Source organism: Mchenga conophoros, linkage group LG17 (assembly GCF_057382185.1).
Source record: "Mchenga conophoros isolate Kocher_MC1m ecotype Shallow Benthic linkage group LG17, M_conophoros_male_GT1.1, whole genome shotgun sequence".
In the NCBI taxonomy this organism is placed as follows: domain Eukaryota; kingdom Metazoa; phylum Chordata; class Actinopteri; order Cichliformes; family Cichlidae; genus Mchenga; species Mchenga conophoros.
Window position 1 is genome coordinate 5,163,252 of NC_140542.1, and position 71,767 is coordinate 5,235,018.

At 39.9% G+C, this 71,767-nt stretch overlaps 3 protein-coding genes across 14 annotated transcripts; 2 read left to right on the forward strand and 1 right to left on the reverse strand.

Moving 5' to 3' along the window:
- Positions 1-9,709: 9,709 nt before the first annotated feature.
- On the reverse strand, positions 9,710-22,098 carry il15ra (interleukin 15 receptor subunit alpha). 8 transcript variants are annotated; one of them, XM_085251172.1, is made up of 8 exons: positions 21,886-22,098; positions 21,141-21,332; positions 18,512-18,568; positions 18,387-18,434; positions 15,558-15,638; positions 11,473-11,544; positions 10,789-10,873; positions 9,710-10,685 (listed from the first exon to the last, which is right to left on the reverse strand). In XM_085251172.1, the coding sequence occupies exons 1-8, from the start codon at positions 21,953-21,955 to the stop codon at positions 10,622-10,624; spliced, it is 669 nt and encodes a 222-aa protein (XP_085107298.1). In that variant the 5' UTR covers positions 21,956-22,098; the 3' UTR covers positions 9,710-10,621. The 8 variants fall into 8 exon arrangements, with proteins under 8 accessions (XP_085107298.1, XP_085107299.1, XP_085107300.1 ...); XM_085251173.1 differs by having other exon boundaries at positions 11,473-11,541; positions 21,886-22,097; XM_085251174.1 differs by lacking the exon at positions 18,387-18,434 and having other exon boundaries at positions 21,886-22,097.
- A 29-nt stretch (positions 22,099-22,127) lies between these two features.
- rbm17 (RNA binding motif protein 17) lies at positions 22,128-40,744 on the forward strand. The gene is made up of 13 exons (XM_085251171.1): positions 22,128-22,250; positions 22,655-22,802; positions 24,308-24,424; positions 25,397-25,563; positions 25,802-25,914; positions 26,178-26,228; positions 28,926-29,061; positions 29,220-29,371; positions 31,712-31,756; positions 36,080-36,156; positions 36,365-36,463; positions 36,542-36,614; positions 40,446-40,744. Exons 2-13 carry the CDS (start codon positions 22,680-22,682, stop codon positions 40,547-40,549), a joined length of 1,257 nt encoding a protein of 418 aa, XP_085107297.1. The 5' UTR covers positions 22,128-22,250; positions 22,655-22,679; the 3' UTR covers positions 40,550-40,744.
- A 7,081-nt stretch (positions 40,745-47,825) lies between these two features.
- Positions 47,826-54,772, forward strand: pfkfb3 (6-phosphofructo-2-kinase/fructose-2,6-biphosphatase 3). 5 transcript variants are annotated; one of them, XM_085251734.1, is made up of 16 exons: positions 47,826-48,077; positions 49,677-49,802; positions 49,969-50,065; positions 50,165-50,231; positions 50,322-50,396; positions 50,486-50,542; positions 50,654-50,778; positions 50,889-51,096; positions 51,201-51,347; positions 51,444-51,548; positions 51,647-51,776; positions 51,888-52,015; positions 52,151-52,339; positions 52,520-52,542; positions 52,902-52,952; positions 53,508-54,772. In XM_085251734.1, exons 1-16 carry the CDS (start codon positions 48,008-48,010, stop codon positions 53,512-53,514), a joined length of 1,605 nt encoding a protein of 534 aa, XP_085107860.1. In that variant the 5' UTR covers positions 47,826-48,007; the 3' UTR covers positions 53,515-54,772. The 5 variants fall into 5 exon arrangements, with proteins under 5 accessions (XP_085107860.1, XP_085107858.1, XP_085107859.1 ...); XM_085251732.1 differs by having other exon boundaries at positions 47,829-48,077; positions 49,674-49,802; XM_085251733.1 differs by lacking the exon at positions 53,508-54,772 and having other exon boundaries at positions 47,829-48,077; positions 49,674-49,802; positions 52,902-53,499.
- The last annotated feature ends 16,995 nt before the right edge of the window (positions 54,773-71,767 follow it).

Consider the following 71,767-nt stretch of genomic DNA (forward strand, 5'->3'; position numbering starts at 1 on the left):
CACTCAATACATTTAACACAACTTGTCAAACATGAGGCTTGGGGGCCAGATCCAGCCTGCCAAAGACTCCCAACATGGCCCACTGGAAAGCTTTGGAAAAGGTGAAGTCATACATAAACATTTAAATGACAAAACATGACACTTACATGACCCTGGTTTAGTCGGACAGCCCTTATTTAAACATCTAGCACTTACGCCCAAAGTAATGGTACGTATTTAGTCATGATGTGGATATCAACCTGAAGCACCGCACAAACAACTTTTTTTAGTTGCCATCATATGAAGGTCACAGTTACAAATGGAAACACCTGCTGTAATATTAACATTTTCCGTGATACTAAAGATATATATATATATACAAAGAGGAGACTTTCAATTTCGATCTTTAGATTTTCTCAGGAAGAAGAGCAGGTGGTGCCACAAACATGTTTTGCCTTGTTTTTTTTTTTTAAACTTTATACAGAAAACTTTGGCGTGCCGCTGAGCAAACTGAAATTATCTCTATAATCTATAATCTCTCTTGGTGGTTTTAACACAGGAAATCAGTACCCTTGCAGACATATTGCGTGCAAAGAAACACACCTATAGTTGGCTGAAAAAAATATAGCAGATATAAGAAGCAAAGGTACGTTAAAAAAATATAATTAACATCCCAAGGCTACAAAAAGTTTTGCTTCAAATGCACTTATAGGGCCTCATTATGCAGAATCACGGATTGGCATGCAGACTGGACCACAGGGATCAAACCACCAACCTACTGATTAGCTGATGACCTATAATATCCACAAGGAGAGAGCTCTTCAGCTGACGAGAAGAATTTTCTAAGGAGAAGGACTTTAACACACCACAGATTTCAGCTATCATCAGAGAGCCTTAATTTAAACAAGCTGTCCCTAAATGCTTTTAGGTCATGACATGATGAGGAACAGGAGTGTAGGCTGATCACCTCCACCTTAGAGCAAGGGAAAAAGAGAAGTGAGAGAAGGCAAGAACAAAAGACAAGAAAACCTTGAGAAGCCCAGACACTTCCTAGATGTAAAAGTCTGGTACATTTCAGATTAATTAAGTGCTAAATAAATCAAAGGATGCCGTTCTGTTTCTTGACTGGGTATCAGTGGGGATAAACATATTTGGCTGGTTCAATAAAGAAACCAACTGCTGGCTGTTTGAACAAATGTTTCTTAAAGATATGCAGCTCAGCAGGAAGAAATTCCATCGCTTGATGATTTAATCAGTGTAACTCACAGATATGTTTATGCACAAGCCAGAGTTTGCCTAGAGGCAACATACCAGTTTGATCTGGTTTTGGTACCGTCACGGTAACAGCCCCGTGTCTGCTAATAGCGGAATCAACAGCTCTGCTCCTCGTATATGTGAAAAAAAAGTGTAACCAAGTTGATCCCAGTTTGTAAAAGGGCAGATGCTACAGCACCAGAGGCATGCTTGACCCAAAGGAATGTCATCGTTAAACTTCCTTTGCGCAATTCTTGAGATCTGTCAAGACAAAACTTCAATTTTCAGTGTCTTCAGATGTGCAATTGATTCAATTAAATTTTTCAATTCAATTTTATTTATATAGCGCCAAATCACAACAAAAGTCGCCTCAAGACGCTTCATAGATACAGAGAAAAACCCAACAATCATATGACCCCCTATGAGCAAGCACTTTGGCGACAGTGGGAAGGAAAAACTCCCTTTTAACAGGAAGAAACCTCCAGCAGAACCAGGCTCAGGGAGGGGCGGGGCCATCTGCTGCGACCGGTTGGGGTGAGAGAAGGAAGACAGGATAAAAGACATGCTGTGGAAGAGAGACAGAGGTTAATAACAGATATGATTCAATGCAGAGAGGTCTGTTAACACATAGTGAGTGAGAAAGGTGACTGGAAAGGAAAAACTCAATGCATCATGGGAATCCCCCGGCAGCCTACGTCTATCCATCCATCCATCCATCCATCCTCATCCGCTTTATCCGGGGCCAGGTCGCGGGGGCAGCAGCCTAAGCAAAGAGGCCCAGACCTCCCTCTCCCCAGCCACCTCCTCCAGCTTATCCGGGGGAACACCAAGGCGTTCCCAGGCCAGCCGAGAGATATAATCTCTCCAGCGTGTCCTGGGTCTGCCCCGGGGCCTCCTCCCGGTGGGACATGCCTGGAACACCTCACCCAGGAGGCGCCCAGGGGGCATCCTTGTCAGATGCCCGAACCACCTCAGTTGGCTCCTTTCGATGTGGAGCAGCAGCGGCTCTACTCTGAGCCCCTCCCGGATGGCCGAACTTCTCACCCTATCTCTAAGGGAGAGGCCAGCCACCCTTCGGAGGAAGCTCATTTCTGCCGCTTGTATCCGCGATCTCGTTCTTTCGGTCACTACCCACAGCTCGTGGCCATAGGTGAGGGTAGGGACGTAGATCGACCAGTAAATTGAGAGCTTCGCTTTTACACTCAGCTCCCTCTTCACCACGACGGACCAGTGTAGCGTCCGCATTACTGCAGCTGCAGCCCCAATCCGTCTGTCGATCTCCGGCTCCCTTCTCCCATCACTCGCGAACAAGACCCCGAGATACTTGAACTCCTCCACTTGGGGCAGGAACTCATCCCCGACCCGGAGTGGGCACTCCACCCTTTTCTCAGGCCTCAGATTTGGAGGTGCTGATCCTCATTCCCGCTGCTTCACACTCGGCTGCGAACCGTTCCAGTGCGAGCTGGAGGCCCTCACCCGATGAAGCCAACAGAACCACATCATCCGCAAAAATCAGAGATGAGATTCTGAGGCCACCAAAGCGAAAGCCCTCCGCCACTTGGCTGCGCCTAGAAATCATTGACAGATAGAGCTGGGTGTCATCTGAATAGCAGTGAAAATGTATGCTATGTCTTCTAATGATGCTGCCTAAGGGAAGCATGTATAATGTAAACAGAATTGGTCCTAGCACTGAACCCTGTGGAACTCCATAATTAACCTCAGTGTGTGAAGAGGACTCTCCATTTACATGCACAAATTGGAGTCTATTAGATAGATATGATACAAACCACTGCAGTGCAGTACCTGTAATACCTACAGCATGTTCTAATCGCTCTAATAGGATATTATGGTCAACAGTATAGAACGCTGCACTAAGGTCTAGCAGGACAAGCACAGAGATGAGTCCACTGTCAGAGGCCATAAGGAGATCATTTGTAACCTTCACTAAAGCTGTTTCTGTGCTGTGATGAGCTCTGAAACCTGACTGAAACTCTTCAAATAAACCATTCCTCTGCAGATGATCTGTTAGCTGTTTGACAACTACTCTTTCAAGAATTTTTGATATGAAAGGAAGGTTGGAGATTGGCCTATAATTAGCTAAGACTGCTGGGTCTAGAGATGCTTTTTGAGTAAAGGTTTAACTACAGCCAGCTTGAAGGCCTGTGGTACATAGCCGATTATTAGAGATAGGTTGATCATATTTAAGATCGAAGAATTAATTAATGGCAGGACTTCTTTGAGCAGTTTTGTAGGAATGGGGTCTAAAAGACAGGTTGATGGTTTGGAGGAAGTAATTATTGAAGTTAACTCAGAAAGATCAATTGGAGAAAAAGAGTCTAACTTAACATCAATGGTACTAAGATTAATATCCAGCCAATCTGATTTGGATCTGGAGACCATTGCTTTCACAGAGGCTGCCAATGATAAAAGCTTGACTACATGATGTACAAGCTGTTCTTATCTCATCACCTCATTAGTAGGTATTTGGATGTCATGCTCATGTTGCATTGTGCTAGCTGAAGAGAGAGACATCACTTCGATCTCGTCCCAAGGATTACGTATAGGCCTACACTCGAACCTATACCTGTTACACAGCTGAACACCTTCAATTTGCATGCATTTACTGAACTTTGAACTCCCACACTTTCTTGTGGAATCCCTTGTAATTGCTAGCGATTTTGAATTAATCTATTTGTGCTTTAATGAAATTCCTTTGAGGAATTTCTGGACATGGAGCGTTTCTATCTGTAAGAAGCATCAAGATATAAACAAATCACAAAATAGAAGGAGCGCTCCACACACAGACAGGCAAAGGAAATATGAAAGAACAAACTTAAAAAATGACTAATCTCAGTTTTACTTAGCAGGGGGACAAATTTAGCTTATTTTGGTATTGAAACTTAACAGAACTTCAGATTAAACCTCAAGTTTGGTTAAACTAATGTCTCAGCCCAGGTGTGCTTTTTTTACTCTGAAAACTTCAGTCATTATGAATGTTTACTACCTCAACGCTTTACCAGGCGTTGTTGACTCTGTGATGGTAAAATGCTTCTGCTCTGCATCACATAACAGATGGAAGTGTGTTAATATCGCTCCAAGCCTGGTTGTCTCTGTGGTTTGGAGCATACTGGGATATTGATTCTGCACTCTTACATGGACAGCGGTGGTGGGGTATAAAAGACTTTCATGCACTTTACTGCACATTTAGAATTAATGTGATAAAAGCTGAAAGTACACGAGATATTTTGCATTATTTTACACTGTTTAATACAACTGCTATGAACTCTTTCTTTAATAAATGTAGTGTTTCTACTACCAGCACTTCTACATGTACAAATACTGCTGCCAAATCTGTAACAATTAAAGCTTAAGATAGAGGGTCCCCCAATATGACTATTACCTATTCTATTCAAGGCTATTAGTTATTCCCATAGACAAAGACGTGTGAACTGTGATATAGCTACTGTTTAATAAATGTGCATCTACCATCTTCTGTGGTCTCTTTAAACAAACTTTTTTGTATCTAACCACAGACTGTGGTTAGATACATTTTCATTTAAGTTTTAGTTTTGGTAATGTTGATACATATTAATTATTTGGAGGGGACAAAAATATTTTCTCTAATAGATGCCATAGCACCTCTCCTGGGCTACTTATAAATCAAGGGTTATAAATCCAAGGCCCATCTAGTGTTTAACTAGCTTGAGAATAAATAGTGTGGAAATATGTTCGTTCATAGTCATTAAGGTCGTTTTTCTTGCTAACCAGAATCTGGATATTTTTGATCTTGTGACTATAAATAAATAAGGCTTATGTATACACTGGAGCAGGTACTTGGTCCATTTTGGACCGCCTTTACTTTCCTTGCATCTGAGACTTGAGATCCCTGCTCTCCTCGCATTATCTTCTATACACGTGAGGCTAAAAGCGCTCCCAGTTTGGAAGCAAGCGTCTTTTGGATCCCCATTTAAACTGCTTTGAGGAAATTCAGGGGATGGACAGCTGCCTTTGGAGAAGTCTGACCTGATGTTTTTGTTCCCACAACTTCAAATTCCAGCTTAAATAATTCTTACTATCCATAATACACTTCAGCCACTTTCCCCCAGGCTACTCTGACGCTAGGATGTCTCCCTCTGAGCTCTCAACTTCTTTTTTGAATCAAAAGGCTTCACTATGGGAAGTTATTTGCTTAAAAAACGTTTCAGCATTCAGATGTGTTCATCTAACTGTTGTAGTGCTCATGAAATGAAAATACATTTAAAAAGAAATCCACACAAAAATCAAAACAGCATAATCATATCACATCATTCTGTTATCAAGGAAGACCTAGTGTCCTCTACACGGGACAGAAGATAAATATAAAGGGGCTTGTAAAGATAAAGATGTAAAGATAAAGGGGCTTGTAGCCTATTCATGTAAAGCGAAAGGTTGACATAAAACGTAAGCTGGATTGAACTAAGGTATCAGCTGGGTTCACAGGCAGAATTACGCATTGCAACGTGCGCATCGAACAATTTCTTACCACGGTTCATTGTTCATTCAGAATTATTCTTAAGCAGGGCTGGGCAACTCCAGGCTTTGAGGGCCGGTGTCCTGCAGGTCTTAGATATCACCCTGGGTCAACACACCTCAATCACATGATTAGTTGATTACCAGGCCTCTGGAGAACTTCAAGACATGTTGAGGAGGTCATTTAGCCATTTAAATCAGCTGTGCTGGATCAAGGACACATCTAAAACCTACAGGATACCAGCCCTTGAGGCCTGGAGTTTCCCCACCTATGCTCTAAAGCATTGGGCGTGCCAGTTAAATGGGTGGAAACAGAAATATATTTAGCTCGAGGTGTATTGTGGAGAACAATGTTTTAAGACAGCAGCATTAACGGCTAAAACAAACAAACAAAAAGGGAGAATTTCTGTGCATAAGGCACGACAACAATGGTTTTCGAAAACAAAACATTTTTTACTTTATTTCATCATGAGTGAGAGGATTCTGGCCCCATTCCAAGTCTGTTTGCAGAGCATAAACAAACCCAGGTAATTAAATACTGACAATTTCCTTCTTGCATAGTTTTGTGCATACACACTGTGAAGAAGGCCCATGCTTTTGAATTCATTACTGTCAAAATGTCACTGATTTCAAAAATCCTTTTTCAGTTCTCTCTTGGTGGTTTAACACCTCTGTATACCCATACAGCTGTCCTTCTAGCAGATCTCCTTTTCTTGAATATCTGATTGTCTTCATCTCTGCCAGGATGAAGATCTTCATACTCTTTCTCTCCTTTACTAATTCCATGTATCACAATACACACTACAATAACAACTGAAGTGATGCTGTTTACTAAAACTCTGGGATTTTAATCTGATACTGGAAAGTTTAGTTTGTAAAAACAATTGAATGAAGTACCTTTAACAAGGTGGTAGTGAAGATAAAACACTAAAACACCACTTAATCATTCTCAAGTAAGAATGCTCCAATTTAGCGGCTGAATTAAGTAAAACAACTTCACTATAAGTTGAAACAGAAGAAGAAGAAAAAAAGAAAAATTATGCCTTAACAGAGTTAATTATGTTTATTTTTATTACATAAAAGAAGCAAACTGCTGCTAGGACAGAAACAACTGAGTAGTCTTTTTTTATTTATTTATTTTTTATTAAGCTTCTTAGGCTATATAAACAACTAAAATAATAGCAAGATAGCCCTGATGATTTGGGAATGGTGTTGTTGGAAGTTATTAGGCTGTGACAAACACCATCTGACCAGAGTCCAGTTCTATGTGAGGGTAAGAGTCAGTGGGAAAGCCACAGGGTACTACAGTATCTACGAGTCCACTTCAGATGGGCCAGGATTCATGGGTTTTACTTCATCTGGCGTCTGCACTGGGATGTGCTTTTTTGACTTCCTGAGTTACAAAAGGGAGAAATGGCAATGAGATTGATTAAAAAACAATTAACTGTAACGTGATGGGTGCATGACAAAATTCATGCAAGCTCGCTGTTATCCAAACATTTTCTTATACCTTTGATACATTAAGGCGATGATGCCCAAAGAGCAGAGAATCACCAGTAAAACAATGACAGAGATGGATGCCAGCGTTGCTGCTTTAGAAGGTCCTGCTAATAAGAGAAAATACTGAACATCAATTTCTACCCACGTACTCCTCTCATTCTCATTTTCTCCACAGAAAATAACACATATAATATGGCATTTTATCAGACATGATGGCTTTGTGAATCTTTCAAGTGCTTCAGCGTAAACATCAAAGACTATAATGAAACTCAGTGGGATTCTGAGCTGTGCCTGCAGCGTGTCCTAGTCTAAAAATAATCAGGGAGGGGGGGTATTTAATGCTAAATAGTGCAAAGGCTTACATGGTCCGAAAGCAGGAAGGAACGCTAGGGGAAACAAATAACCAGAAGCCACAAGTAATACATATACAGCTAACTCAAGGAGCGGAAACACTATGAAGGCACACAAGTATGTTGGGCAACTCAACAAAGGACAAGGGAGAGAGAGAGAAAATAAATACAAAATGTGATGAGGCTGGGGAACACAATGTGAACAAATCAGGGATGACAGACTGAAACATGCAAACCTGTCACAGAGAAAACTAATGGAAAGAATAAGAAAACAACAACAACAGACTGTACAAAATAAGCTTAACGCAGAATATTCATGAAAATAACCGTAAACTGATAAACGAGGAACTAAAACTCACGATACTTAGAAATGTGGCAAACAAGAATAAACAATAATGATGAAGAGATTAAGATCAAAGTGAAAATAAGTTCGTCTTTACCTTTGGTAAAGCACTGCGGCCAAGATTGAGTTACAAGAAAGACTTTGACCATTTAGATCACACTGGAGTGCACAGATGTTCTTCTCACTATCTCGTTTTCTGCCGGAAAATCCCCCACAGTCTATGGTGTCAGTAAATGACCACAAATTAGCAGCAAGGCTCTGTGGCAGTGTTAACTCTGTTATTAGAGCAGTGTGTTAGATAAGCATGTGAAACCTCAGATACATGCCTTTCTTTAGAGACTTAAGAGCTAAAATCTAAAAACAAGATATAGCTCAGCTAGCTAGCTCAAGGTGAGGCTTCACTTTGACTTCACACTGCTTTTCTAAAGAATACACACCATTCATAGCTTAGACTCATTAGCAGGGCATATTTGGCCTATGGGATGCCCTTGAAATTCCTTTTATAGGTGTTTGTGTTTCATCTGTGGTGCTTTTAAGGCAGAAAGATGAATTATTTCTGGATGCTACTAACTGTTAATTGTCAGTGTTTTGTTAAACTGCTTTGATGACTTCCTTAACTACCCATGTTTATCTGTCCTCGATATGGTGGTTAAGCTCTGAAAGGTCATCTGATGATGAATGTTCCAGTTATCTTCTCTTGGTCTTGAAGAGGACGAAGAGGTGAGTTCATAAGCACGTTGGAAAGGATGCGGTTAGTCATTCATTTTGGCTGTAACGCCAACTGAGCAGGTAAAAATAAGCTGTCAGCAACAGCGAAGCAGAAAATTACTGCTCTTGAAAGAATGCGGTATTGCAATTTGGAGCATTCTGGGAAATAGACAATGATTGCAAAAATTTCTGGCACAACTTCACCTACTTCCAAGGTGCATGGAGAGGATGAAAGAATTCACAATGCAGGAATTCCAGCAATACTTAAGGGAAGATGAACAACTTTAATAATTGACTAACGCGTTTCAGCTTGTTGCCTTCATCAGTGATTGTCTGGCACAGAAGAATATCTCATGCACTTTGGTCATATATTTAGTTCTAGAATGCATACATTTGATCAAAACTTGAGAGGATTGTGTCAGTTCACACAGTTTGTTTTAATGCTGATGCAAAGTCTTACATTTGTGACCTTGCGCTTTTTATGCATGATATGATAATATGCTAACTGCAGCAGTGTGTGCACAGTGGCGTCTGTGCACACAAAAAAAAACAAAACCCCAAAACCAAACCAAAAACAGCCCAGAAAATAAAATACTTGAAATATTAGAATATTGCAGTATGTAAATTACTTTTCAACAATAAACTAGTCCGAGGATTAGACTTCAAGTACAAGCAACCACTGCTCAACAAGGTCCAGTGGGCACTGCAGTCTTCCCTTGTGTAGCTTATCTACACAAGGGAAGACTGCATTGACTACCACATGATGCTCATGAACACCCTTCACAAGGAGGGTAAGCACAGTATATGGAAGACCAGGAAAGTCAGTCCATGAAATAAAGCTGTAAATCACTTTCTAATGACTTTATAATTACTTCTATGTTGATAAAATATTTGATATGTTACCAGAGAATACCACTACTAATCCATCAATAAATACTTTATTAAACAATTAAAAGCCTTGATTACATGATTCATCAATGCAGAATTTAAAAACAGAGTGTGTGTGTGTGTGTGTATATATATATATATATATATATATATATATATATATATATATATATATATATATATATATATAGAAGACTGCAATATATATATTTAAAAAAAAAAAGGCAAAATGTGATCTCCCTACTGTAGTTCATATCTTACTGCATTTCCTTTTTCCATTCACAGTAACATGTAATAAATAATTTAGCTTCTCCTTTAAGATCAATCTCCATACCCAAGTAAAACTTGATGTACTTCAGGCAAATCAGACTTGCCTGACTTAACAAACAGGCATAGCTAACAAAGTGGCCAGTGATCGTTTCTCTAAGGGGCTAAAAGCCAGGTATAAATAACGACCCACACAAATTACTGAATGTTTGAGCAGAAAGCGTAGCAGCTCCAAAAGACATGTTGTTACTGGCCGAAATAATACTCTGCAGAAAATTGAACAAATAATTTGGTCTGCTTGTGTCCATCTAGCCTGATTGATACTGAAGATAGGAAAGTATTAACACAGTTAATCTCTGTGACAAAGCAATACATTGCATCAATGCCTGGCTAGAGACAACATTTAGTCTGAGTAACTCATTATCAGTTTTAGTATTTTCATGAGATCTGAATAATAAATAAAAGAAATAGAAATCAAACATTTCCCACCATAGCACCAGAGCAATGGTTGACCCAGAGGGATGTGAACGATAAAGTTCCTATAGAGTTGTTTTTTGGTAATGTGAAGCTAGAAAGCTGTTAAGATGAAAGTTACAGATTGAGCCTCTTGCACTGCCATATTAACATGGCTGTGATTCTTTGGGATGACATCCACAGAAGTTCAAATGGGTTATCAGGCACTGATGACAACCAGTCCTACGTGGAGGTAAGAGTCTATTCTTCACTGTAGTGGGATGTTGCTTTTGGTAAAACACTGCTGCAGCTCTCTGCAACCGCAACAAAGTCAGTGTCTTTTACTGGTCCACTGCAGGTGGGCGAGGACTCATGCATTCAGTGTGCACAGCTCCTCTGGGTCTTGGTTCACTGGGGTGTGCTCTCTTCGCCTCCTGAGACAAAAAGGACAATCAGGATTGAAATGGATTAAAACCAGCCAACTGCAAAACAATGAGTATATAGAAAGACAATCCAAAAAAGTCATTTTGTTTTTACCTTTGATACAGTAAGACTATCCCTGCAGTACAAAGAGTCACCAGTAAAACAGTGATGACTGTTGCCGCTGTGGTTGTTGCAGCGTCTGCAAATGGGAGAGAAAATCCTTAATGTGCTCTGATTCAGTTTCTTCACTGAAAAGAGGTATAACATGACTGCATCTCATTAAATACAACAATTCCAAGTCTGCTTTGTGAGTTAAGTGTTTTCAAACAATCTCAGAGAATGTACCGTCCTAAACATCAATGAGGGAATCCACACTGCGAGTCTGCTCTGTGGCCTTCAGCATTTCTAAAACGTCTTGCTTCACAAACAGCGTTTAGCCTCAAGGGACTCCCTGCTTGTCCATCGAGAAGTTGCATCACTGACTTACAAATAATACACAGACACTCGCAGACCATTATGACCACCTGCTTCCTTTTGCTACCAAAGCAGTCCTTACTTTACTAGACTTCCTTTGGGTGTATCACAGTGGGGCCTGCGTGGATTAAAGTTTGATCCACACATCCCACAGATGCTTGATGTTCCTACTTGCTCACTAATATATGCCACATAACAAGTGCAATGATGAAGAGATAATCAGTGTTATTCACACCACCTGCTAGTGGTTCTAAAATATGTTATGGCTGATCAGTGTATTAAATGAGATCTCAGATAAGAAATAATAACGCCGTTGAAGCTTACCAATTTCAAGCGCAGAATGAGTGGCGTTCTTTATTGTGTCAGTCTGTCCTGTTGTCTCCATCAGAGGTTCTGCTTTTCCAGTACAAAATAAAATTTATACAAATTAGTGCAATTGTAAAGGTAAAAAGACGTAATCAGTGTCATGCCTGAAAAGTTTCTTATGCATGTACATGCGGCTTTGTGAAATGCTGGGGGAAAAGCAGATATCAAAAGGTTATGCTTTATGTACCACTTAGTGAATTACCACAAGGTGGGGTAAGGTTGGGTGGCAGTGCTTGTGTTTTAATAAAAACACAAAACAAACACAAACAAACCCCATTGCATTTATGGCTTATATAACCTATGCTTTATTTCACAGGCTTATCAGCTGAAATCCAAACATACACATCCTTCTGTAACAGCTAACCAGTTCAATATATGTCTTGACTTTGATAACTCTTTGAAAGTCTGCTGACATTTCTCAAACAAACGATCCTTGGTTCATCACAATTGATTCTCCTGAGTTTCATTCTTTTGGTAATCTGCAGATTCAGGCGTGGACAGTTACTGCATCTGCCCAGCAGGGGGAGCTCCCAATGCAACAGTGTTTTTCCTTTAGAAAGCCTCACTTAACACTAGTATTTCTTCATACATTTTTAACAGAGTAAATGGTTACATGTAAATAGCTGTGTCACCATTTCAAAGTCAAATGATTTTTGTTGTCCTTTTTGTTTGGCTTTTTGCAAAGAGTCTTAGTACTTGAACAGCAATCGAACTATTAGCTCTCAGAAATTATTGTGTTTAATATGATAATTAACTAGTGTTACAGCATTTACGATAAAGAATAGTATAGGTCCCCTTTAAATAACTGCTTATATAAATACTGCAATGACAGCTGTCTGGACTCAATGGAAGAGACGGCACATTAGCAGCTTCAGCTGTTGTTTTGGTAATGATATCTGTACTGCTTTAAAAAAAAAAAAAAAAAAAAAAAAAAAAAAAAAAACCCCCACACACATTTATGTCAAAGTATGATATTTTTTTACTTTTTATGTTAATGAAGCCCTAGTTTTGAAACTTGAGCCTGTGATCACAAAAAATAAATAAATATTGAAATTCATTTAGATATCGTCTTTATATAGCCCAGAGAAGTTTCAAAGATGGCTTCAGAAGCCCAGACTTATTTCTCAAGCACTTTGATAATATCCTGTGAACCAGCATTAGCAAAAATATCATCCATTACATGATTTTATATGCTGAGGGCATCAGAGTCCTGCAGCCCAGGTATTGTACAATTCCCTTTTTAAAATCCAGTTTCAAGTGCAGAGAAAGGCTGATTCACCTCTGCCTAAGACTTTGACCTTGGTATTAAAACCTTAGATGGCACCTGCCCAGTTTCGGTTTCAGTTCCTCCTAAATTATTTTCATAAAACCTTTCCTTTGGAAGGACAGCAACTAGAGATGCACAATCTTTTTCTCCCCCGACCTGCTGTTTGCTTAGAGTTTAGTTACACGGCCTGCACCCATTTAACCAGTTACTCTTTCCAGTGTACAGCTCTCTTTCACCTGTCACCATTTGTGGTTAAGGTTCAACTGGAACTGCTTTTGAGGTTTGACCTGTATATAGCTGCTGTTTGTTATGAAACAGATCTGGGTTTCAGACTTTGTGTGCCGTGTCCTGGCTTTAGCATGACAGGGAAGGAAGACCCAGAGTTCTAAAGGCTAACAACCTTTTGAACAGCACTGTGCTATTCAACACCCAACCATAAAAACAAACGTGTGCTGTTGATGCTAATGATTGTGTATCACAACATTGTAGATTATCTTAAAGATGTTGATGTAAAACCTCAAAAACTACTTCAGTTCCCTTTTCACATCATATTTACAGTACAGTCCATTAAGTGCCCATCCCTAGACGTCCCTTATGTCACTAATGTAGAAAGTAGTTTCTGCTACAAGACAATTTTTTTTAAATTTGAGATTTTAACCAATTCCTTGCATAGCTGCGAGTGCCTAAACCCATCTGCTTTCACCTATCCTTGGGCAAGATACTAACCCCAAATTGCTCTCCGATGCATCCATCGGAGTATGAGAGTGTGTGTGTGTGTTAGCTATAAAGCACTTAGAAAAAAAATGTGCTTGTGTGAACGCACAAGTTGTGTAAAGCGCATTGAGTGCTCAGATGAGTAGAAAAGCGCTATATAAGAACCAGTCCATTTACATAATCTGGACTTGGTGGCTTGGAACCTTCCTTCCCACTGTTACCAAAGTGCTGCTCATAGGGGGTCATATGATTGTTGGGTTTTTCTCTGCATCTATGAAGCACCTTGAGGCGACTTATGTTGTGATTTGGCGCTATATAAATAAAATTGAATTGAACAGCTGATTTCTTTCTATAGGTGACCGAATTACTAAAAGTGGTTTCAAAGAAATTTGTCAACAGTTTCTATTGAAATTTTAGCATCAATGTGGCAAGCGTAGCATTGAAGACGCCAGATTTTACCACATTTTTTTAACCACATTGACACTTTGAGTCAGACAGATTTCGTTAGCTTTCAGTAGTTCTAACGAAACATGTCCACATTGCATGGATTACTAAAGCGTCCAGTTTGTATCTTCAAGATCACACAACGTTTGTGTTTGATTACTGGCCTGTATTATTCATACTTACAAATTGAGGGTTTAGGCAGTGAAGACTACAGGATGTTTATATATGATGACGGTCCTATAAGTGTGCACAGTTTGACTCTCACTCACACACACACACACCATTGTTATGACAACTTGGAATGAAATTCCTCGTGCCAGACCTTCCATGGACACTGGTGGTCTTGTAATATGATGTGTGGTGCACACTCCACAGAATTATTCATTCAACACAACGTTCCACCGCTGAGGGAAATCTCTAAGGTTGGATTACAAATTAATCTTTTTGAATTTCCTTCAGTCTTATAAAAAAAAAACCAAAAAAAAAAAAACCACTGAAGCAGTTAAAGAAAAGCACATGCCCTCAGAAGTCTTCTAATTAAGCACTGCAGGCACTGACAGGTTAGAATAATTGTGCAGTAAGTAAGTGTAATTTGAAGCCTATCCATTCTCTTCCACTTAGGCACAGAGGCAAACAACCATTCGCACACAGATTCACATATATGGGCAATTTAGAATGACCACACACACACACACACACACACACACACACACACACACACACACACACACACACACACACACACACACACACACACACACACCAAGAACCAGTACAGTTCCTTGGCGTAACCATCTTACTTTGACATCATGTGGTCACAGATAAAACCAAGCAGATTAGATTCTGAAGGGCTACTTCTGGCTCAGAAGCAGTTTGTTTTACATTCAACGTCTGGTGAGCCATTAGGTGCTAGAAAAGCATCTCATATCTGAACGGTCCCTTCTCATGTCCCTCTTGGTCTCAAGCAGAGCTGATTAAATGACAAAAATATATTTATATTGTAGAGGGTGCCCATTTTAGTGATAAAGGTGTCAAAAGGCTTGAAGGAGAGTACAGTGGGGAAAGACCAAATAAACCCCATAATTTAGTAGCTTGTAGAACCATCTTTAGCAGCAATAACTTGAAACAATCAGACTCGCATCCTTGAGGAGGAAGTTTGCCCCACTCTTCTTTACAATGTTGCTTTATTTCATTCGGGTTTGCAACCATTTGTTTATTCATAGTATTCTCAAGTTGTGCCACAGCCTTTCAGTCAGGCTGAGGTCTGGGTCATTGCAGACCTCAGCAGCTATGCCTGGGATCACTGCCCTGACTCCATGTGAACAGAGCTGTGAGACAAATGGCCACATATTTGACTGTAGAATACTTTAGTATATAGTGGGGCTCATGGTCAACTAAATCACTAGGAAACAAGCCCAACTCATCACCTCTCTGCACCACCATGTTTGACAGCAAGTATGAGACAGAGCCACTGAACACAAGAGTCCCTATAAGCAGTCTGGTGGATGAGGTTAATCATGACTTTGGGCGTCAGTAGCAACATTTCACCTGGCACACTTGAAAGCAACAGCTCAGCAGAAGCTAACTGAGAAAGTACGTATGAATTTAAGTTCTTTACCGTGGGTGGTTGTCTGTGTACTGGTTCCTTGTTCAAGCACTGTGCTTGAATTCTGCATCATCTGGGCAGTAGAAGCTGTTGCTGAGAAGAAAAAACCCACCTCTATTAATACTATAAAAACCCTGACCACATCTCTCACTGCTAAGATTAGTTGTAGCACGAATTATCCCTCTGTTATGAAACATGCGTTTGTTCCATTATCCCAAACTAAAACCCCATAACTATCTTCAAGCATGCATGGAGTGTTATACTGCGTTTGATTTTACATTAGTTAGCTTCAACATGCCACGTATATTACAATAGCTGAAAAATACATGCAGGATTTAATGTTATCTATCAGTCCATTTTCTTCCATGGGCAGCAGCCCACGCAAAGAAGCCCAGACCTCCCTCTCCCCAGCCACCATTTAATATTAGTAAATGGCCTGTATTTATATAGCGCTTTTACTAGTCCCTAAGGACCCCAAAGCGCTTTACACAATCAGTCATCCACCCATTCACACACACATTCACACACTGGTGATGGCAGCTACATTGTAGCCACAGCCACCCTGGGGCGCACTGACAGAGGCGAGGCTGCCGGACACTGGCGCCACCGGGCCCTCTGACCACCACCAGTAGGCAACGGGTGAAGTGTCTTGCCCAAGGACAACGACCGAGACTGTCCAAGCTGGGGCTCGAACCGGCAACCTTCCAATTACAAGGCGAACTCCCAACTCTTGAGCCACAATCGCCCCTAGTAATGGAAATTAACATTTTGTTAAACAAAATGTTAAGAGGAGCTGGAGTTGTATTTGTTGCTCCCAGATGAATTTTCCTCACTCATTCATGACTATCACTTAGTCATGAATGACTAAACAAGTTACCTATGACTAACCACATTTTTTGGAAAGCTTGAGTTAAATTTCACTAAACACACCTGGGCATGATTACGGTCATATCTGTTAAAGAAATCACTCAAGCAGATCCTGTCTGACAAAGTGAAGTAGATGTCAAAAAGCAACACATCATGCCAACCCTAAAGAAACCATCATGGAGTGGTGAGCCTACCAAAATTACCCCCAAGAGCCCACTGGCTGCTCATCCAGGAGACAAAACTACAAAAAGCCCCAACATTTACAAAAAAAAAAAAAAAAAAAAATAAGAAAATGCAGGCCACACTTGCCTCAGTTAATGTCAGTGTTCATGATTCAGTACCAACAAGTAAAAAAACAAAAAAAAACAAAATAAAAAAAAACTAAGTTTTTTTTGTTTGAGTAAATAGTCAATGGACTGATGAGACAAAGGGTTGAGGTTTGGATTTCATTACATCTGGAATACAGCTAACAAAGCACTTCATGAAAAGAACATCATACCAACAGTCATATGGTAGTGCAATGATCCCTGTCTACTTTGCTTCTTCAGAATTTGAACAACTTGCCATAATTGACTGAAACAATTATTCTCTCAGTCAGAAACTCCTGTAGGAGAATGTCCAGGAAATTCATGCCATGAAGCTCAAGTGCACTCTGACAATGATTTAAGAAATCATTAAGAAAAAAACAAAACAAAAAAAAAAACAAACAAAAAAACCCCAACAACAACCAAAAAACAAAACTGGCTTTCCAGGCTTAAGTTTGTCTAACACTTAGATTTGTGTGATGATCTGAAACATGCAAGCATGACAAATATGCAAATAACAAATAAGGGGAGGGGTGGGGGTTCACAGCCACAGATGTACACAGCAGAAATGTAAACTGCCCCACTGATCATTTACAGTTAATCTGAGCATGACAACTGCTGTGAAATGAATGACTCATAGGAGCTGGGGCATTTTTACTTTACTGTTAGTAAGGGCCCAAACCAAGTCCCATAATTTGCAAAAGTTAGTTCTTGAAGCGGTGATTATGATATCAAGATTGTCTGGTTGCTTAGCTGAGCTGTGTTGAACTATAATGATTAAAGGAACTAACCATGGGAACACTACCAGAAGTTTCTGTTACTGGATACATTTTGATTTGACAAGAACAGATGCACTTCATTTCCATGATGCTAAAAATCATAAATAAAGAAATAAAACTAAATTTCTTGATGTCATTCAAAGCAGATTTGCTACAGATCAAATCTTTTTGTGTTGCTGTAGGACTTGAGGTTTCACTACAGTAAACCATTTCCTTTAATAGTAGCTGCACTGCAACACCTCCTGGATTACTTTGAGAGTCATTTCACCCAAATTACCCAGTTCAAATGTCGTCTTTTAGGACCATTTGCTCACTGTACACTTAAATAGCCCATGTTACATCTACTAGTTTGAACATTCCAACCTGTAACACTGCAATATATCAATAAGAATAATAACTTAACCCTCTCAGGCTCAAATTTAACTTTTTGTTGCTAATGCACAACCAAGTCCTACAGTGGTACTTCTGAGTTAAATTTAAAAAAAAAACAAAAAAAAAACAAACAAAAAAAAAAAAAACACACACCTCAGAAAATATGTATGTGGGGTAATCAGGTTGTTAGTTTTTAACTGTTGCAAATCGGCAATGCCTGCCTCGAGAGGGTTAAACTAAAAGGAAATTCATGTGTCTTAGTTCATCTGCCATTTGTATGAGAATTAAGAAGCCTGATGGCTGCAGGTACTGGGGTTTGTTTTTGTTCCATAAGAAGGTGTAAAAAAAAAAAATGGGTGATAAAAGTAAAATGAGTAATATATACACAGACACTATACATGGCTCTAATATTAGTATTACTGTCACACCGTTGAGACATTTAGTTTCCTTTTAGTTTATTAGTAGTGGTTATAGGTCACGGTTTTTGATCGTCACAATCATGCAAATAGAGAACTTACTGATAGCGGAAGTACTGACGGAGTAAGAGGAAATATCAGTGTGACTCTCTGCAAAACCAAACCATCATTAAGCACACATGTCAGCAAAGTATGGCAAACACCATTTTCCTTAGACAGACGCTTACCTGTTGTTGTTGTACTTGTTGCTTTTGGTGGTTGTGTTGTGGTTATCCTTGGGTCAGCTGAAACATGACAAAGAAATACAAGAGATGCATTTAAAAAAAAAAAAAAAAAAAAAAAAAAAAAAAAAAAAAATTAAAGTGGGAAAGCTTAAAAGAAAAAAAAGAAAGAAAGAAAGTACTGTATGGATCAGAGATCTATTATAGATTATAAATCTATTATCACCGCATTCTGGCTGAAAGTATTATAGACTTGACTAAGATCCAACTATTCCCCATGTCCAGGGTGTTCTACAGGTAGACAGTCAAATCCCTTTTACTTTGCATTAAAGTTCTTCACTTCACTGCATTCCCATGATGCACTGCTCTGCACATCTGTCTGTCACAAATCAACCCGATACTGGTCTCCATCTGTTCCACTTTGCCTGCATTTTCTTCTCCTCTCTTGCGCAATGTTCGTTGTTTTGGATGGTTGACAATAGACATTTAAAAAGGCAGCTACATTCCCTCTTTGCATACTCAGCTTTCCAACAATCTCCCTCTCATTTACATACATGTACCGTGTCTTGGTTCTATTGACTTTCCTTCCTTTACTTCTCCAGGCTCTCTTAAACCTGCTTCCTGCTCCCACTAAAGATCGCGATGTGAACATTCTAGTCCACACAGACTCATGTCTGACCTCACTCGTCATTATCATAGCAAACAAGAAGCACCCAAGAGCTGGTCCCTGATGTAACCCCATCTCGACAATGACCTCATTTGTTGCTGCATCACCCTCAGATTTTTCCTCTGCTACTTCTGACTTCCTCATGAAGCACCAACCTTATGCTTTCACTAGATTAGAGACAGTACAACTTCTTTTGACTTTTTATATACTTCTCCATCAGCACTCTCCAAGAAAACAGTGTATCTATAGTGCTCTTTCTACAAAGCCTTGTGGGACGACAGCAGGAAACGTGGACAGCTAATGAGGCTAAGAGTGGTACACATTGTGAGTATAATCAGCAAGAAGGCAACTAGGAAAGTCAAAACAAATACAAAGCACAAGAGACAGAGTAAAAACTGGAAATGACAAAGACTCAGCCATGCATACTTGCAGAAGGATGACCATGAGACAAAACTGGAGAAACAGAATAAAGAACCAAAGGCAAAAATAGAGACTGAAAAGCATCAGATACTCATCTCCACATGCATGATAAACAGAATTTAAAAAAAAAAAATCAAACCCATAAAACATAAGTCTGGGTACAAGACCCAGGGCAAGTGACATTTTATCCCCACTATAACTGCACATCACTGCCATTCTTGTAAAAATAGATATCAGCACCAGTGCACTTCTTCATTCCTTAAGCATTGTCTAATTGTGTTACACAGTGTCTCAAAAAGTCCACTGCACTCACTTCCTCCTTACTAATCCTCTGGATCCCCTAAATTACTAAATGTCCTTCCCCTGCTCTCCCTTTCTCATGTCCTTCTTTCATGGAACCTTAAAAGTGCTCCTTCCATCCAATGTTTTGAGTCTATAGACAATCTTTCATCAAATCTGTTTCCTAGCAGGTGAATAAATGTTTGTGGTGTGTAGAAACAGGTGCATGCGAAATATTCACTCATTTCCTTTTACAGTAGATAATGTCACCTTTGCGCCAAGCTAGAGTCTAAAAAGGAAACTGCTCACAGTTATCAGCTGTGACAACACAAAAACAAACCACATGTGGGTGGCTTTCCACTGCACCCGAAAAGGAACCATTGCATTCTCTTATCTCTTGTAAATTTCAGACTTCCAGCCAGACACCTGACGTCAACAGTTCTAGTATGACTCTACATTTGATAAATCGGAAGGGAGGGCGTGCCAGTGTACTACAGAGCGTTGGATGGTTTAGTCGGCTGGTTTGAACCGAACCATCTTGACACACGGGGCTGTCAGTACTGTTGAGGTTTTATCAGTAAACAGAGGCTAGTGTGACTTTTATTCAGCCAGAGACAGACAAAGACTAAATAATCCACCGATAATCAGACATCCTTCGGTTGTGCCACAGATACCAGGCACCAGCCTATGCTCTGTATTAATATTTTAAGTTCCTCCAGGGAACGCATGTAGGGGCTGGCCTTCTATAAACCCTCTCCACCCATTCATCCAAGAGCAGACTTTCAGGGTTACCTAGCAATTCAGTCATCCCCTGGGGTAATGACTGAACATAACAGCTCCCATTTTTCAAAGTGATAATGGTAATGGATTCATGTTATGATAATACCAGTACTACTACTTCTGAGCACTCAAAATTCAGACTGTCAGCACTATTAGCAACCATTAGCTGTAATCCAAGAATCTAGAGTTATAACAAATATGGGTTCATGGATACTGGATTTGTAATCCTCCCCCCCAAGGCCAAATCTAATGTGAATACTTGAAAGTTAACCAAGTGGAACTTTAAACTAAAAGGGGAAAAGAAAAGCAACAAGCCGCAGTACCGCTGTTTCCAAATGACCTCAGCTTGGAACGTCAAGAGAAGAGAAGCCTCTTTGAACCATTCAGCTGTGTTTGGGACCTCGTAACAATGTACCGGTTTACATGTGTGTGGATAGAGAGATGTTTTCATCTTTGGTGTTAAGAAATGTACCAGCAAATAATACTTACGTATACACACCAGCGATGGTTTGCTCCACTGTGCTCCAGGATTTTCGCATTTGATTAAAGTTGAGGTTCCCGCTTTTCTCAGGTAACCATCCATACATTTGTAGCGAAAACGGTCATCTATTTTGAAGCAGCCTTGTTGTGGGAGGTTTGTTAAATTCAACTTTGGAATTTCTGGACATGGACAGCTGTTATCTGTAAAAATAATAATGATAATTTTTTTTAAATAAAACCATACGATTAAAAATAAATAACCAGTATTTTTTTGGCGAATGGTGTACGTAAGTTCCATAATTCTAACTTCTAGCAATGTACTAATGGTAACCTGATGTCGTCAATAAAAACTTTTACACCATCACATACACATCAGGTCAACCCCGCTTCTAAGTCAAAAATTTAGCAGGATTCATAACGATACACACTTGCGACTTTCAGCATTTAGGTTTCACTATGAAGATTTACGATACGGAGACGGCGAGAAACAATGATTTACCAAAAATAAACAAAACACAAATCAAGCCGCAGGTATGTCTTCAATAAGCAATTATCCCCCTCCGACATATCTCACCGTAAAACGCTGACGTGTGCGAGTTTATGCCTTCTATTTGAACGACTTGTCTTTGAAGGTGATCAAATTTAATCACTGATTAAATAAGCGATAAACTATAAACAAAACAAATTGCGGCATGCGCAGTTTAAAGCACTTTCTGGAGCGTACTCGGTCGAGTTGAAATTTGTTTGCACTTACCGCTGCTGGATAATTGAGACCAACATACTATCATAACGCAGACGGGGAAAGCCAGTGAAACCAGAGCCATCGGACACCTCGGTAGTGACTTAAAACATGTTCACTAAATAAAACCAGGCCGGTAAAGACCATCGTCGCTGTCGCCGCGGTATTTCTTTTCGTTCACACTTTCGCTTTATATCATGACACTCCCCTTGTGCTGTGTGTGATCCGCCCATTTTAACAACAGGGCATATTTCTGCAGAAATTGCTGGTTTCAAATGAGTCATCCGGGCGCCAGATGGCGCAAGACCGTAAAATCCCGGCAAATGTTGGCTCTTGGTTTTTGTTTTTGCGCTCCGGCTTCCGTTACGAGCAGTGAGGAGGTATATCAAATGTGCTGGTTAGCCTTTTTAAAGAAAAAAAGTAGATTAATATGAACTGACTTGTAATTAATTTTAAATTCTATTTAATAGTGGTAGGTATAGAGACAGTGGAACGAATGTTGGGTCTTTTCTTGACACATTTCATAAGGAGCAGACATTAGCAACACTAGCCTTAGCTTTCGTTAGCTAGCTAACGTTTCCCAGTTTCTCCTGGGAAATTTGCTTCAGTATCAAACGACGAAATCACAAAAGGTTATAGCGGAGATTTGTGATTTAGCTGTTGCACGTTATAACCGATTTAATTTTTTTTTAAATTTTTTGCTTTTCCAAGCAGTGAAGGACTGAATGATGATACCGTAGGCTCGATAAATATTGAGAAGTGAAACGTGTTTGTGTGTCCGAAGGCAACAGGAGCACTGACGGACAGCAATGTCGCTCTATGATGACCTCGGTGTGGGTGCCAGTGACACTAAGACCGAAGGCTGGTCCAAGAACTTCAAGCTGCTACAGTCCCAGCTGAAGGTGAAGAAGGCGGCTCTGACACAGGCCAAGGTGCGTGCAGTACTACACATGTATTATAGTGGGCTGTCATTCAATCAAGCTTAACGTACACTTTTGTTTATAAGATGGTCAGAAATGATGATACTAGTGCTTATGTGTGTACATGTGTACATTTTTATTAGCTTGTAAAAAAAGCTCTTTTTTTATATTGTTAAATATTAATGTAATTTAATTAACAAAATATTTTATATTATTTTACATTTGGTCTGAAAAATGTTATGAATGTTTTGAATTAAATCTGGTCTAGTACATCCCAGTCTTGCCTCATTCTTCCCTTCTATGTAAAACTGAGCGGTTGCCGTCAGCCTTCATTAAGCTGTATGATTTAAACACAGTATCAGACTAAGTTAATAGTTCTGCAGATTTTAATAAAACTTCTGCAGCTTTACAGGACTTTTTAAAAAAAAATAAACAAATGGCCGTGGATGGAGCAGCTACGAAGCTCACTTTTCATCACTTTGGAGTTTGTTGATCAGGTGCTTTGATGAAGGACTCCCACTCACTTTTTCCCAGTAAAGGTTTTAATGTTGATCACAGGAAGCACGCTGATGTTTTGGACACCTGAAACAAGTTTTCTTTCACTCAACCTGAGCTTACCGTCTCGGTAACGGCTCTGCCTTTTTGCTCTTTGCAATCTGTGTATGTGTAAAAAGAATATGGCTCCATCTTAAACCAGCGTCATCATCACTCTTGCCGTTGTGTTATCAGTGCTTTTGTTGAAAACTGGCGGCTGTGTGGACTTAATTTGGTCAAACCTATTATTTACATGCTGCTCCTAAATAAGTTTCTATTGTAGGTTTGTTTTTACATGTAAATGTGGGTGAAATGCTTGCATTTCCATGGTGATAATGGCACGCTACAGAGTCGTATGTTAAACGAAGCATCAAAGCAAAAGATTTGTGTTTAAAAACTTTTTTTAAATTGAAATATTTGATTTACTTGATGAATCATTGCAGCCCTGGGCGACATAGTGGTTATTTGAGTTACAAAATAACCCCTATGAGTAAACCACAAATGAGTATGCCGAAAAGCATCTCTGAATGAACTTGTCTATATACAGCAGTTTTCTTGCCATAATTTGGGCTTGTTTATACAGACTGAGGTTTTTTTCTTTTTAATGCTACTTCCTTTCTGAGTATTGTTGCTGACCATGTCCATCCAATCATGACCACTGTGTGCCCATGTTCTGATGGCTGCTTCCTGCAGATAGCATCCCATGTCACAAAGCTCAGATAATCCCAGACTGGTGTCTTGAATGTGATAATGAGATCCCTGTGCTCGAATGGTCTCTGCAGTCACCAGATTACAATTCAGTAGAGCATGTTTGGGATGTGCAGCCAACATATCCGCAGCAACTGTCTGTCATGCCAGTGTGGAGCAAATGGTTTTCTGTTTGATGTATTTCTACAGTCACTGATCAGAAGAAGAACAAGGTTAATTGGTTGTTTTGTTTATGCTGGTTTTTTTGTTGTTGTTGTTTTTTTTCTTTTCTGTAGACCCAGCGGATGAAGCAGACCACCGTCTTGGCGCCTGTCATTGATCTTAAGAGAGGAAGTTCCAGTGATGAGCGACAGATCACAGACGCTCCTCCACATGTTGCGGCTGGCCTCAAGGTACGGCTCACAGTGTTTGTTATGGATGGGTACTCAAGACCAGTGTTAAACTGTTACTGGGTTGGTCAGTATGGAAATATTGAAAAACACCTGGACAAATTATGCTGTTTGTGCAGCATTACTTGAGTCTTAAATATCTGTTAGACCCGGTCTTTTATAACGACAAAGCTGGTGGTGATCGTGTCTGACGTTGCTGTGTGTTCACATTCTCTCTGATCGTGGCTTGCAGGCTGAATGTTAAAAGCAAAGGCTCACTTTGAGACAGGTTGCATATTTGTAGAGTAACACCAGCAACCTTTGGAAAGCTTTACAAGGATTCTTTTAGTCAATGCTTCCTCGGATATGATGAGATTTGCTGAACTACAAATAAAACTGGTTCCAAATCAAGTCGAGACTGAATGCTGTTTTTAAAATAAATCTGCTGATTTGTTTGATAAGCAGCAGCCACTGCTTCTTTATTGGACACTGGTCAGATACTAAATTCAAGCTTATTCTCAGTTTCTACATGAGACAGGAAGAAACAGATTTACACAGCTGTCGTCATGGTTCAGTGATGAGTGTATGTGGAGCTGCAGTCGCTCCTTTCTGGGTGACAGTGAGGCAGCGCTGCAGTAGAGATGAGCAAGGTGGAATGAAATAAGTTTTATTTCTTTAGTTAAAAACAACTGCTCTTTGCTTTGCAGGTATAAAGATAATTGAAGAATCACATCACCAGTCTAATATGCGTAAACATGTATAAAAACCACATTTCCCCTGCGTTCATCCACCCCTCGTGTGCCATAAATCCAGCTGTCATGTTGTCAACCAGTTCTTTCATGTTGTCTGTATTTTGCTGTTTTTAAATTTTTTTTTTTAAATTTAATTCAGTTGGATCTTTGCCAAAGATGCAGAGGGAGAATATAACAGTGTCCAGTGTAAAAATTGTAAAGGAACTCATTTATCTCACTCATATGTTGCTGGTTCTTGCTTTAGGATGCAGTCCCCAGTGCCTTCTCTGCTAGTGATGTGCTGATCCCCTTAGCAGACGAGTATGACCCCATGTTCCCCAATGACTACGAGAAGGTGGTGAAGCGTCACAGAGAAGAACGGCAGCGACAGAGGGAGCAGGAGCGGCAGAAGGAAATTGAAGAGAGGGAAAAGTATGGCTGTTTTCTTTTGTTTTAAATTCTCCTCAGTAGGCGATGTATTATACAAGCTAAAGATTGACAAACTAGATGAAATAAAATACTTGAAGCTTTCTATTCTTCCACATTTAAAATGATTAAAATAGATTTTTATTTATTAGTTTTCAGGAATTTGGAGGATCTTTACTTTGATTTAGAAATGAACTGAATGAAGCAGACAACTAAATCCTGAATGTGGGCGTTGTGTCTGCAGGAAAAGGAAAGACAGACACGAAAGTGGAGCTCCCAGTGGTTTCTCTCGTTTCCCGGCAGCAGAGGAAGACTCGGATGAGGAGGAGGAGTACGAAAAGGAGAGGAGGAAAAGAAGTGAGTTCTTGAAACACTGAATGATGTTTTGACTCTGATTTGCAAGTAAAATAATCTGTGATCTGATCCTTATCCACATTGTTTAGACATTTAGCGTCTCGTGATTTCAAATCAGTTGACACCCTAGATGGTTTGTGCCCCTCCCAGAGATTACTTGTCTTTGTTTTCTTATCATAAATTGATCACTGAAGTTATTTTGAAAGTAAAACAAAAAGTAAAACCCACTTGCCTGATTGTTTGATCTGTTTTTGTCTCTGTTTCAGGCATGGGTGGAGCAGCCATTGCCCCTCCATCTTCCCTTGTGGACAGAGATGGTAAGTCTGATAAGTCTGAGGTAGAGCTGGGCGATAGAACGATAACGATATGTATCGCGATATAACTTTTACTCGATAGAGAAATTAAGCTATCGCGATAGACCTCGCCGCTCTTGTCCTCAAAAAAAAAAAAAAAAAAAAAAAGGTCAGCCAATCCAAATTAAGTAGCGCAGAGCCGAACCAATCACAGCCGCAGCGTCACGTCGCGTGACTTGTTACGTACAGCACAAGTGCCAAGCCGCACGTGTGTTTGTTTGGGAAGCAGCCAGCGGGTAATGGAGCCAGCGCGTAATGGAGGAAATGAGTGTGCCGACTAGAAAAATCAACCGAGCGTGACCGAAGAGAAAACAGATGATGGTTCCAATGCCGGAGAGATTGTCGAACGGAAGAGCCAAAGAAGGTCCGTAGTGTGAAGGTATTTCGGCTATTTCAAGTCTGACAAAAAACAAGAGTAGCGTGCACTGTAAATTGTGCCGACAGCAAGTCTGGAAATACAATAAACTGGTGCATGCGTCACACTGTGCGCCACGTTATTGTTTCGGTGAAATGAATTTCTACAATACTGTTACTGTTAATTCTACTGTCTGCAGTGTTTAAATGCTTACATATACACACAGTTACTGTCCCTCCACACATACGACTCGGTTCTGCTTCTATGCCCCAGCTTTGTTTACTTTTTCCCACCGAGGCTTCTAGACTTCTGATTGGCCAACATTTCTGCACGGTTAGGAATCTAGCGCCACCTGCTGCTTTGGCATGTTCATAGCAGCGTTTTCCTTCATTTCTGCCTTTATGTGTGGACGGGATTGTTTTTTAAAACGAAAACGGAAAATCTCCGTTTTCAAAAATACCCGTGTACGTGTGGACGTAGCCTCAGTCTCTGACTGGAAGCGCTAATTCGTCATTCGGCTTTTGTCAGACTAAAGTAACTGTTAAAACTGTTTGAAAAGCTCAGCTATACAACAAGGAGAGATTGAGAATTTCCTTTTAGTTCTCAGTTTATTTGATATTGACAAAAGTTAGTCAGTTTTGTCTGTTCTTCTGTAAAACAAACTAAGATTTATTTTTAGAATTAATATTTTGTTTCTAAGTGGAATTGACAATTTAGTCTGTTTCGTTTGTTCTATTTTGAAACTTAAACGCTTTAGCGGCTGTCTTTTGTGTAGTTTGCAATATTTGCCTTTATTTATCTGAAAAAGTCTCATGTTCCTTAAGTACATCTACCCTGTTGAACTTATTATGGGAAATAAATATTTAAATAAAAACAAGCTGCTGATTATTTCACATTTTACTTGTGAGCAACGGCACATTTAAATCTTACAAATATAGTTATTTGGCTTATATCGTGATAGATATCGTTATCGCCTGAAATGAAAAAAACATATCGTGATATGAAAAAATCTCATATCGCCCAGCTCTAGTCTGAGGGGATATTTATCTTAGTAGCAGCATACAACTGGCTCACTGCAGAATAATGAAGAGAAACTGTAGGGGTTTTTTCTCCTGCAGGGTTAGGATTTTTAGGGAAAATGGGGCTTATGAGCTTGAATATTTTTAGTAGAATTTCATTTAAAATATATCTGAATTTTCTTTCTGTGTCATGGACACAGAACGTGACACACAGATTTTGGGATCTTGTGAAAACCGATGGGCTGGTAAAGTCAGGAATGTCAGGTTTGAGCTTTGCTCCACCGTGCAATACCATCTGAGAAGTATCTGATTGGGAGTGGCTTTGTTTTTCAGCATGATAGCACACATTAATAGTGTGTTTACACGCATTGGTAGATAAAGGTATGTTTTTACTGGATAGATAAAGGCACACCTGGATATGCTGGAACACTATCACTCATGAATTGGCCTCCTCAAAGCCTAAACCTCAACCTTATTGAAGCAGTGTGGGATCATCTCGACAGAGAACGGGACACAAGGCAGCCAGTGTGTACTGCCACACTGCATTTTAAGTTTTTTTTAACTTTAACACAGTACAAAAATTTAGCTTTCAGACTTCTGAATGCTCATTTCTTTCTGCTCCTAGAACCATATAATGGCAGTAAGAGTGGATATCATATACTGTAATTCCAAAAGTGCTTCCTCACCCACTCACTCACGGCCAAAGTGGATAAAATCAAGCATGCAGGCATTCAGACTGCTTCTACAAATGTTTGTGGGTGAATGGATTGCTCTCAGGAGCTTAGTGAATTCCAGTGTGGTACTGTGATAGGATAGCAACAAGTCTAGTCATGAAATTTCTTCACTGCTAAATCTTCCACAGTCATCTGTTAGTAGTATTATAACCAAGTAGAAACGATTGAAAATGACAACAACTCAGACATGAAGCAGCAGGTCATGTAAAATCAGAGAGCGGGGTCAGCGGTTGTTAAGTGAATGCCTTTGGCAATATCGTGTATGTTTGTCTCAGGTTACTACAGGGCGGCCTGTCGAGGAAATGGAATGATGGTGGTGTTAAAGTTAAAGGAAGAGGAACTAAAACATGGTTTCAGACAGGATGAATATAGCTGTATTTACCAACCCCCATCTAACTGTGAATCATGCAGCTCCAAATAAAGATGTGGCGCTTCAAATGACCATAATAGGTCACCTTTATATGCCTAAAGTTTACTTTGAATGCATGTTGACATTGCAGTTGAGCCCTTTGTTACTGCATCAGCCATTTTCTGTTTGTGTGTGTGATCTCAGGCTCTTCATTTTCCTATGAAGATGAGGGCCGTCCTGCCAGAGGCTCAAAGGCGGCCATCCCTCCACCTATGTATGAAGACTCAGACCGGCCCCGCTCACCACCCGGACCGACCAGCTCCTTCCTTGCTAACATGGGGTGGGTGCTTATATTACACAACAAGTAGATTTATATAGTTCATTTATTTCTGCTTGAATAAAAAGTACTTCAAGTTAAGTACTACAGTTAATCAGTTGTATATCATGTTTATATGTACTGTATAGCTGAATGTTTCATTAATTCTCCTTCTCCTGCAGAGGCACAGTGGCCCATAAGATTATGCAGAAATATGGCTTCAAAGAAGGCCAGGGCCTCGGGAAGCACGAGCAAGGCCTCAGCACGGCACTGTCCGTGGAAAAGACCAGCAAGAGAGGTGGAAAGATCATCATAGGTGACGCAGCAGAAAAACGTAAGAGCGACCTTTGTGCTTTTTTTTTTTTTTTTTTTTGTCCTTTCCATCTTTAGCTTAGGGCTGGGCGATGCCTTTGTATTTGTTTTGTTTTTAAACGGTACATTAGCAGGTTAGATCAGAGAAGTTGGTTGATCGAGTTATAATTTGATCATTGTGTCACATAAATGTTTGCGCAGTCATATAGATGTTTACGGCTCTCTCCCCTGCCCCCACTCTCTCATTACTTTGAATTCTATGCTCACTCTCACAGTGAAAACCAAAACTAAACTGCACTTAGCTGAACTACTGTCATTATTTTAAACATAAGACTGCCATTTGTTAAAAACGGCATTACGTCTTAACTAAATATACAAATTAAGAAATGTATATTAATTTGTAATCATGTGTCAGACTGTCAGTTTAGGTTTTTATACAAATTCCTGCAAATGTTTCACTCTAAAAGCCTCGTTAAGAAATGAAGCTGGTTAGAAAGCAAAGCAATAAGCTAATGTTTTCTTTCATGATGCTTCAAGAGTTGACTTAGTGAGTCAGTTTACACTTGAACTCACTAAGCATGGGTAAAATTGGCACGTACAAAAAGACCTTGTAGGAAAACACAAATCATCATTTGCAGTCAGGTCATGACTGTATCTGTGTTAATAAAGTTTCTGTGCCACTTGTGTAAATAGGCACATTACAGTTTAGTTGGGTTTTTTGTGTGTGTGTGTTAATGTTCCCATGATGGACCAATCTCTGAGTAAAAACAGAACTAAAACCCTGAAATACTGCAAACCCATCAGCTCACTGTAAAATGATTTCTGCTGCTTGTAATAATCATCCTTACGTGTCTAGTAAGGATTCTTCTCCCTCCATTACTCAATGTTAAGTTCACTGTACCTCTGTATATTATAATGACAGTGTTACCTGAAGCATGCAGCGTGTGGGTCTCAACCCTAAACATGCAGGAGTGAAAAGCCAGAGGTCGGACCCAAAGCTTTGGCTTCGTGCTTGTAGCTTTGTGCCATCCAACCGTGCCAGTTAGGCGCTTGTAAGACTCCTAACAGCATTTACGACAGGCACATGTGTGCCTGGTGTGGCTGTGGGGTCACGGCAGATGGCTGCCCCACCCTGAGCCTGGTTATGCCAGAGGTTTCTTCCTGTTAAAAGGGGAATTTTTCCTTCCCATTGTCACCAAGTGCTTACTAATAGGGGGTCATCTGATTTTTGGGTTTTCTCTGTGTTATTGTCGGGTCTTTTCCTTACAAAAGTCATTTAATTCAAGAGGGCTGCGGCCCACTTAAATACCAGAAAATGCCATGGGCCAAATCTTAAAAGAAAAGTCAAGTTACAAGAGAAAGCAATTCATTTCCTAAAAATTCGGTTTAAAAAAACCAAACAAAACCATAAGCAACACAGGCTTTTTTGCTCTAAATGGCTAAAACGTATTGCAGTCATATGCTAAGTGCTGAGCCACTGTGTGACCCACCTACCACTGGGCCCCAAGTTCCAGTGCAAGAGCAACATTACTCACTACTCTGCCCTAAATAGTCAGAGTAGTGAGTAATATCACAAACTAATCACTTCCTATTACCAGTTTTAATTCCCTTTTTATAGAAATGAATCATTTTATATAAATATGTAACTGTAAATGTTTATAACGTCAAACTGAATTTCTGTGATTGCTGTGGGCCACCTGCAGTACCTTCATAGCCCACTCGGGGTCCCCAGCCAAACCTTGAGTATCACTGCCTTACAATATCAAGCTGCTTGAAGTGACTGTTGATGTGATTTGGCGCCATATAATTTAAAATAAATAAATAAATATATAGGTCTCCATCAATTTTACAGTTTTGGTTTATTGGCTTCTGTTTATAAAATACTCTTTTATGACCCCTTTAAACTAGGTTAGCTCAACTGGATTTTAAATTTTGTTTTATTTTTTTATTTCTTCACATTGTGCTCCAGTAGCACGTTACTCTCAGCCTACCCCTCAAGATCCACATCGCCCAGCCCTACCGCTCGTGTTCTGATGTTTATGCCCCACCCCGCCTTTCTGTGTTCCTTTTCACCCTGTCTGCTTTAACGTGATTTTCTGTATCTGTCAGCTGCATCAAAAGCTGCTTTTATTGTCTCAAGCCTGTCCTGGTCTGTGTGAGCATGTGGATTATTTAGCCGTCCACTGTTTTCACATACTTTTGTTTTGGGTGTGACCACAGCAAGATTCCATTTCAATATCAGTTAGATGTTTTACAGTGACCTTTACATGCATGTCTTTTCATTTTTTGTGTGCGTGTTTCTGTGTGTGTGTGTGTGTGTGTGTGTGTGTGTGTGTGTGTGTGCGCGCGCGTGTGTGAGCAGCAGGCTCCAGCCAATCAGGTGCCACTGAGACTTCAGGCTCTGCAGGTTGGCCTCCACTCCCATTTTCTCCCTTTCATATTGCAGAATGTGCCACACGGATCATCTTTAAAGTTTGTGTTTGCATGACTTTTATATACATGCATACTGTCACACAGTTACTCTATGCGCGTGTCACAGATTCATTGTATTAGCATGAATCTCTGCATCCATGTTCTCTACGCAGCATATTTGTGTTAAAACAGCTGTCAGCTTGGACACATCCAGTTATTGATACCTTCGTACCTTCCTGACTTATCACATATGGTAACTGGGGGTATTATAAGCTTGTAAAGTAGATGAGGATTATTTCAAAGCTAACTTACTTTATTGGAACCTTGCATAACCACATTTAATATAGACGTGTGGACTTTGACCTACAAAGAAAGAAGGCTGCTAGTGCTTCCACTGCTAACATTGATCATATTAAGTTGGTGTTCTCTTACTTCAAGAGTAGATGATTAGTTTAATGGTTAAATTTCTGTTTAATTAGGACATTTGCACTTTGGGACACCTACATTCTTCCATAGCTTATTGATGTGAGTTTGTTGCCACATTTGACACCAGGCAGTAGCTAAAAGTGCGCTAAATGGAGATAAAGTGTGTATCTGTTCTCAAGGGTAATACTGCACACTAGGGCTGCACAATTAATTGTTAGAAAATCGCGATCTCAATTCATACATATGTGCGATCTCATTTCCAAATGACAACGATTAAAAAAAGAAAAAAAAAAGATGACCGCATTTTGATCCGGGACATAATCTGCATGAAAACAAATGACAAGGGCGGAGCCTTATACCACGTGATACAGAAGCCAGCAGGCAGGGAAAAAAACAACGGAGAGCACGTGAGAGATGATGAAGCTGTAAAGGCCAAGAAAGTGACAGGAGAAAATCCGTCCCGGTCAACCACCCAAACATCAATAACGGGAACCTTATACCGCGCTTCCCCATACCCGTCGAATTCCCGCAGGCACAAAGAAATTACGGAGGCTATCACTTATCACCTGGCTAAATATATGGTTCCCATCAACACTGAGCAAAACAAGGGATTTAGACAAACCCTAGACAAACGCTACACTGTGCCGTCCCGCAACTATTTTTCAAATGTTGCACTACCTGCTGTATACACACAGTGTCGAGCAACGGTGGAGACGGAATTACAAGCAGTACAACATTTTGCGGCAAAGACAAAATGTGAGACATTTATGGTTTTTATGTTCAGTCTCAACTGTTACGAAGTTGATGTGCACTTAATAAATGCAATAAATATTTATATTGGAAAAGAAAATCATGAGAGAATCGTGATCTCAATTCTAAGCAAAAAAAATCGTGATTCTCATTATATGCAAAATCGTGCAGCCCTACTGCACACAGCTGTATCCATTTTGTCTGGCTCACTTTTATCAGCAGGAGTTTTGTTTGCACTCTGTCTATGACCCTGTTCACAGCTCACTTAGCTCCACTCAGTGTTTCACATGTAGAGACTGCCCTCTGGTGGCGTCATTATGCAGTGCACTATAATATGACAACCTCGATACAGCATCAACAGTATATAACACCAAATCTCTGTCTGTTTGTTTGCTTACAAACTCGATCTGATAATCAGGAGTTGAGTAACCCAAACTTGGCTCATATCTTAGTCCCCTGAAGCTTCTTGTCTGTATCAGATAATGGGAATATTATTATGTTGCCTGGCAGACACCTACCAGTGGGCAAAAAGTGATTGAGTTTGTGCACCTGTAACAGCTTCAGAAGGATCTTATTATTTTAATTTAATGACATTAGTATCTAATTTATCATATCTTGAATATTCATATTTCCATGTACATCTGAAGTCAAGTTTAAATGGCCTGCATTTGTTTACTGTATTTAGGGTCTATATCAAAACTTTAATGTTGGATAAATAACTGTATAATTGTACTTTTATGCTAAGGGCTTTCAAGCCATGTGAATTCCTCCAGCCTACTAAAGCACTTTCTTTCCAGCTTGTTATTTTTGCCAGGTGCTACTGTAGGTAAACCATAAGGCTAATGTAAATAAGCCAATGTCATAAAAAATTAAGTTATAAAATCCTCTTTTACTATATCGTCTTCCATACCAGTTTTTCATTATTCACGTAATCTGCGGTAGACACTGTCTGGATACTAAGTGTTGTAGTAGATTCCACAGCTGGTTGACTTAAAAATCATATATGCATGGCAATACATCATGCTGTTTATAAACGTACTATGAGTCCCCTAATTATCTTCTATTTATCAATTTGGCCTCGATCACCTTTTTGTAACTTTTGTAAATGCGATTCGATCAAACAATACTGTAGTCTTGGTATGTACTGCAATCTGCAACACAAATGCTCTGCTGTGCTACAATGCTGTGATGCCGCCCAGGCTGAAGCTGCAACCCGGCCTCAATATGAAAATGAATTTTAACCTCCTAGGACCTGGCGTCCACATATGTGGACATCACTTTTTGGGTTATTTAGACCAAAATACTCAATTTTGCTCTACAAGGGCCTGATATCCACTTACAAGGACATTATACTGCTACTGTTCTATCAAAATTTTAAACGAATATCCTCATATGTGGCTCTTATTTTTCTTAAAGACAAAAATCTGGTAAAAAAAAGATCTGGTAATTCTTTGTTTTTACGTTCATTGGGCCCCAATATGCCCAAATATCAAAGAGAAATTAAAATGCATGCCGTGGAAGGGTTCAAGTCTTAGGAGGTTAAGTCTTTCCTGCTTTGAATTTGGTCTGTGCTTCTTATAGCAGGGTGCAGAGTTTTGCCTGTACAGCATGCTCTTTGCTGCCAATGCGAACAAGCTTCAAGTCTCCCTTATTTTCCCCTCTCAACAGCTTTTCATCAAATGTTTGGCTTCTGTGCAGTTTTCGCTCTTTGACCTGTTCTCCTAACCCCTGGACAATCATTTATGACAAGTCAAATCTGCAATGTATTCCATTATGACTTAACCCAGTAAAGCCTGCACATTCACATAATTGCCTTAAAATTCCCGCCTTTTTTTCTTTTTTTAAAAATTGGAGCATTTATGGAAAATTCTGACAAATTAACAAAAAAAACCCCAATTAACATCAATTCGTATACATGAGGGTTTTTTTTTGTTTGTTTTGTTGTTGTTTTTTTGCAATTTATTGCTTATAGCTATATATATATATATATATATATATATATATATATATATATATATATATATATATATATATATATATATATATATATATATATATATATATATATATATATATATATGAGAGAGAGAGAGAGAATGAGAATTAAAGCGTAGAGCAAAAGAAAAATACAAGTGTGTCACGTTATAACGTGAAAGGTTTATTGTTCTAACAAGATACTTTTCACGTTTGAACAACATAATATCACGTTATTACAATATACATAATTATCACGTTCGTATAATATTGATATTGTACGAACGTGATATTATGTTGTTCAAACGTGAAAAGTATATTGTTAGAACAATAAACCTTTCACGTTATAACGTGACACACTTGTATTTTTCTTTTGCCTGGGTGGCAGCTCTACGCTTCCGTAGACTCCTCCCTGGCATTAAACATGTCAGTGTTTCTGTTTAACCACTAGAGGGCACAATTGGATATCGCTCCATCCATGTTTACCTTATCTGTATGGCTGTTGAATAACTTGAGCTTTGTTATCAGCGTTGTTTATTGTCCAGTTAAATGACTGTCAAATAAGAACATAGCTACTCTGATAGTCTCTCATATTCTCAAATGTGCTAGCAGCTTAAGCACACCCTTTACCCCTTATTATTATTAATTTGTAATATCAATACTTTTGTCAGATCGTCATTTAGATTTCCGAAATGTGGAAAAATAGTGTGGAAATTGCATTTTTTTTTCTTTTTTGTTTGTTTGTTTTTTTAGTTGTTTAACTTAATATCTAAACGGAAAAATATAAAGATGAGCAGGAAAACTTCAGCTCTGTTTTGTTTTATACATTTCAGTATTTGAGTGAGACTGGCAACTTGGCCACTTTCCAGAAATCTTAACAGTTTTATTACTTGAATGACCCAGAACGACCCAGAGTGGCTTCTCAGCAGCACAGTAAAAGCCAACTGGATGTCAGACGAAGCAGATATCAGACCAGCTGACGCAAAACAAACTGCTGAATTGTTTCATTTATCATCTGTGTTGAATCAAGCTCCCAAATTTTGAACAGTCCCGCACAAATCCACTTATCGTCCGACACCTTCTGTTGCTCCATCCAGCATACCTGCTGCCTGTAAATATTCTGATGATAAGGAAAAAATTACGATCACCTCTGTTTTCTTCCAATCAGCTGACTCCTCCAAGAAGTCTGACGCGAACCCGCTCACTGAGATCCTGAAAAACCCGACCAAGGTGGTCCTGCTGAGGGTACGTGTATCCCTGTGTGCTGTTAAATTCCCCCTTTCTAGGTTTGGCTACTATAGCATTAGAAAAATGATCAGTGGGTTATAAGTGGCACATGTTATTATTTCAACACAGAACACTGGGGTGATGGAAAGACTGCAGTTTTAATATGAGATTATGACTAGTCTGATGTCCCGTGCAGCTTGGTTACATGTGTCGTTTCCCTTCGTAGAACATGGTGGGGCGAGGAGAGGTGGACGAGGACTTGGAGGGAGAGACGAAAGAGGAATGCGAGAAATACGGCAAAGTAGTTAAATGTGTCATTTTTGAGGTGAGATGAAGTGATTTATAAAACTCGATTTACGTAAAGTCATCAAAACAGAAGCGTGAAGATTCTTTCCGCTGTCAGATTGCAGAGGTGCCAGATGATGAAGCCGTCAGAATATTTCTGGAGTTTGAGAGGGTGGAGTCGGCCATCAAAGGTCAGTATTCACTTCTTTTAAGCGCCATCCCTGGAATAGGCCTCAACTCATGAGATATCGGGCATTTGCATCAGACCATGTTGCCTTCAAGCGTCACAGGAGTTTGAGGAACTTCCTCGCTGTGCACTTGTTCATAATGAAAGTGGTTGCCTCAGACATTTCCATTCTCATTTAAACAATGGTTTTCAGTCTGCATATGTAGGCGACTGTTTCCTAAATTACTTCATGTAACAGCATCGCACTTTTCCTTTTTCTTTCTCTTTTTTTTGGGGGGGAGGAATCATTGCATAACTGCTCTAATAATGTGGGTGAAAATGTGTCCCATTCTAAATGAGTTGGCCCAGATCGGAAACAAGGTGAGACTCCCATTCCCTGCGGTGTTACATCATTTGTGACCCAGGCGTCTCCCTGTGGCACCGGCAGAACCGCGCTTATATCACAGCTCTCAGAAAGCAGGGCAGGTTCTCAAAGAACGACACTAAAACCTGCCATAAAGAATCAAATTAAAAGTCTCACACTAAGTGATCCGTTTCTGCAGGTGATGACGAAGCATCCGGAAAGTGAAGTCTGAGGGCATGTTCTCGCACTCACAGGCCGGAGGTGATTGTTGTATTTAGTGTCCGTCACGGTAGCTGTAAATAATATGCTGGAACCCAGTTAAACCTGATTTTCTTCTGATTTTTATCTCCCCTCCAAGGTTGCATCTTTGTGCACCTCTGGTCATCATGTGCAACTAAGACTTGAATCCACCAATTGAGACATCAAGCGTGTTGCCAATCTGACTGCAATCTGTCTACATTTGATTTAAACAGACCAAACAGCGCGGTTGTGAAACACCCTTTGATGGCTCCCTTTAAGCCCTGTTCTGATCTTGACCGCTCTCTCTGATTTTTATCGCTCATCTTGAATGTGCACAAAAAGCAAACGCCAACTTCCCCGTTAAAGCGATCGATGCTGTCTTCAGTGTTGAGACAGGGTGAGCGTGACAGTGACTCAAAAGTAGTAAGAAGCAGTTTTGGGTGACAGGATTCCCAGGTCAGACGGTCGGCTAAAGCCTCTCAAATACTGAAACATACTGTATTCTGCTAGAACACTACTAATCAACATGCAGAGTTGTTGCTGTTAGGTTTTTTTTGTGTTTTGTTTTTTAAGCAGTGGCAACACAACAGTACATCACAGTAGTGTTCACGCTTGAAGGAATGCAATACTACCCAAGAAGATAAGTTTGAAGTTAAATTTTCCCGGCTATTCTTTGAAAGGTTTAATGGCTACATAGAAACCAGCTAAATAATCCTGTCGGTTCTCTTCACTGCTGACGTGAGTATGAGGTGATGGAAAGGTTACAGAGCCTGGCGATTGCACATTGTCCTCAAACAGAAAGTTGTTCATTACCTTCATTAGATTACAGATAGTAAATGACAATAGTTAAAGGAACAGTTTGTCATTTTTCTGAGAAGTTGTAAAGATTTATAATGATGAATTTAGATCTGTTGTTGGACATTTAGCACTTTCTGCTTGGCATTTACCGAAACAGCACAGTGACAGTATTGCACATGAGAGGTGGAAACTCAGATTTTTGCAATTGGCCCTGTTGCATAGGCGTTACTCGGAGTTCCTTTCTCAGGGCACAAAATTTAGTGAGGGGAATATTTAAGTTTTGCTATGCATAAGATGTATATCTAATAACAGTTTTTTTTCACATTGGTTATTGCTTTGTAGAGGAGACATCGCAGTAAGTTAAGGGTGCGCTTATTAATTTCAGATGAGGATGTGGTTAAAAATGGATGGATTACAAAGCCACCTAATTCTAAATTTGTTTAGTGAACTCCGAAATGACCTGGAAACTAAAAGAGTCACGCAGTGCCAGCGGCAGCAAAACTTATTGCAATTCTTCAATTCTCGGTTTCTGGTTCCTGTAAACTGCGGCTTCTGTGGCTATTTCACAGCCTGCACGGAGGGTCAAAGCGAAACAGCTGACGAATGGCAAGAACAGGGAGGATGACTATGTTGAATTTGGACCCTGTCCTTAGTATATTCAGGCCTTGGATATGGATGTTGGTCTGATGCATTTATGTTAATAAATCTTTATTAAGGAAAAAATGTCTCTTAAGTTTTTTTTTTTAAGTTTTATTACACTGAAATTAAAGCATTTTGATTTCAGGGTCATAAAAGGTGCACATGGTTTTCACCATGATCTCGTGATCCTCTAACACATGACTGTTTTTTTTGTTTTTTTTTGTCATGGGTTACACAAATTCAGCTGCATGCACTTTGGCAATAGGTGTTTTTCTGTCTCTTTCTCAGCGTAGAACCGTTATGGTGGTACTGTCAACATCGAAGCAATTACTAAAGCCTGTTTCCATTCTAACGAGCTCATGACTGCCACTGTAGGCCTACACTGAACGTACACATGTACAACTGATTTATATTGATATGCTTGTCCTGTTAGTAAATTACCCACAGCTCTTGGCAGATTGTGCGAGTCACATTGAAATGAACAGAGTGCGCCTGCGTTTAGAAAACAGCACAACTTTTGTAAATCATCCGCACCCATAACATAAAATAATTGCTCTCTAACCCTTGTGAAGAAAGCACGTTTAAAAAATGATCTGAATTCATCTTTGAAAAGATGCACAATTGTACACTAACCATCTGTTTCCATACGAATCAAGATGTTCCCCTTAGCTGCTGTAGTCATAACACATGTTGTTTTGTGCATATGCACATGCTTTATGGCTGTCTACCAACTGAAGTGATCTCCGGCGTCCTTCAAGATCCATTATCATGCTTGGGACACACATGCCTCAGTGACTAATGCTGAATCCTGTCCTCTCTCACACAGTCGGATAAGACGCGTCCTTTTTAAAGGATCATTACCTCAGTGGTTCATCTTTAGGAGACGGTCCTGGGAAATGACCCTGACATAAAATTTCCTATTTTCCTAGAATGCAGACGTACGAGAGCCAAAAAAAGTTTTCTTTTTTTTCTCTTCTTGAGTGTTGTTTGCTGGGAACTACCAGCATGAGCCGGCTGTTTTTCATAAACAGTGTAATAATTTATTTTTTACAAAGGAGAGATGAACTGATCTTTGGAGGTCACAGAGAATAAATCTACCATAAAACATATTGAGACAATAGTGACTTTGTTTTAGTTTGTTGTGTTTTGTTCTTCCTGTGCGTAAGTGATACAACATTCTCATGTTAGTAGGGATCTGCTTCAAAGAAACACAAGGTTTCCAGATTTGTGCCAGATGCTCCACAGCATCGGTGTTCTGATGTCTTTGATGGGCCTGTTTTGATCAGTGTTTTTAATTGAAGGCCACATGCTTACCCAGTAAATATCAGAATAGGGTGCAGCCTCAACTGTACAACTTTTTAACAGCCATATTGTTAAAAAAAAACAAAACAGCATGCAGCTGAGTTGTTGGGTATCTATACTGATGTGGACTGGGTAAAATGTTTGGAGTGAAAAGATGCCACGTTTGTTTCATGGAGATGGAAAAAGATCAACATTTGTATGTGAAAATGAAGGAGGTTGGTCCATTGGGCTGAAATTTCATTGCAGCAACTCAAAATGGTACTCGGTAAGCCCCACATGCATGTATGCATTACTGATATCACAACATGCTCCTAATGAGATCATGGGTGTCCTTGGGGGATTTCCTCCTAGCTCGGAAGCATCAATGAGTTCCTGGATGATGCAAGGTGCAACCTGCCAGTGTCAGGTGGACTGAAACATAATGTCCCAAAATGTGGTGGATTTTGTTCTTTTTGCATATGACTCTACTTTGTTTTCCCAGGTTCTGACATTAATTGTTCCTCTCTTTTGCAGCTGTTGTGGATCTGAACGGACGATATTTCGGTGGGCGAGTTGTCAAGGCCTGCTTCTACAATCTAGACAAGTTTCGGGTTTTGGACCTCGGCGAGCAGGTTTGAATTCACCCTGGGAAACTACAAGAACCACCACACAAGGAGCTCACATCATCTCCCCACATGTACATAAACCTTTTTTATATTTCCTGAACAGCAGTCTGTGTAGTGATACATGTCTGTAGTATATTGGCTTGTTTGTCCTGTGTTTAAAAAAACAAAAAACCTTTTATGTAAAAAGAATAAAGGATATAAACAACATTGAGTTGATGGTTTTGTCATTTTTACATAGAAAATTTTCTGTTTCTGGTTTTAGATCTTCATTAGTTAAGACAACAAAGCTCATTCTTCATGTTGACTGTCGTTGTGTTCTTAAGTGTCAAAATATGAACACTAATATAACGAGAGGTTAAACTCTAGAAACCCACTCCAATCATATGTTGTATCTCCAGGAAGCCTACTTTCCTTGTCTGAAGTTTGTCTGACATAACGCAGGTTCCTTGCTAGTGTTAACACATCCCCAGGCAGAGACTGTCTTGATTTAGCCTTGCCAGATTATAGGAAGGGGACTGGGACAGTGAACGCAACCCCAGCCTCATTCAGAACTTATGTAAGTGCGCCAGAAGGGCCCTGGAGGTTCCCGTGAAAAACGTCAGGAAGGATCCCACTGGAGAAGGTTTAAATCAGATCAGGGAAACGGGTTGGACAGAGAAACAGAAACAAGAAGCGAGACCCATTTAAAAGATTTAATCATTCCATTCATTTAGGGTTGCAGTGGTCAAAGGTTGAAGTGATGGGAGTTAATGGGTAAAAGCTGAGGAATAAAATCAAATGTTTGATCGACTGCTCTTGTTGATCATTTTGATTATGAAATAAGCCCAGCTAAGAGAGCATTAAATTAAACAACAAAATGTAAGTTGATTATTCAGTGTTTTACTGAGCGTGTGCAGTGTGTTTGTGTCAGAGTGCAAGCCAGGAGCAGGGCTTGATGTTGAGCGCGTGTCCTGAGCATGCACAGCAGAGTGCTGTTTGGTCTATGAAACTAACGAATGTGTCAACAGTGCAACTTGAGGGGGGGTGGCCACGATGTTTGCTCACAGTAGTTCCCGTAGTGGAGCGCACACTCGCACACCATGTACTGAGCTTGAATATTTATTGCACTGGCCTCAGTTTGATTCCACCATAGGCCACTTGCTGTAAGTTGTCTCTTTCCTGTCAGCCACTCCAGTGTAAATGACGTAAAGCACCTTGCATGTGAATCATATCCCACGTGTGGTATGCTCCCCAACAACTATCGGGTCGCCTCCTGCAGCATTCTCAGGCTGATCTTCAACAGTGTTGTGCAGCACTTGTCAGGAAGTTACCCCGAGTACATTACTATTTACATGTTGGCTGCTGGTGGCATAATTCGAAAGAACTGTTTATGCTTTCGTAGTTATCCTGATGACAACTTGTGTCCAAGATATTACTCCAGATTCTGATCTTTAAATCAACAAGGTGACAAAAATGAATTTTCCACAGCCACTTGCATATCAAATGCATGCTAATTGAAGACCACTGCTCTGCTCTTACTTCAAAGGGTCATCTTTCTCTTGATCTCTACTCTCCTTGTTTATCTTCTATTGGGCCTTGATGGAAGCCCTCAGTTCATCCACTGTAGGAATCAAACAGTTTGAACTCTTCTCCCTTTAAGCCAGCTTTCGTCTGATTGGCTGCCCCTTGCAAACACAAGAGCACTTGAGTGGGACTTCTGTGCTCACAGGCAGAGCTCAACATCTATGGCCAGGTCCAAAACTACAACTAATTCCCTTGTTAACGACATGCCTTCAAAGATACTGGGAACATCTACTTTGACTTTGGAGGTTAAAATCCGGTATGTGTCTTTCACATTAGAGACAGTTAAGCAAGGTTTCTGAATAGTTTTTAAACTAAACTAAATCATGTCATAATAAATTGTTTGTTCATTGAAGACTGGTTCCAGGTGACTTCCATAGCTTTACAGAATAGCCCGCAGAGAGGTCATTACAATCCTGACCTTACACCGTGTGTTAGGGGGCACAGTTTGATGGCATAATCCAGAAATGTAATACATTTAGCCTGTAGTGATGTAGTGATGATGTCCTAGTGAGGTGGCTGTTACATTTTTTCCACACAAGTTGTATTTCGGAATATTAAAGAAAGGTTAGTACTGTCCAAAGATACTGAGCCAACCCTCGTTTCTTTATATGTTGCAAGGAAAATGCGAAACTGTACATACAAAAAAAAGAGTACAATCGCAGTTCACAATTGTGAAACCTGGCCCCACCTTATCATGTGAATTCATAAGGTGGGGCCAGGTTTCACAATGAGCTCACCCGAAACCCTGGCTGATTGGGACCCGCACCCATTTTCACACCTTGGCTCAGGCGATTAGAGGATCATCAGGGGGTCCTTTTGTCCCTCTGTGGATGACAGTGATACTCCCACTGGGTTTAAATCTGGGACTCCCCACCATTTGACCTTAGAACTGAAGAAGCTTCTCGGATGAGAGGTGAAACGTCTTCAAGCAACTTAAAGAAGTCCAGACGCTTTTCTTTGCAAGCTCCTTTGACTATGATGACCTGGATGACTGAGAACCTTCACAGACATGTCCCTTAGTTAGGCTCCCGTGACCTCAAATGATGGACTGATCACCTCTCCTCCCCTTCATTCCATGCATTCCCACACACACACACACACACACACACACACACACATCAACAAGCTAAGTGTTTATTGTTATATTGTTGCTCATTTCCTTTGTCTCCCTGGTCCTCTCTCACCTTTCTGTCTGTGTGTTCTTCACATTAAAGAGGGAGTTTTTTCCTCCCAACTGAGTGCTTACTTAGGGGCAAATTGAATGCACAAAGCGAAGTACTGCAAATGATCCAGTCATTACTTTTAAATACATGTCTGTAAATTTTATCAGTATGACTCCTCAAAAAGCTCAACACTACATGTTTACTTTCGAGACTGTGATTATTTTCTTAAACGTTTAACTGTAATCACTTTGTCCTTCTGTTCATCAGTTCAAGATGAGATTAGTCCTCCGTGTAAAACTTGATAACAAAGCAGAAATCCCTTTGTGTGTAGAAAGATGTCAGTCAAATAAAAGACTTAATCAAGAGTTTCCCTTCAAAATAATGCTTTAATTACCAGATGCCTATACAGTCTTAGCCCCATTTGGATTAACAGCTATTTTTATGGGAGCTCATTCCAAGACAGACAAGCAGTTTACTCTCCTGAGACAAAATACAGTCTGCATCACTGTCACTGTTCCTGCATATTATATGAAGCAACAGCAGTCTTAAATATATATATTTATGGTTTTGCTCAGTCATCAGCAGTTTTCTTATCTCAACACTTTTTTGCTCATTTCCAACTCTTTATTGCTGACCATTTTTACCATATGCTATTCCCCTGCTAATTCGCCCCTTAATTCATGTTTTAAGCTAGCTTTCGTCCGATTGGCTAGCTCATGCAAACAAAACATTTAATAAACAGCAGGTGGGTGGGGCTTCTATGCTTATCCACTTGTTAGGTGATGACATATCAGCCCAGTTTCCAGGTCCAAGCTTCTATTGCAATAATTGAGGTTGTCATCTTTTTAGGATGTTTGTGTCTTGTTTAATTGGATAGCAACCAGCCTCATTCTTGGTCTCTTCAGCGTTTTATTTGCACACCAGCAAATTAGGAAATCTTTAAAATCTCATGGTGTACACTGCAGCCCATGGGCACTTCAGAAGATTTCAGGATCTTACTTAGGATCAGGACTTTTTCATATCAAGTAATCAAAATCATGCGGCAACATATAACGACTAACCTTGTGATGTGGATGGATTATGTCAGATGCTTTCCTGGCTGAAGTTTAGTTCTGCTTTATGATGATATGATAGAAAGTTATAGCAGAGCTGTGCATTTTACAATTTTTAGAAATTCTTCAATCGGAACATAGTGTGTCATCTTTAGGTGGGAACTAACTTGCTAATTTCCTGCTAACATCTAACTGCTAAACTTTATAAATGCTTTATTCAGAAATCCTTGGAAGTTAAACTTTATTGTAACACCTTAGAGAAAAGGAAATTGTGAAACAATAATCAGAGTAATAATTCTCAATGTAAAAATGTGAAGACTGATTATCTCAGTACCTACAGTATATAATATAAAAAGATTTTGAGAATCTGGAGAAATCTGTGCACAAGGGACGAATGAAGGAATAAATTAATAGAGGATGTTTGTGAACTTTGGGCCCTCACTTACAGAAATCAGTGTCTGTGAACATAGTTTTCTGTTCCATCCATGAATTCAGGTTAATGCTCTATCATGCAAAGAAGAACCCATATGTAAATACGATCCAGATGCCAGCATATTCTCTTGGATGAAGCTAATTTAAAATGGACTGAGGAAAGTGTAAAACTCTTCTCTGGTTTAATTTACATTTGGAAAACATGGATGCCAGAGAGGAGGCATTGTCATTGGTGCTCAGTACACCAATAACAATGGCTTGTTATTGGTGCTCAGTACAAAAACCTGCTTCTCTTGAAGGTATGGCAATGCATCATTGCCTGACCAACTGGCAGCTTGCGCAACTGGAAAGGAACCATCAATGCTGAAAGGTATATGCAGGTTTTAGAGCAACATATGCTCCCATACAGATGGCATATTTTTCAGAAAAGGCTTTGCATATTTGCACACAATGCTAAACTGCACCCTACGGCTGTTACAACAGCATGACTTGGTAGTAGAAGACTGGGTGTTGAACTGGCCCGTCTGAAGTCCACACCTTCCACCTATTGAAACTATTTGGTGCATCATGAAATTGAAAATATAAACCAGTTCAAAGTGCAACAATATTTTTCTTAAAATTGTGGACCTCTACAGTTTAATCGAATAACTTTATTTATGTTCTGTTGTGAATAAAATTTGAAGGTTTATGGGATTTGCAAATCATTGTATTCCATTTTTATTCACATTTTACATCATCCCTATGTTTTCAGAATATGGGTTGTAGATATGGAGCATTTATATTGTTTAGATCACAGGGATTACTTAACTACTTAAGTAATCCCTTACTTAATTACTTATTATTTAGAAATGAGATCAGCACTAATCAGACCATAGTTAGAACAGTATACATATTTAATAAGACATAAAATAAGAAAAAGCACTGTCAGCCCCTTTAATTAGGACTAATGTGGCTGTGACCAAAAAAAAGAAAAAGAAAACAAAAACCCTCCAGTGTTACAGTTGGTGGAAGGAGTGTGATAATATTATTATCTAAAATTCCAGAACTGTGTCAGTGCTTCTACAAACATTTATATGTGTCCTGCTTTCTTTTTCTGGGGAAAATATGTTTTTTTTTTTCACAGTCATTCCAGCTGAACCCTTTCACTTCAGACTCCGAACATATCTCAACCCTCCAGGTAAAGTTCACAACCTGACCTTGTTTAACTCTTAATCAGCTTGGGGGTTGGAGGGGGGGAAGTGTGCGTGGTATGAATATTTACAATGGATGTAAATTCCACAACTATTGTGCCCACTGTTTGTCCAAGAGGAAAGAGTTTGTCACTCTGATTCATTCTGTAAACAGGACACGATGTAGAGAATCATGGTTGGTTTGGGGAAAAGGTTGAAAGGAGGTCAGAAGGAGTCCCAACTTAGGCAATGAAGAAGTTTCAGATTGTCCCATATTTTTTTGATGTCACTATGTGGCACTTTTTTTTTTTTTTTAGAAAGATCTCACACACGTCAATACATTTTTAAAAAGCCATTATAAAGTCAGTAATGGGATCATAGAATGCCTGTTGATATTTTATAGTTGGAGAGTAATGTATCAGTTTGTCTGTCTGCTCAGCTTTTCTGAGCTCTCCCTTTGCAGACTGTTGTTATAGTACTCAGGCTTAAGTTACAAAGCCAACTGCAAAGCAAAGTCAGTTGTATTTGCTCAGTCTGTTGGGAAAGGATAACTGAATGTAAAAAAAACACGTTTAAATGTTTAAACGTTTAAAATTAACAAAGTGACATTTTTAGAGCAAGTGTTTAAAACCTTTCAAATAATACACACACATATATATATATATGTCATATATATATATATATATATATATGTCATATATATATATATATATATATATATGTCATTGTATATATGTCTATATGATATAGACATATATACAATGACATATAGACTATATGTCATTGTATATATATATATATATATATGACATATATATATATATATATATGACATATATATATATATATATATATATATATATATATATATATATATGACATATAGTCTATATGTCATTGTATATATGTCATTAAACCTCTCCAGGTTCTTCAGCTGTTAACCAAACCTGAGCTTCTTTCAGTATCATTTGTCTGTCATTTCTGCCTTTCCACGTCATTTCCCTTCGAATGTCCTCATTGCGCTATAAGATGAAAGCGTGCTTGGCTAATGCGGGCATTTTTGAAAAAGTTAAATCCACACCAGTGTATGTCTAATGATACCCATTGTGACTCACTGGGACGGCCCAGAATGAGGAAGGAGAGAGAGGTGATGTGAGGCTCTGCACGTCTCTTCTGGGGTTGGTTTCACACATCTTTAGACTGAACAAAGTAGCTTAGATTTTGTTGAGGGTTGCGAGTGGACGTGGAGAACGTGGGGGGGGCAAATCATCTTGACCACAAAGACCGCGGACGTGGAGGTTTCATACATGAAATCGTATCAATTTCGAATCGTTCTTTGATAAAATAAAAATAAATAAATAAAATAAAACGCATAAATAGCCCCCTTTTATAAAAACTTTATCAGAATTATCCTAAAAAATATAAAAACAATAATATTCGAAAATATTATGAATACACAAAAATACACAGAAAAATTGTTAATTCACACTACACGTTAGACCGAGACAAAATGGAAATTAATGGCAATGCTGCATTTTGAAATGGTAAAAAATATTTTAAAAATAAACCTACAGCAGAAAGCTTCAGGAATATTTGAAAATCAGTCTTAGAGAACCACATGGAGCTTTAATTAATAAATATCAGATATCAGTTATACCCGCCGCTGGCGCCGCTGCTAAAAATAGAATGAAATGAGTAATATACCGTGGATTGCAGTCGGTTTAAGAACTATTGCACACAATGTCGATAATGAAAAAGGGGTTACGTATTAAGTGCTGTTCTAAGGATTGCCACAGAGTGGCGCTGTGGCGCAGCTTGTGTGCGCGTGTAATATGTGTGAACGTATGTGCTTGCGCGCGCGCGTCCCAAGTCACGTTGTCTGCCGGCCGCGCGGGCGGAGTTAAATAGCGGATGTGTGGCACAGGCCGGTAGATTAAACCCGGCTCTGCACCGGTCAGTACGCTGAACACACTGAACGGAAGAACTACGCTCTAGTTTTACATCGCCTCCGGCTCTTCGAAGTCTTTTTATCGACGGGATTTAAGCGTCTTAGTTCTCCTGTGTGCTGTGCAGTTCATAAGGCCCAAAGGAATGCCCAGAGAGCTCACCCAGAACAGGATCCAAAAGATCTGGGTTCCCACAAAGGATGACAGGCGGAGAGGTAAAACACTGCATATATTATATTATTATTTGCTCGTGGGTACCTCAGTAGTTTCTTAAATGTAACGATAACTGGTATTTTCAATGTATTTTCGCGTATTAACGTACGCTAATCAAGCTAGTTCTTTCTGTTTTTTTTCTGACGACATGTGAGTGTGGTGCTGGGTGGGTATTGCCGTATGAATGCTTATCACGTCACCAGGTCGCTGCATTGCTGTAAAACAACCCCGTAGTGTTACTTTTGTGACTGAATTGCAGTTTTGGTCCAATATTTTTGAGTCTTTGCACCTGCCGCGTACGCCGGTCTTCTAAATCGCCAAGTCGAAAAACCGGCATCATTCATTCATTGATTGGTGGTCTCGCGCAGCACGTGCAACACGTCACGACCTCTCTCCGGCCTGACAAAGCTCCTGTTGCCATGGTTTGTGCGTTCCCCTCCCCCGCGCAACCTGCGACCGATGCTGGTTCCGTTTTCTGGTTGGTCAATCGGCAAATGCCCGTGACTCGAAGCCGTTGCTTTCTTGCTTCTGGATCATTTACAACTGAATTAAATGCTAAAGGAAATGACCTATTTGATAGAAGTAAAGCGAATTTCGTGTGTGTGTGGGTGTGTGGGGTTTTTTTTCTCCCTTTTTGGTCTTTGATATTTTGTGTGCTGTTACAATCATTTGCACATTTCTTATTAGTAAGTTTAGAAAAAAAATCAACATAACAGTATTTTTACCCCACTTCCAATACACATGAATGCACTGGTTACTTCATTCTGCTTCTGACTGATTATTGATAGGATTTTGCACATGGTTCACCAATCGTCTGTCAGTGCTGGGAGTTTGGCTTAAGCTTTGTTTTAGGTCTGATCCAGAGATAAACCTGCAAATTTATCCAACTGAACCTTTTTGTCATAAGACCTAAAACTATTGGTGATCAGTTGTGAACGATGGAGGTTCAACACAGAGAAGGCTGACTCTGATGTCTGAGCATCTCCTTAAAATTTGATCCGTCTTTCCGTTTAAGCACTTGTGTTGTGGAAACAAGATTAGCAGTGCTGTGGGGATGCGTGGGCCTATTTGAAGATGAATGGCTGATGCTGCACGGACGGAGAGGCAGCAGGCGTGACACGAAGCAAGCCCTGTAAAATCTCCCATGAGCCTCTGGGGGTGGGGGGCTTACTGTATATCTGGTCATGTGAACACAAATTGTCCTGGCTCGTGAAGGCTAACAGAAGTGGGTCAGATGTGCAGTGAGGTTGAAGCTGAACGTGAGTAATTAAAAGCATTGCATACTGTCGAAGTTTCAAATAATGAGATTGGTATATGTTCAGCTAATCACTGGAGCAAAAAACTGACTTCACATAAGTTACATAAGGGTATATGTCTGTTATGGTCATCTGTGACCACAGAAGCCCCAGCCACTTGCTCATCAAATGTTTACGATGAGCAGCCGATCAGCGTATTGTTGGCTTAAAGAGAGGCTTGCCTTAAAGAGATGGGACCTAGGGGACCAAAAAGACCCCTAGAATAATTGAAGTTAAACACACAAAACATGTTTTACGTTTTGCAAACAAGCGCAATTGTGATATCTCACAATGTCTCTACAGCAGGTGGTGCTCCCCACTTCGCCAACCCACCCACCGTCATTGTCATGGTGGGTCTGCCAGCTAGGGGCAAGACGTACATGTCCAGGAAACTCACCCGCTACCTCAACTGGATCGGCATGCCCACCAAAGGTATGCTTACAGACGGCAACACACATTTGTACACTGTTCCTATTTGTTCAGTAGCTTATCAGTTTCACAGTAACACTGTGGTCCTGGAAGTAAATGGCATCAGCTCATGTTTCCAATTCCAGGAGATTGTGTTCACACTTGTTTGTCTTCCTCGTGTGTGTTGCAGTCTTCAATGTAGGAGAGTACCGCAGAGAAGCAGTCAAGAACTACAGCTCTTATGATTTCTTCAAGCCTGACAATGAGTGTGCTGTGAAAATCAGGCAGTAAGTCTCCCCTCATGTTACACAAACACCCCAAATAAAAACATATTTTGTTTATTTAAAAAAAGAAGAAAACAAACGTTTCTTATCATTGCTTTTCAGGCAGTGTGCCTTAGCAGCCTTGAGAGATGTCAGGTCCTATTTGAAGGACGAAGGTGGCCAAGTAGCGGTGAGTTTTCCCATTTTCTCAAATAACTTGTTTCTGTAACAACCTTATCCTGTGGTGAAGCTTTTCTTAAACCTTTCTCCTTTTTTGTAGGTCTTTGACGCTACCAACACAACAAGAGAAAGGCGAGACATGATCCTCAAGTTCGGGGAAGAGAATGATTTTAAGGTACATGCTGCTAATGTTATCGGAGTACCAAAGTACTGAATCAGTGATGTGGAGCACCTTTCTAAACAAAGTCTCACTTTTATGTTTAGATCTTCTTCATCGAGTCTGTGTGCGATGATCCCAGCGTCATTGCGTCGAACATCATGGTGAGTCACAAATATAACCTCAGACATTACTGTGCTGTTTTTACACAATGCTCACAAATCTCTGGCATCAGGCATGTTGTTCGCCGTCTGACAGTTTTCCTTCCTACGCAGGAAGTGAAGGTGTCCTGCCCGGACTACCGGGACTGTAACAAGACTGAAGCCATGCTGGATTTCCAGAAAAGAATCGAATGCTACAAAAAGAGCTACCAGCCTCTGGACCCAGATCAATACGACAGGTAAAAAAAAATAAAATTAAAATTTCATTCGCGGCTTAGATTTTTCTTGCTGGTTATGTCGCCTCATTGCAAACCTTCAGATGAATCATTTGCATCCTGTCTTCTCCCAGGGATCTCTCCTTCATCAAGGTAATCGATGTGGGTCGCCGTTTTCTCGTCAACCGCATCCAGGATCACATTCAGAGCAAGATCGTTTACTACTTGATGAACATCCACGTCCAGCCCCGAACCATCTACTTGTGTCGGCACGGGGAGAGCACGGACAATCTGAAGGGAAGGGTGGGGGGTGACGCTGGCCTCTCTCCTCATGGCAAACAGGTACAAAAGAGAGCATAAGAGCTTCCAGTTGCTCAGCTGATACTTTTTAAACCTTTCATAATGAACACCAGGTGATAATATGACTACTGCTTTGCCTGCTGTAGTTTTCATCCGCCCTGGCTCGATTTGTGGAGGAGCAGCAGCTGAAGGACCTGAAGGTCTGGACGAGCCAGCTGTGTCGCAGCATCCAGACTGCCGAGCACCTCGGAGTCCCGTACGAGCAGTGGAAGGCTCTTAATGAGATTGATGCAGTGAGTGTCACTCAAAGATGTATTTTTAGGTTGTATTACACATTGCTAATTGCACATCATGTCTAAGCTGACTACGTGCGCGGTGTGTTCTTTTAGGGAGTCTGTGAGGAGATGACGTACGATGAAGTGAAGGAGAAATTCCCTGAGGAGTTTGCACTGAGAGATGACGATAAATATTATTACCGCTACCCTGCTGGAGAGGTACACGAGCAGCCGTTTGGTGCATTGACACTTTACCTCATAAAATGTAAAGCAAATAGTTTTTTAACCCCCCCCCCCTTCCCCTTCTACCTCTGCAGTCCTACCAGGACCTTGTGCAGCGGGTCGAGCCAGTCATCATGGAGCTGGAGAGGCAAGAGAACGTGTTGGTTATTTGCCACCAGGCCGTCATGCGCTGCTTGCTGGCCTACTTCTTGGATAAGAGTGCAGGTGGGTACTCCAAATCCCACAAACCCGCCTGGGTTCAAGGTCAAATCCAAATGTGTCCTCGCATGCGTTTTTAATCGTTATTTATATTTTCCTTGCCATTTGTTATTCCAGATGAAATGCCCTACCTGAAGTGTCCCCTCCACACGGTGCTCAAACTCACCCCAGTTGCTTATGGATGCAAAGTGGAGTCAATCTCCCTGAATGTGGAGGCAGTAAACACCCACAGGGAGCGACCAGAGGTAATGGGAGCTCATTTCTGAGAGCTGGAGTCATTGTCACTTCCTGTGTCTGAGCAGCTGCTGTTCATTGTCCTTATTCATGAAACTCCATGCATGTGTTTGACCATCAAGTCTGTTTGTTTTGGTTCCCTGCAGGACGTTAAGAGAGGTCCTGGCACCTTGATCAGGAGGAACAGCGTGACTCCCCTTACCAGCCCAGAGTCCAACATTAAGAAACCTCGCATCGACGACCTGGACGAGGCCCCAATCCAGGAGTTGCCCCCCTCTGTTTCTGCGCTGGCCCTCTGCAGCCCATCACACATACCCCTCACTCTCCCTGGACAGGTGGGGATTATCAAAACCTTTAAAATTATACTGGATATCCAGCTGAACAGTATTCAGGAAGTGACGAGTCACAGATGCGTTTCCTTCCTGACAGCTTTCTGCATGCGTTCACTCACACTACTTCTCGTCCTTTTTTCTTTTTTTCCCCTCTGCCCTCTCCTCCTTTTCCACACCTCTTAGCACTGGCTGGGCAAAGTTTGCCTGTAAGTATTCAGGATATTCTGTCAGCCTCTTCTACTGTGTGCTGTGTCGTATTCAATGACATTTCTTTTTCCGGACTTCCACAGTACTCGACTGTTTTACAGGAAAAACAATGTATTAATAATAACTCTAATCTAAACTTGAGTAATGGGAAATGATGATTTGTTACAAAATCCTGCCTGTGGAAGCAACGGGAAAAGGGAAGTTCTTAGTTCATGGGGAACTCCCACGTTTTTGTTTAGCATTCCTGTCATTCCAACCTGTTTTCATCACTACTACACTCCTGATCCTCATGCTGACTGTCCTGTTCTTGTCTTTGTGTGTTTTGGTCTATTCTCGGCCTGTCTTGTGCTGCTTAAAGGTGCACCATCCTCCACTATCTAAAGGTGGTTTCGCTCTTAGTCTTTCAAAGGTAAACACACTTTAAAGGTTATGCAGTTTCTTCAGTTCTTCTAGCAGCCACATCAGTGCATTACTTAAATCTGCCAACCACAGCAAAGTAGGATGAGTTGGCTTAAACTGTTCTGTGTTTTTTATTTGCTGAGCGGAGCCATGTTCGAAATCATCTGTAAACAAACTTAATTGTATAATTGAATATGCAACAGCAGTACACTTCACTGGTGGCATGAGGATAGGATTTGCTGGTGCAGTGGAAAAGCATGAATGACGGTGCAGGGTGTGTGCATTTGTGTGCATGTTGTCATAATCACCCAAGGATTAAAGCGATGCAGCCACCTATTTGCACAGTGGCAAACTCGACGCAAGTTTTCACAGCACCTAAAAATATCAAAGAGCAGATTAGGGCTGAGAAAACCTGCATGACGTAACGTGTGGTTAAGACATTACACTATCTTAGGCCACTCTTTGCGTAAGACTGCTGCCTTTTGTGTTATGGATCTGTATAGTAGCTATGTAGTGCACAGCTGCCGCAGTACAAAGTGAATCTAAACTTCTGTTTTGTTTGCAGAACCTGATGAGCTCACCTGGTTGCCATGACATCCTGCAGCCCTGCCAGTGAAACATTACCGACATGTGGATCATTGAAGAGTCGGTGCAACATCATCAAAGTAAAATTGTTGTTCTCCAAAATCGACTTCTTCTCTCCTCCTTAAAGCCCAGGACACAAGTTGCTGCACGTCTTACTGTTCAAAACACAGTTATTGTATTTAATTGATGTCTCAATTTTTTTTCCTTTTTTCTGTGATTGAATCTGTTTTTGAAAAATATTTTATAGAACTTTTGCATCTCTGATGGAAACCAATTTATTGTGGTTTATTGCTTTGGAGAGACCAAAGACTGTTTCGCAGAGAACTTTTTTTTTTTTTTTTTTTTTTGTCTTTAGTTTACATTGTCAACTTTGTAGTAGTTGTACACTGTATTTTCACGTACTCATGTTTTTCTTTTTTCTTTTGAAAGTTATGTAATTGATTGGTTTGTATGTTGACACTACACAATGAGCAATGTTTTGCACAGTGGCGAAACATTTTGCTTCTGTTCGTCAGTTTGTTTTTCATGTTACTGCACAGTAATGATGGAGGTGATCTTTGCCGTAGAGTGCCTGTAGTGCTTGTTTTGCAAGCCTAATGCTGCTTCTCGCCATTTTTCTCCAGACTCGTTACATGAGAGGCGCCACATTTCACCCATGAACTCTACATGTCATCTCAATATTTAATTTCTCCATTTAGTTTCAGTGCCACAGTGCACGCTGATCATTAGAGATGTCTCTGATGGGAAACGTTACTTCAAGTTTATTTTCTTTTTGCTCTCATTGTCTGCTACGCACAAAGTTAAGCACCTATATTTTTGTTAAAATGCGTGCTGTTAATAATAGCTCTGTAAATCTTAGTGTACATATGGTGTAAGTGACATTGTATGGGAGATGACTTGGAACCCTTGTGGGGAGACTTGATGAAAATGTGTGTAACTCTTTGTAATACTGTGTTGTGACTGAATGGAAAGTGTGACGCCTGTGCAGAAAACTGCTGTATCAGGCTTGCTTGAGATACTTGAAATGTTTTCTTTTTGTAAAAGTGTTTTGTTATATTCCTTATTTATTTTTAAGTAGTTGTGAATAAGTATTCAGAGGGAAAGACACTCTGTTTTGATAGAACTGTACATTATTATATTTTGTGCAATTTTTTTCTTTTTTTTTTTTTCTCCCTTTTGTTGAACCATTAAATTCACTTCATGGGGGAAAAACCCTGTTTGTTTTCATTGGCCCATATCCAATAATGCTCCGGCTACTCTGGTTCCTTTTATGGAGCTAATGTGTGCATGACATTGCATGTTCTGGCTGTCTCACCTATTCACATGAGTCACGGAGTTGCACAGAGTTACAAGCTGCTTATCAGCCTAAAATGGACTCAGGAAGTAATGACTAGCACTGATAAGCCTGACACTTTTTCTCTTTTTTGTTTTTCTAAAAGAAGGTTGAGTTAATAGTGCAAATTTTGTTGCATGGTAAATGGCCTGTATTTGTATAGCGCTTTTCTAGTCCCTAAGGACCCCAAAGTGCTTTGCACAACCTGTCATCCACCCATCCACACACACTCATACACTGGTGATGGCAAGCTACATTATAGCCACAAATTACAGAAGGCATGGTACAAAAGCAGAGTGCAGTGCTAGCATGACGTGAGTTATTTCTGCCAGCATAATGGCTTTGCAGCAAGAGTTAGCATGCTGAAAGTTACACTATAGCACAGATGAGGTAAATGTATACTTGACATAACTAGAGTGCCATATAGCACAATACGAGAAAAATATCTGGATTAAACAAAAGCAAAGTAAATCTGAAAATTAAATACACATACAAAGTAATGTATCAATATAGGCAAGGCAAAAACAGGAATTAAGATGACTTGAGTGAAGATCAGAATAAGTATTCACTGACATTAGGTGGTCAATGCAGCACAACAGAACTTCCTTGCTGTGTGTAAAGTGTTGTGATGAACTGTTATCACGGTAAATGTTGCATTTGTACAGAGTAACTGTCCTTGTGTCAGCAGAGCTGGATCGGTCTGTTAGAGAAGGTTCTCCACTGCTTGTGGAGTAAATGGTGCAGAGGGTGGTCAGGATTATCCATAATGGACAACACCAAAGCTTCACAGTAGTCATCATATTACACTGCTAAACATCAACATGTTGATATATGGAGGTTCACATGTACCAAAATTATGTGCACTCATGTTGTGCATGTTGTTTCTGTTATTGAAACTTTTAGCTAAACATGCTTTTATTCATTCAACTTTGAGCTCTATTTGTACCACCTTTTTGCATTCTGTGTTGCTTTAACCATAAACAAGTTTAATTTTTTGTATAGTAGTTTACATTTGGACAATTGGGCATTAGTTATAACTGATTATACACACAGTCATACAATACATTTTAAAACAGGATATAACTAAGTTGATTAGAAATAAATATAATTTATTTAATATAAATTACATTGTTGTTCAATGCATGCTGAAACTATTGGCTGATTTCACTTGATCTTTATGCAGCTATTCTGGGTTCCTTGAAGACTTATTCTGTAAGGAAACAGTCAAGCAAAATTCAAATCCAACTACTTGCTTAACAACGCCAGCCAAACCAAAGGAAGAAGACAGCAACACATTTAAACGACTCATCAGAACGCCCTAAAGAAGAGCACAAAGGGCCCCTGAGGACAGCATTCATAACAATACAGAAAAACAACACATGAGGACACAGAAAGGCTCAGGCCGACGACAGGAAACAAAACCAATGTTTTGTCAGGACAACTGACAAAACATTGGTTGTTGACATAGTTTTGTCCCAAGCGAAGTAGACAGTAGACAATAGAATAGAAGTATTTTTTTTGGTATAAATGAGACCTCATACATTAGAGCATTTTTTATAAAGTGAAGTACAAATTGTTCATTTTATTTTCTATGACAAGACAGTCGTCAGACTGCTGGTTAGAATGGTAAATAACCATCTGCAGTAGACACCCTTCGCTAGAAGTGCTACTTGTTCAGCACATGAATGGATCTGTGACCTTTGATCTCAGCCTGTATGCTAATGATTCACCTCAGTTTAAGGGCCAGTCGTCAAAAAGCTTAATTAGGCTGTTACCAGAGTCCTTCAGAGCATTTCTTAGCCATCACTATTGTGAAGCATTGTTTAAAATGATTTTATTTTTTATGGCCGCAGGGATATTAGAACTGCACGGATGTTTTCTGGAAATTATTCTTCGATCACTACCTTTGCATCATCACCATAGATCCTTATTATTCAGTTAATAAGTTGGGTTTATGTACAAAAATATTTATTTGTGCAGATGACACAATATCTCCATTGAGATATGCAAAGTAGGAGTTGGTTTGAGGTCCGTCTTTTCCAACTAGTTTCCATAAGTAAATGACTCGAGAGTTTTATTGCCTCCTGATATCTAAATGTGCTCCTGGCGGATGGAAAATTCTGGCTTAGCTGCTGCTAAGCAAAGGCATACAGTTGAAAAAGGACTTCATTCAAAATGTGTGCAAAATGTGCAAAAATCACCACAGTGTATTGCAAATTTCCACATTTTCTGTTTACCACTTATGAGCTCATGAGACTTGATGAGTTACCAACAGCTTAAAATCAGAAACACATGTCAGTAGTTTGGATTATTGTTTTAGCCTTGATGCGCTTGATAAGTTACTAAAATTCACTTTAATATGAGCTAAACATTTGTCATACTAGATGCTTCTCCCTTCCTATATTTGCCTCTCACCTGCCACTGTGTCGCACACACTATATTTGCCAGCTGGATGTGGTATTTCCCCATGTCTGAATCATGGGCAGACCGAGTGTTTTGGCTCTGTTTGGTCATCCTGTGGGCAGAGTGGCTATGTGACTGCTGTCAGGTACACCACTTGGTGCTCCGCCTCCCTCTCAAACACACACACACTGACCGGCTTCCTCAGCACTCACAGGCAGTGAAACTCTAAAACCTACTTTGCATTGTATCTTTGCATGTTGTTGTCGCTCACATTGGTACACTTTACCTATTCAAGTTTTCTCCTTAGTAATAATCAGCATTTTGCATCCCGTTTGCTCACATTTTATTATATTAATTGACCCCCCCCTCCCCATGTTATTGCCTCGTGCTTGACTGAGATGTGAATTTAATGACAAGGCTCCGGAGTCTAACTATGTGTTGCGTTTGGCAAGCACAGACTGAAGCAAACTTGCATGTGGCTTGCCACTGGTAGTCATGGTTAGCCCGGTGTGTGTGTTTACATGTGTGTTGTCTGTAATCTCTGTGGGAGAGAGGAGTTGCTGTGTCAGGCATCTGAATGGTATGTGGACTTGTTATTAACAGTCTGAACTAAGCTAGCAGCTCCACAAATAGCCATCTAATGCTGCGCTGACGAAGGATTGTGTGTGATCCCAATCAGCCAGGTTACAAAGGCAGTAATACCGACTGGCCTAGTTGATCAAGGCTGAGCAATCTACTCAAAACTCATTATCTTACTTGAATGTGGACAGTTGAGATTAGCATAAAAAAGAGGACGGGTGACATTTTTAACACTCTCTTTCACAGACTGATTCATCATCATCAGGTGACCGGGCATCATGTCTCACTCTGTCTTACCCATGACTCAGCAGCTTGTCCTGCTTAGTTCTTACTCATGTGTCCCTGTCCCACTTGAGCCCAAAGTAATCTTGTTTCATACAGAGTGTGCATGCAGAATCACAGAGACACACACATTGTATGAACTCGATGACCCAGGTAGACTCAAAAGTGCAGTGATTTACAGCCAGGGGTTGCTCCTGCTTCTGCAGCCAAGTATATGGAAAGATTTTGTGTAGTTGACTAGTGAATAGCTGAAAGTTATGGGGAAAAAAAAGGTTTTTAATGGTGTGAAGTAATGACTGTGATTCAAAAGTCTAAGCTAGGTCACTAAAAGTAATCTGAAAGTGTTTAAAATTGTTGAACATGCCCCGAGTGCAAGCAAGCTTTCCTAAAATGTTTAATGGCAGAAACAGTGCAAACACACTTCATTATTATTTATGGGGAAATAAAACTCTCTTAATTAAATTAAGACATTTAAGACATGATAGGTGATTCTCTGCAAACATCTCTTCAAGACGTCCCTTCAATGTTGTTTTTTATTACCCGCTGGAGGTTTTTGTTTGCTATTTTACACGTACAGTGGGGCAAAAAAGTATTTAGTCAGCCACCGATTGTGCAAGTTCCCCCACTTAAAATGATGACAGAGGTCAGTAATTTGCACCAGAGGTACACTTCAACTGTGAGAGACAGAATGTGAAAAAAAAATCCATGAATTCACATGGTAGGATTTGTAAAGAATTTATTCGTAAATCAGGGTGGAAAATAAGTATTTGGTCACCTCAAACAAGGAAAATCTCTGGCTCTCACAGACCTGTAACGTCTTCTGGAAGAAGCTTTTCTGTCCCCCACTTGTTACCTGTATGAATGGCACCTGTTTGAACTCATCATCTGTATAAAAGACACCTGTCCACAGCCTCAAACAGTCAGACTCCAAACTCCGCCATGGCCAAGACCAAAGAGCTTTCGAAGGACACCAGGAAAAGTATTGTAGACCTGCACCAGACTGGGAAGAGTGAATCTACAATAGGCAAGCAGCTTGGTGTGAAAAAATCAACTGTGGGAGCAATCATCAGAAAATGGAAGACATACAAGACCACTGATAATCTCCCTCGATCTGGGGCTCCACGCAAGATCTCATCCCGTGGGGTCAAAATGATCATGAGAACGGTGAGCAAAGATCCCAGAACCACACGGGGGGACCTGGTGAATGACCTGCAGAGAGCTGGGACCAAAGTAACAAAGGTCACCATCAGTAACACACTACAACGGCAGGGAATCAAATCCCGCAGTGCCAGACGTGTTCCGCTGCTGAAGCCAGTGCATGTCCAGGCCCGTCTGAAGTTTGCCAGAGAGCACATGGATGATACAGCAGAGGATTGGGAGAATGTCATGTGGTCAGATGAAACCAAAGGAGAACTTTTTGGTATAAACTCAACTCGTCGTGTTTGGAGGAAGAAGAATACTGAGTTGCATCCCAAGAACACCATACCTACTGTGAAGCATGGGGGTGGAAACATCATGCTATGGGGCTGTTTTTCTGCCAAGGGGACAGGACGACTGATCCGTGTTAAGGACAGAATGAATGGGGCCATGTATCGTGAGATTTTGAGCCAAAACCTCCTTCCATCAGTGAGAACTTTGAAGATGAAACGAGGCTGGGTCTTCCAACATGACAATGATCCAAAACACACCGCCCGGGCAACAAAGGAGTGGCTCCGTAAGAAGCATTTGAAAGTCCTGGAGTGGCCTAGCCAGTCTCCAGACCTCAACCCCATAGAAAATCTGTGGCGGGAGTTGAAAGTCCGTGTTGCTCGGCGACAGCCCCAAAACATCACTGCTCCCGAGAAGATCTGCATGGAGGAATGGGCCAAAATACCAGCTACTGTGTGTGCAAACCTGGTAAAGACCTATAGTAAACGTTTGACCTCTGTTATTGCCAACAAAGGTTATGTTACAAAGTATTGAGTTGTATTTTTGTTATTGACCAAATACTTATTTTCCACCCTGATTTACGAATAAATTCTTTACAAATCCTACCATGTGGATTCATGGATTTTTTTTTTTCACATTCTGTCTCTCACAGTTGAAGTGTACCTCTGGTGCAAATTACTGACCTCTGTCATCATTTTAGGTGGGGGAACTTGCACAATCGGTGGCTGACTAAATACTTTTTTGCCCCACTGTATTAATCTGGGATCATACTCACACCCTGCAGATTTTCTAAAAACTAAGCTCATACTTCTGAAGTAATGGACTTCACTCTTTACACTTAAGCTTAAATTTCAAAACTTACATTTAACTACTGATTTTATCTACTGTTCTGATTTTATCTGTTTTGATTTTATATACTGTTTTGTTTGTTTGTTTGTTTGTTTGTTTGTTAATTAGTTAGTTCGTTTATTTGCTTGTTTTAATCAATTTTAAATCATGCTTTTTATTTGTTCTTGTTTCTAATGTCTCTGTAAAGCACTTTGAATCACCTTGTTGTTGAATTGTGCTATACAAATAAACTTGCCTTGCCTTGCCTTACACTGGAAAGACAGAGGGACGATTATGCACTGTGACGTCCAGAGGCAAATAAGCTCTTGATGAAGCAAATGATACCACAGGAATAAAATTTCCATGTAGATTTACATAAATGGTGTAAACACTAAATATTGCATGGCTGTCTGTTTGCAACTATTGCACAACCAATTAAAACCAACTAATTAAAAAAAGGGAGACATGCATAACCTTTTTGTATTCTCATATGTTCAATATTTCCTGGTTTAATGTACTGTTATATTCAATACAGTGAAAAATCATCCTTTGTTTCTTTATATTTTGCAAAGAATATAAATGTAAATGCAACATGTTAAACATACATGGAAAAAAAGTATATAAGACAAAACAGTTTAAGCTCTAATCAGCTTAAATGTCAGTCTGTGTTATGGCCACCTTGATTCTTAAACACAGTCTGTTGTCTCTAGGACAAGCCATTTTTGCAAGTAGCCTTCTGGAATAGTTCTCAAGAGTTTCTGGAAGTCCTTCAGTTTAACAGACACAACAAAGTCTCTTTGCCTCTTGGAGGCAAAAAAGCAAATCTTTCTCATAGTACTGCATATTATTACTGGACTACTACATAGACTGACTACTTGACTATTCGACCTTAGCCCTATCTCCTCTTGCTGCTCCTCTCATAAACATATTTGAGATCGAACCAGAACCTTTTTAAAATAAGATTACAGCACTGATGTTTAAGAGGTGGGAAAATTTCTTCTGTCATTTGACAGCGCAGACACATACCTTTGTGCGTGCATTGCAACACTGTCAGAAAATACACTTTTATGCTTTTATGACTGCTGGTCATCAGCAATCAAATTCTTGGTGGGGGGGGGGGGGGGGGGGGTACATCAGCGTTTGGGATTTGGTTGGGCTTGAGAGTGGAAGTTTACCGGCTCTACCAGCAAAATGCATCTTACAACAAACTCTGGCCCTGTGCTCCACAGACCCTGCCACTCTTTACCTCTAAATGGGCCAAACTAAGTTTTTAGAATACTCAGGCTTCAACAAACAAATAAACACACCACTTTTTATGAAGAACAGAAGACGTTGGTCGACCGTGGTTCAGGGGGTTGGATGAATGGATAAATGCAATCCATTATTATATAAAAGTCCTTGCAGAAAGGTACAGGGATGCTTAAGCGTGAATTATGCTTCAGCTTAACTTATCTCGTAAATGGAAACTCTTTTAACCCTACGCTGTAACCTTCTATGTAACCTGATGTGCACCTCCTGAGAAATGTAACTATATGTCAGGTCAATGCAGCCCACAATGGCTTGAATGGCGTGGAAGCTTGTGGTGTAGGGTTCAGTTTCCACTTACGACGTAAGATTTCCCACAGAGGTCTAAATCACGTTTTATTAGTTGATAGTTTGATGTGTATTAACACAGATATCTGTTTAATGGTAAGAATTAGCCAGTATTTTATCATACACACCCACCCTCAGGCTAAAGTTGAATTTGTGTTTTCTGTTTCTGTCCAGTAAAGAATGCATTACCTGCATTATTTGTGCAGGGGAGTGAAAACTCATCCCTCTCTCTTTGTGGAGAAGCCATTGACAGGGAGATTTTGCACTGAATGGAGAGGATAAGTCTTTCAGCAGGCCTTGAATGGAGCTGAGTAGATTAAATAGAGCATGTGTTATCCCTGATTACACTGATGGTGGAATAATAGTCCTTTTACGTGCTGCTCTGCAAAGTTGCATCGGCCTCACAAAATATTGTTTTTACTGTAGTGAGTCATCCTAATGTTTCGTCTGTGTCACATGGCACTGGTAGATACAATGTGACACAAAAGCAGCACCTTTCCCCCCCAACCATATTCAATGCTTTTAGAATACTTACGCTAACTTCTATTACTCAATAAATGTTCTCTTTTCATTTCCAGTAACATAAAACATGGCAAAAATGAATTTTGGTTTTGTTTTAAGTCACCAGTTTTTAAAAAAAGTTGTTTTGTCACACTCTTGTCACACAGTGTAAGACAATCTTTAATGTAAGACTTACCCTACACTGCACATCCTCAATTTACTTTTGTTTCCAGTAAATGTGGATGACACTCTATTCTCTATGTTGCATTATTTCATTATTTGTGTTTCTTTCTGAACAAGAAGGTGAATTTGATCTCCAGACTACTAAGGGTCTCAGGATTATTATTTTGGTTTTCAAAAATTTCATGTATCTTTTATTCTATTATATACCTCAATGACCACGCTTTGATTAGAAAACCATAACCATAAGGTCAGAGATATGGTTTAAGTTAGACCCTGAGCTGGGATGATTAAATTGGGTAAAGATGGAATTATGTCAATGAATGTAAAGAAAAGCAGGCCCTGATGAGACATTGTTTAGTGGGAGCTCCCAGTAAGGCAAACAGTAATAGAAAATCAGTATGTTGATGGTGGTCATGACCGGTACACCACTGTAAGTTGATCTCTACTTTTAGAAAAAAAAGGTAAAAAATGAGAGGGTAATATTTATTAGGTAGGTTTAAATACAAACATTTCTACGACTGTATTTTTGGTCTTTTTGGAACCAAATAAAAACAATTGAATTAAAATGAACTGAACTGAGAATTGAGCAGATTATTCCATTAAGGAGGTCACAGAGGCCTTTAGTTTAGTTGCCCCTAAACTTTGGAACAGCTTGCTCCGGACAGTTAGGACCTCACTAACACTAAACATCTTCAAGACCTGTTTGAAAACTCTGTTTTATTCCTTGACATTTAAACACATTGATGTTTTTATTTTTTAATTGCTGATTTCTTCTTTTAATTATGCAGGACTTTGGCCATCACCTGCTGTTTTTTTTTTTAAAATAAATTGACTTGGCTTGACTTGTGTTTTTTGAGGTTTCTTTGAATTGATGACTTGTAATGTAACAATATAGTGAAGGTTCTGCAGAAGGATACACTAGTCAGAAATACACATTAGGAAGTTGTTTTTGTTTCTGTCATAATGCCTATATTAACTAGTGTACATCAACAACAGGAAGTACAGTGAGAGTGGTGGGATGCAGCAAGCATACCTGACTGGAAATGAAATCAGGATGTTGTTTTCACAGAATGAAGAGCATAATTGTGCAAACAGGGATTTAAATATAGAGAAGTTAACGTCTGACTGACTATAACAGAAAATGAAAATGTACATTTTTTAAACAAACTAAGTCAAAAATAGCTACATATGAAACCAAAAAGCACACAACTGAGTTCCAATTTCATCTTTAGATAGTTAATGATTACTGATTTGTGAGCTTTGTTCTGCTGGAGGTTTCTTCCTGTTAAAAGGGAGTTTCTACTTCCCACTGCCAACAAATGACTGCTCATGGGAAGTTATCTGATTGTTTGGATATTCTCTGTATTATTTTTGGAGTATTTAACTTCAAGCACCTTGAGGCGACTGCTGTTGGGATTTGATGCTATATAAATAAAACTAAATTGAACTAAACCTGATCAAAAAGTATTTACAGTACACTCTGAATGCAAACACTTGAGTTGCTTTAATGAAAAAGAAAGCCGGAATAAGGAAGTGATACTGAACAGGCTTTATCACCCAAGAGTTCTTCTGACATTATTAGACAGCAGAAGATTACTTCCTCATATCTATGTAAATGTCATCTAAGTTAATGGCTCGCAATTTGATGAGTAAAAGGATCATCCAGGTGTGCAGACATGACAGCATTAGGATAGACAGTAGAAAGTGGGATGAGTGATAAAGAAAACTATCAGAAAAAGCAGAGGGAAACAGTTAGGAGAAGCCAGATGGTGAAGCCTGAAATGGAGAGAAAAAGCAAACAAAGGGGAAAACAGAGGAGAGAAGAGATGGTGTGAAAAGGAGGAGGGGCAAGGTGTGAAGGAAAAAAGCAATCAGGGAAAAAGTTTTAAGGATGAGTACTTGGTGAGGTAAGCGAGGTCACATTCATCTGAGTTTATCTCCGCATCCTCCCCCACCTCTTTCTCCTTTCCACTCTACATTAATATTGGATGCTAGAGAGTGATGTGCTGAGGCTCACGTAGTCTCAGGAAAGAGAGAGAGAAAAGCAAGGCGGGGTAATGTCACTTATGGGAAGTCAAAGCAGCACTTGAGCATTACATAGTTCGACACCAACAGGTTGACCAAACCACTTATTTGGTCAAGGAGAGGAAGAAAAGAAAGCGCCAACATGCACATTCTCATAGTTTAGCAGCAGAAATAAACTAACTGGCTTATTTTGAGGTGCTTTGAGGTGAAGGGACCAGAGGCAGCAGCAGCAAAAACATCGGACAGCAGCAGCCCAAGCCTCATAGTGCAGGAATATGAGGTGAGGCGCACACTGAGGGCAGTGAACCCCAGGAAGGCCACCGGACCAGATGGGGTAACCGCAAAGGTCCTAAAAGAGTGTGCAGACCAGCTGGCTGGGGTCTTCACTAAGATCTTCAACACTTCACTGTCCCAGTCCTGCATCCCGCCGTGCCTAAAGTCAGCCACAATTGTCCCACTGCCAAAGCGTACTAACATTAGCAGCCTCAACGACTACCGACCAGTTGCTCTAACACCTGTTATAATGAAGTGCTTTGAGAAACTGGTCCGACGTCACATCATGTCCTGCCTGCCACCCACACTCGACCCGCTCCAGTTTGCATACAGAGCTAACAGATCAACTGAAGATGCCATTGCTACAACGCTCCACACCACCATCTCTCACCTGGAAGTGCAGGGCCGTTACGCCAGGCTGCTCTTTGTTGACTTTAGCTCTGCTTTCAATACGATACTCCCGGACAGACTAATAGATAAACTGCTGGAAATTGGACTTCCTTCCACCACCTGCCGCTGGATCAGAGACTTCCTCTCAGACCGTGTACAGAGAGTTAGAGTGGGGCCTCATCTTTCCTCAGCCCTCAGCCTCAACACCGGCTCTCCACAAGGCTGTGTACTGAGTCCCCTACTGTACACTCTGTACACACATGACTGTGTTAGTTCCCACCCAGACAACACAGTCATCAAGTTTGCAGATGATACCACTGTGGTGGGGCTCATCTCAGGGGGAGATGAGACTGCATACAGAGCTGAAGTTCAGAGGCTGTCAGATTGGTGTGCAGACAACAACCTGGACCTCAATACCACCAAAACAAAAGAACTGGTAGTTGACTTCAGAAGGAGGAAGTCCGAGCTGCAGCCTGTCAGCATCAACGGGGAGTGCGTGGAAAGGGTCTCCAGTTTCAAGTTTCTGGGTGTGCACATAGACACAGACCTCCAATGGAGCTCTAACACCTCTGCGGTCTTAAAGAAGGCCCAACAGCGTCTCCACTTTCTGAGAATCCTCAGAAAAATGGACCTGAAGAAGGAGCTGCTGACCGTCTTCTACCGCTGCTCCATTGAAAGTGTGCTGACATATTGCATCGGTGTGTGGTTCTCCAGCTGCACCACAGCACACAGAAAGGCACTCCAGAGGGTCATCAACATGGCCCAAAAAATCATTGGACATCCTCTTCCCTCCCTGAAGGACCTGTACAGCACTCGCTGTCTCAAGAGGGCACGCAGCATCCTACGGGACTGCACACACCCAGGACACCGGGTGTTTAAGCTGCTGCCGTCTGGCAGGAGGTTCAGGCTGCTGAGGTCCCGAACAAATAGACTCAAGGACAGCTTTTACAACAGGGCAATAGCCCTGATCAATGTAAATAGCTGACCTGACTGGATACCTCCCTGGACTTTTTAGGGGGAGTTTACAATGTTTAAAACGATAACAATAATATTTATATTTATAACAAGGTGCAATAATAATTAATGTGCAATAATAACAGTGTGCAATACAAATACACTTATTCTTCTTTTTTATACTAAGTTAATATACTGTGTTGTGTTGTTTGTTACGTTGTGATGTGTCATATCGTGTCGTGTTGTGTTATATGTAGTGCCGACGTAGGACAGTTTTTCCAATTTCATTGTACTACTGTACTATGTATGACTGTGCAATGACAATAAAGAGTTATCTTATCTTATCTTATCTTATCTTAATCTCACAGGGTGGAGCTGCTGATGTAACATTGCCAAGATTCTGAGGTTGAGACATCTTAAGTTCATTAGTCCGACTGATCACTGTAGACACTTTGTCTGGCTATGTATGCATTACTGTGCCTTCACCCTAAGTTTTCAAATTACAAACTAATGCTGGAGCTCCAGTCAAACAGTGACACAGTGAGAACAGCCCGATGCCTAGAAACAATACTGTCCATTTCCTAGCAAAGTATTGTTTCTAGGCAAAGTATTGTGAGGTCATTCAGAAACGTTTTTGTTGGCAGTAATTCTAAGTGTGAAAATTGTAAAGAAATCACACGTAAACACAGAGGATTATGTTTATTAGGTTTACAATGCCAAAGGCAATGAAAATAGCAAAAAACCAAAAAACAACAGCTTCAAAAATGTAATAAAAGTTAAGCCTGATGGTTCTGAAGTCTCACCGCTGTGAGTAGCTCCGCATGTTTGAGCTAGCAGACTTTTATGCTGCATGCCCTTCATGACCTAAATGCATTAATATCTCCTCCTGAGATCAAATAGGGGAGCTTTCACTTGTTAGACAAATGTGTAAACTACCAATGAGAAATACTTTATTTATGCACTGATTAATCTATCCCATGCTACTCCTACTACTACTACTACTAATAATAATAAATATTGAAGAATCTCTACATCCTTAAGTAATAGAGTTTGCTCATCCACTTACTGTATACAGCTTCTGTGTTGGTCTTCATGTTCAGCCTCTTGTTGATGCATTCATTGCATTCTGTTTTTATTTACAATTGATCAAGATTCCGACTGTTGTGGAATCCGATAGATATTATACAGTAAATCTGTTTAAAGCAGTACTGATAACAGAGGAACTAGCTGTAAACTCAACATTAAAACAAAACAAACCCATTAGAAATATAATGATTGTTTTATCATTACAACACAAATTTGTAAAAAGTTGGGAGCAATGGAGGCATTTATTCACAGAGCATAGGAAGGAGGTTGGGGTGAATGGACTGGTTAATAAAACGCTGGACTTTAGGTTGGGAACCTGCTACTTGCTTCTCAGTTCAAGTGCTTGCAAAAGCTTTGCAAACACTCCGGTTGCAAAACTCAGCTGTGAATAACAAGACTACTAATATAATTTGCGAAGCTGCATGAACAAAAATCATTTTAATTAGACTGCTGAGACCAGCTCAATACAAAGAGGCGTGTGTGAACATGTTTTGTGGTTTGGCAGTAATGTAAAGAAGCACTGACTAAGCACATTCATCGCTATTTTATAGCACTGCTAATTTCTTCAGAATTCCTTCAATCTCTGTATTAATCTAAAAGTAAATCTTTTTTTTTAATATAGCACCTTTCTAGATAAAGATCACAAAGTGCTTAACAACAACTTTGTTACGTTGTATCTCTAACGCTAAGCGCTCATTCAGGTCTTCCTTCTGTTCTGTATCGCAACCTTTTTTTTTCACTGACTGGTTTAATGTCAGACAATATTATCACGGACCGGTCTGAAAATACAAAATAAAATGATACGACCCAGACAAAAACTGTGGTATTTTGTAAATATAATAATAAATGCAAATAAACGCGAATTCACTGTGTAATTGTGTAACTTTATTAGCAGAATCCTCCTGAAACAGCATTGAGAGTAACATCCTCCTCTCTGCCCCTTAATGCTCTCTGGTCACTATGGTAAATATTTCTTTCAAAATAAGACACACAACCACAACATGGGAAAACCCCAGGGAAACTGAGCTAATGATAAAAACAATGAAAACCATAAATTTCACACCCGAGGCTCTCGCGGCCCGGTACCAAACGACTCACGAACTGTGACCCCGGGGTTGGGAACCGCTGCTCTATCTGACTGTCCAATAGTCATACACATAGTTTAAATGCTGTATAAAGGAGATATGTCACCAGTTCCAAGTGACTAAAATGATTAAAAAAATGATTTCCATTTTCTTTTTTAAATTTTAATGCAGAAAAGTGACAGTTCAGATTCTGGTAAAAAAGGATGACATATCCTTCCTCTTTTTATGGAAACCTCTGCGACAACGTATGACAACGTATTTCAAAAAATATATATATATATATTTTTAATTTAATCTGTTTGGATATATAGACATATGGCATGGACACTTGGCTCCTGTAAGCCAAGTCAGCTGTTTTTAAACTAATATTGGACCAGAATCAAGTAGTTCAGCGAGAAATCCACAGCTGCTTGGGCATAGTTTGGTCAAAGCATTCAGTGAGGTGTGAGATTATTTTGGTGTCTAGAAAATGTTTGCATAGCTAAAAGTACAGTTGATATCACAATGGCAAACATTCCAGTGTGTGCCAGTGAATATTTAAACAAGGTTTTTTTTAAAAAAAAATAAAAAATATATGACCTTTGATAACCTTTTCACAATCTTTATTTTACTTTATTATCATTATAAAATATGTCCACACAAACAGTGAATGTGTGTGTGCAATGATACTATCTCTTAGGGCAAAACAAAGATATTGCAGTTGACATTGGTCACAAATGGTGGTGATGTAATTATTTCAAGAAACACAGAAAAGTACCATTTCATCAATAAGGACCCTCAGATTGTCCAGCTTGAGTATGTAGAATAAATTGGGCAGCAGCTTATGTTTAGACAGTGAGAGGAAAAGTACTGGAATGAATTGGATTTGCCTCTATGACCCAGCCGGACAAGGTGACGTATCCTCAGTACACTAAGAGCTCATTCATTCTGCTCGGCCCACAGCTATTGTGTTCATGTTTGGGTCTGTGTATATGTGGACAAACTTGTAACAAAGCACAGAGTCAGGCCAAGTCCACGAATTACATGACGAACCAGATAGTGTAGGAAAATTACAGTGGAAGTGAGAACAACTGTTATGATTATGAACTGTGTTTAGGTCACATTTTCAAAGCATAATGGGTTCAACAACAAACGTAACTGCATTACATATACAAACAAATAACAGAGGAAAGTGAACACAATGAGAGCAGTGAGATGCCTTATGTCACAAGTCCCAAGAACCCATGGTCAGGGAGCCAATTGTGCCACCTGCTTGTTTTGTGTACCAACAGCAACACGCTGTTTACACTTCAGGATTTTAGTTAATGACCTTATGTAAGTGCGGAGGATGTTTATGCTGAGAGTATCTTAAGTTGAGGGGTTACTTCACTAACACTGCTGCGACACTTAAGTATGGGACAGGGAAGCCCGAGCCATTCCCAGTGCAATTCTTTTTACACTTTCTTGCATGTAAATGCTCTGCGTATGGCTTCTTTGGAGAGTCACAAATATTCAACAGTAGCAGGACAGATTAAACGTTTTACAGTTTTATCACATTCATTGCTGCCATCTTGGATTGCTAACCTGGGGCTGGTGGAGCTGCTCCAACTTTCTGAGTAGGAAATCCTACTTAACAGTGAAAATGGATCAAAATTCCAACTGGGAAATTCCATCTTCTGACTTAATGTGAAACACACCAATAGTCTGCCAGTTTGAGTGAAAAATAAGAACGATAGTGAATAAGAAGAAACACTGACATTATCTTGGTAGGGTGAGTCAGTAATAAATAGGACAGGTAACAACGGGAGTAGCATCTGTAGATACACAGTTACAAAAAAACCCAAAGGAAAGTAAAACAGGAGCAGATAAAAACAGGAACAAACCAAGAGTGAACATCAGAGTAGGTTTTCATAACTTGAGGTGGCTTGTGGGGAGTGGACGATAAGCATAAAGCTGGATTTACAATGCTTTTTGTAGACTCGTAAAATTAATTGTTAAGTAAGCTGCAGTGTTAGCCTTGAATCAAAAGTCTTAAATATCTGACAGTTAAAATACTGAGTTAACATTTTGTTGGGATGTGTTTCAGAAAAAATATAAACACAGCATGTGATTACCATGATAGAGCTAAACCGAGGGGGTCTCAGAGCATTGACTGTGGGAGGACACGCAGTATCCACACAAAACTGTCCCAGGTGACAAGGAGATGCGGACCTGGGATGTTCTTACAAATTCATTAAAATTTTCTGTTAAAACACTGCCCTCTAATGGTGAAGGTTTATTAAGATTTATACCAGGTAATAACAAAAGGTACCTTTAACTCTTATGGTCTTGAGTGTAATACATGTATATTTTTTTGGAAAGTTGTTGAAATACCATTTCTTCAGGCTTATTGAGTGACAAGGGCATCAGAGGTACTCCTACTCCAGAATGACAAGCAAATAAATAAACCTGAATAATTAAAATAAAAATTTTTAGAGCCCAAAACTGCTACAGGTTTGATACCGAATAAATAAATAAAGTTTCCAAGCACTTACAGTACTTTTTAAAAAACTAGATAGCTTTGTTTTTTGTTTTTTTTGTTTTTTTAGAAAAGAAGAATAGCCTTCATACAGGTCAAGTTCTTGTGCAAAGATTTTACAGCCATTTCTTCAGCTATTTCCTGGTTAAGAACAGGTCAAAGGAAATATTTCAAAATTAGAAATGTGCCACTTTCACAATTTACACCTACTAAAAATGGAACCAACTTGAAAGTCTCCTTTTCTTATAAAGAAAATACAAGTTACGCATCCTTGCATGCCAGAAACTTGTCTTCTGTAATTCATAGAACTGAGATTGCATAAATAGTTTACAACAATATAGAAAGTAAAAGCAAAAAAACACAGACTTTTTCGGTTACCTTTCATGTCCTTTTTACACACATTGACTAATCACTGAGGAGAACTAGTGTAAAAAGCTAATATGAGATAAGGTGATTCTTAAGCGTTTGCCAGAGTTTCAACAGTTTCGAAACACAGTAGCACTTCATAATTCAGCCTGTGACTTATGCAGTTTCCCTACATTTACCATCTAATTCGCCTAAACTTAGGGAGTCAGTTTTAGTATCTAAAAATATATACCAGCTCTTAATGGTACATAATAGGATACTATAGAAAAAGGAAGTAATGGATGGCAGTTTTAAAGGAAGTAGAAACAAACATAGGTTATTTTGAAAAGAAATTAGATTACTCCCTAAATTTACAAGAACTGTATTCTAAATGTTTGCATCTAGGCTGGCTGTGGCTCAGAACGTAGGAGACTGTGTAGCAGATGGAAGGTCAC

Bases quoted from the DNA above. Each gene is read 5' to 3' on its own strand.
- rbm17 (XM_085251171.1), top strand. From the start codon at position 22,680: ATGTCGCTCTATGATGACCTCGGTGTGGGTGCCAGTGACACTAAGACC. The intron at 31,757-36,079 runs GTTGGCCTCCAC...TCTTCCAATCAG, and splicing joins TGAGACTTCAGGCTCTGCAG to CTGACTCCTCCAAGAAGTCT. The intron at 36,464-36,541 runs GTGAGATGAAGT...TTCCGCTGTCAG, and splicing joins TTAAATGTGTCATTTTTGAG to ATTGCAGAGGTGCCAGATGA.
- pfkfb3 (XM_085251732.1), top strand. From the start codon at position 48,008: ATGCCCAGAGAGCTCACCCAGAACAGGATCCAAAAGATCTGGGTTCCC. The intron at 49,803-49,968 runs GTATGCTTACAG...TGTGTGTTGCAG, and splicing joins GATCGGCATGCCCACCAAAG to TCTTCAATGTAGGAGAGTAC. The intron at 52,543-52,901 runs GTAAGTATTCAG...TGCTGCTTAAAG, and splicing joins TGGCTGGGCAAAGTTTGCCT to GTGCACCATCCTCCACTATC.
- il15ra (XM_085251172.1), bottom strand. From the start codon at position 21,955: ATGGCTCTGGTTTCACTGGCTTTCCCCGTCTGCGTTATGATAGTATGT. The intron at 15,639-18,386 runs GTAAGTTCTCTA...TTTTCTTCTCAG, and splicing joins CGTCAGTACTTCCGCTATCA to CAACAGCTTCTACTGCCCAG. The intron at 10,874-11,472 runs GTAAGCTTCAAC...TCCCATTTGCAG, and splicing joins TCATTCTGCGCTTGAAATTG to ACGCTGCAACAACCACAGCG.